The sequence below is a fragment of the Accipiter gentilis genome, chromosome 4 (genome assembly GCF_929443795.1).
Source record: "Accipiter gentilis chromosome 4, bAccGen1.1, whole genome shotgun sequence".
Taxonomy (NCBI): Eukaryota; Metazoa; Chordata; class Aves; order Accipitriformes; family Accipitridae; genus Astur; species Astur gentilis.
In genome coordinates, this window is record NC_064883.1 from 12,989,610 (window position 1) to 13,061,698 (window position 72,089).

General features: G+C 40.7%; 1 protein-coding gene across 2 annotated transcripts; it reads right to left on the reverse strand.

Moving 5' to 3' along the window:
• Positions 1–16,295: 16,295 nt before the first annotated feature.
• On the reverse strand, positions 16,296–50,606 carry ABCB5 (ATP binding cassette subfamily B member 5). Of its 2 annotated transcripts, none has more exons than XM_049798094.1 (28): positions 50,540–50,606; positions 49,383–49,470; positions 49,214–49,262; positions 48,018–48,171; positions 47,505–47,571; positions 47,083–47,274; positions 45,764–45,935; positions 44,605–44,729; positions 41,965–42,139; positions 40,873–40,986; positions 39,887–40,021; positions 37,397–37,522; positions 35,915–36,118; positions 34,503–34,673; positions 31,782–31,943; positions 31,049–31,288; positions 28,904–29,050; positions 28,377–28,481; positions 27,513–27,590; positions 26,420–26,503; positions 24,268–24,471; positions 23,316–23,416; positions 21,830–21,970; positions 21,187–21,343; positions 19,294–19,491; positions 18,173–18,379; positions 17,029–17,175; positions 16,296–16,493 (listed from the first exon to the last, which is right to left on the reverse strand). In XM_049798094.1, the coding sequence occupies exons 1-28, from the start codon at positions 50,604–50,606 to the stop codon at positions 16,296–16,298; spliced, it is 4,008 nt and encodes a 1,335-aa protein (XP_049654051.1). The 2 variants fall into 2 exon arrangements, with proteins under 2 accessions (XP_049654051.1, XP_049654052.1); XM_049798095.1 differs by having other exon boundaries at positions 39,887–39,997; positions 50,540–50,588.
• Positions 50,607–72,089: the final 21,483 nt, after the last annotated feature.

Consider the following 72,089-nt stretch of genomic DNA (forward strand, 5'->3'; position numbering starts at 1 on the left):
GGCTTACTGATCTGATTGCTCACTGGGGATTTTCTTGCATTGTTAGGTAGGAGAGCTACTCTCTTCTCCTAGAGGCAGTATTTGTCTCTGCTTGCACTCTATTTTCTTAGTCATTAGCAGTGAATGCATCACCTACCACTTCTCCCTGAGCAACAGCAATGACAGAAACCACAACGGAAAACCAGTGTCCTCACAGTCTCTTCCTTCTCTGCTTTTGTTACACAAGATTTCATAACGTTAATGTTGTGCGATCTTACTCAGCTTAGGTTTCTTTACAGACAGCTGATTTAGGCGTGAGAAGGTTCAAAACTCATTCATACAATAAAACTTGACTAGACACCACTTTATTACAAGAAACAGGTAAAATAGAAATTAAAATCCACTTTAAAATCAATTTTATAGGATCTCTGTTGTTTTTTTCCCAGGCATCTCTGATGGGACAAGGAAAGAAAACCAATGTCTCCTGGATAAAGTACCTCATCCTTTAAGCTTTTCCCTACATCTCTTCAGAGCCACATGGTGTGAGGTAAATTGCTTGCCACTGAAATAATCAGAAATAGTTTCATTGAAAGAAAGCTTAAAAAAATCTAATAAAGCTAAAAAACCTGGAGATTTAACTTGACTTAACAATGCTCCTGAAATACTTGAGCACACTGTATTCCAGGAATTCAGTTTATCCTCTTGCATTGAACTGCACAGTTTCAGGTACAATTACAGAAATAGGAAAAGATTACTGGGAGCTAATAATAGTTATTGAACCACATACTCAGCTAGAACCATTATTTTGGCCACGCAGTAAGCAGGCAGCTTTAGTTATAAGCAAACTTCAAAACACTTAAACCATGCCGCCCCAAATCAAAAAAGATGAGAGTGCAGTGCAACGGCAAAAAAAAAAACCAAAAAAAGAAAGGGAGTAAAGCCATCTGTTTATTGTTCACAGCCAGGCAAGGAGAAGGTGAAAAAGTCTCTAATGCCCACATGTTAACTATATCCTTGACTGCATCTCACTTACTGTCTTAATGCAGAGGCTTATTGACAAATAGATGCAGCAGAGGAACTGCCTGCAAAACTCTCTGGGGCTCTGAGGAGAATTAGTTACCTTCCTCAGGAAAGTTACTCCTGCGGTGTAAATTTTGGCACATTGGAAGACATGGGTCTGGCAAGTCAAGTGATCTAAAAACACTAACCCAGGACTTCCAAAACTCATAACTCTGCAATTGCTTCATGGGCTGGGAAATCTGGAGCTTGAAGATCACTGTAGTTCCCTGGGGTTGGACTTAACACACAGCCTCAAAGGACTTTACAGCCAAATAGAAGACATAGTTTTACTGGCAGTTTTGCTTCTGTCTGTGCCTTGGAGAACCACTGAGTTCCCAAGAGAGAAGAAATTTTTGCAGTGAAGCGTCTTCCCCCTCTCTCCCCAACCCAACATGTCATAAGACAGCATTTCTGCTACAAATGAAAGTTTACACAAGTGGAAACGTCTTAAAAAAACCCCCACACCAAAAAGAGGAGTCCGCTGCGAGAGTTGCAGAAGCATGAACTATCTGCAGTTTACACTGTGCAAAGAGAATAGGCCGTTCATAGCTGGAACTAAGTATCTTTGCATCCTAAAGGCAAGTTACCCGAGAAGCTCTTTCCCTAGCAGCCCTGCCAGCTTGCAGGGCTTGTGCCCGGGAGCGGCAGCATGCTATCGCAACAGCATGGCATGGGCACTCATGGCATTGCTAGTGCAGCTACAAATATTGCAGGAGAATGGAACAAGCGGGGATTTGTACAAAGTTTGTGTGCCAATAGATGTCACTGTTGCATATCTTACGTAGCTTTATAGTTCTGGCAAATGCTGTGCGACCTGGCTGTGCTGGGAAAGGTCTGTATATGCGTCCCATTTCGTTTCATAGACTCTTGTCTATGCTTTTTTATGTATAAGCCTGTCCGCATGACAAAGAGCAAGCGCACTGGGGCATCTGCGGGCTCGTGCTTCATCAGTTAGATAGCTAAAAATAAGTTTTGTCTGTCACATAACAGTAAAAGCAGACCTTTACCATTGATCTGTCCGAATTTGCAGGCCTGGCAATTAGCAATACCATCTGCAATACAGTTGATAATCAGACTCCACAGAGATAACAGAGGTGAAACTGAGGAGCCGCAGAGCTGCACACAGCAGCCCACAGCCCCTCCGATGTCTCAGCGCTGAGATAACATCTGTTCATGTGCGGTGTTGTTGTGGGCACATACAACTGAGAGCAGGGCTTTGGCATGGCTTTTTGGCAACCCCCGCGTCTGACTCATGCTCTGAGAGAAATACCAGAACAGTCCTCTTCTAAAGCACCAGGAAAATGCGCTTCTTCCACGCCGGACGCATCAGCTGGACACTCCTCTCTGTGGGGAGGGAGAATTTTTCAGGGGGTTTTGTTCTCTTCCCAGGGGTTTGCTTTCCCTTATTTGCCAGATCATTCATCCTGGCCATCTCCTTTCATGCTGTGGTCCCCGCACCTCTGGTTATATGGCAGGGGAATTACAGAAAATGTTACTATAATTAATGTGCCACTGCAGAATCCTGTCCTGCCTGTGCTTTCATTCTTGGCTAGTGACTCAGCCCCTCTTTAATTCCCCCTCATGGCAATCAACGCGCATCAGTGCCTTTACCCCAAATGGTAATGTTTTTCTTAAGGACAGCAAACATATCCCTTGTTTGGCGATGTCAGGTAGAACACAAGCGGTTCTGATCCTACCAGCGTAACCAGAAAATTCAAAGAGTTTTTTTGGCCTCCTGAATTTCCTGCATCTCATTAGACTGTCCGGCACACATCTGTAACAGCTCACAACCAGGCCTGTCAGCACATGGCTCATTAAAAAGCCATGGCTGCCAGCTTCTTTTGGCCTAAATCCTTCCCTTCAGGGCGTAGTACAAATACTGGTCTGTGCACCTTCGCGGGAGCTTGAGGAAACAAAAGCAATCTCTTATCAGACAGTTCAGTTCTCCGTGGGTGTCAAGTGTGTGCTGATGTGCAATAGCCTGTGTGCTCCTCAAGAGTGGGGGAAGTGGAAAATCCCCACAGATGAGACTCTGAGCTGAGGAATTTGCCTTGTAAATTACACAGAAAGGTCCAACGGGTGAGAAGGTTTTCTTTTGTCCTCCTCAGGTTTTTTCATTTCCTCTCCTCCCTCAATCATATCATATCATATCGTAGCATAGCATAGCATAGCATATGCAACTTGCAAGGTATATACTTAGAAAAAAGAAAGGGAAAAAATATATAGGGATTTAAGTCAGGGCTGTTATTTCCAATTCTCCTTTACTCTGTCCTAATTAAAAAATATTTCTGGTAAATTATTAGAATTTAATTCTTGGAGCATGTGAACTACTAAACTTATGTCAAAAGCCAGAATACCTCAAACTTAGGCTGCTGCCTTGAAACCTTTGTCATCCCAGTAACAAAAGCTGGAGGTACAGACTGAGTACCATCACCTTGGGCTGCTAATATTGCTCTTCCTCAGGAATCTCAGACATTTCCTGCACGGGAGATTCAGAGAATTTCTCATGAAAACATTGCTCAAGACCTATTTTGCCTAAAAACCTTTTGATTTATGTCAACTTAAAAATATTTGACTGTCTGTTGAAGCATTCAAAAGCACTGAGAGTTTTGTGGGCATGTATTAAGGAAGGAGGAAGAGTGGCTTTTTATTTAATACTAGCAAGTTGAGTGTTGGTTTTTTTTCAGTGGTAAAACATTAAAATGAGGTAATCAAACCAAATACGGATGAAAACATAGGTGACACCTCTCCTTTCTCCTCCAGACCCAATTTGTCCCATGAGCGAGAAAGTCAGAGGGGCAAGGCTTGCTCAGAAGGCACATACAGGGCACGAGCAGCAGCCCTGGACCCCAGCCGTCTCCCGTGGGACAAGCGGTGTGGAAGGGGTGTCCCACCTGGGACAGCGCTTTAGGGGGTCTGCTGGGGTGGCGCAGGTGGTGGCTGTGCCAGGCAGGTGCAGAGCGGCACGGCCATGCTTGTCACACCGAAACAGGCGTTTGTGTGGCCAGCGCTGAGAGAGGCACAGCGAGGATGGGCAGCGGCTGTCAGCCACCACGGCCAGAGGTCGGGGCAGCCCTGGACAAAGCACGGGGGACCAGAAGCTGTGGCTTCCTGTCATTGTCCTCCCTTTCCTCTTCCACACATCTGCCTCCGTCCATTTTCCATAAATCTTTCTCTCCCATCCTGCCTGAGCAACTTGGTGAGCGTAGGTGGGGTGACCGTCAGGGTGCCAGGTGCTCCGCGGCTCAGCTCGATGAGAAGGGCTCTGCAAGGTGCAGAAGATCTTCCTGCTGCCAACTTTAGATGCTGCGGCCCCAGCCCGACCTCCCCAGTGCAAGGGGGGGCTTTTCAAGTACTTTCCTGTGCAACCTACGTTGTTAAGCCAAACGTTTTTCCCTGGATGAGGCTGGCACAGCTGGCGACAGAGCAGCCTCACTCAGGGTGTGAGGTGGCGCTACGCGATGCGCTACAGAGCATAACCAGAACATGAACAAATTTTGTTTTCTTTTAATTAATCTGGTTTTCCTCTCCTCAGCCTCCCTTCCCCAACAGGTTCCCGTTGTCACAGGAGTCATCTGCCCGAGTTGCATCTCCAGTTTGTTAGAAACAGGACTAGGGGATCTGCTTGGGATGTGTACTTTATTCAGTAAAAAGGGCAGCTGAGGTTAGCTAGAACTATTCACAGCTAAGTGTGGACAACGGTTTTAGCCAGGAAAAATTGCTGAGAAGGTAAAGCTCTTCATCTCAACATTTCTAGAACAAAAATATTGATTTTTACCTGAAGAAATTGTTTCTAATAAAGGATTTTAAAAACAGAAATAATACTTTCAGTTTCTGCTTGAACAAATGTTCAAAATTGTTGGCTTAGCCGAAATAATTTTTTAATCAATGCGTTTTCGTTCTGGCTTCCCCCAAACAATTTGGGGGACAACATCTTTGCAACGGTTTTGCAATTGCAATTTGCTAGACAGGAACTTGCTGTGGCAGAATTTAACAACGTCAGGGAAGACCCTGAGCGGGTTTTGGAAACCGTCTGATACATACCCTAGCACTGATCCTGGCGTATCTAACAAAGTAACCGGTCCTGCAGACATAGCTCCCCTCCCTGTTGACTCCTCAAGGCTCTCTTGGTCCAGTCTCAGGGGGCTGTGACAGCCCCTTACGCTTCGAAACCTTGGCCTGGGTAGACAGATGGCTTATCTCAGCTGTCGCTGGATGGAAAAAATCCCCTGTCTTGTGATCTGAGCATAACAAGGTTTCTTAGAAAAATATGACCTTTTGAAATCTCTACTACTAATCACCCAGAGAGCAACCATACCCAACAGAAATCCTCTGTCTTTTGTTGGTTTCCTGTAGCATCATTACTCACCACATCTGGAGTTTGCTTACCCTTTTCATGTGTAGGACTTCTTTGATTGAGACACTTTATTATTGTGTTTCATGTGCTTGAAAGTATTCAGGCAGGACTGAAGCTGAACGGTGCTAGTCATTTCATAAAAAACTCGGGGAAATACCTCCCCTTCTCTTGACAGGTTTGCCATTTAATCTGGAGCAAGATAGGACAAGTGAATGAGATGAGCTGAAAGAGGGAAGGCCACATGAAAGATGTATGGCTAATGTCCTTGTAGAACATCATTTACCCCTCCAGCCTCATGAAATATTTCCAGAAAACACACACATCTGACTATCATTCGACTCAACCTTTAATGGTTGCCAAGTGTTTTGGAAGGTTAAAAGAGTGCTGAGTCCTGAGGAAAGATTTGGAGCTGTTTCTGCTTGTGTGTATTCATCTAACCATTTAGTCCAATTGTTTAAGGTTTGGGGTTTTTTCCTGCTTTATTTTTTGCTAGACTGATCTCATTTGGGGACAGGATTCTCCCTGCCTCATCAGAAAGAAGCCGGCACATTTTAGAGGCAATTGTCTAAATAATAAATATGGTAACAATTATAGTAAAACCCCTTCTGACTTTGACTTGCCACCAAACTGGGATTACATGTAGTAACTGCATGTCAGTACTGGAAGTTCCCAGATATTTCCAGTTCTAACAGTCAATCTGGCCATCTTTATCTCCCCCTCAGTAAATGAAACACAGCAAGCCACTTTTTGTGTACCTCTGTTTCCAGGGAAACATTACCTCAGGTAATGTGGTCTCACTAAGTGGGCCCTTGCTAGTCTTAGTGGAGGATGGAGCTACCAGGGCAGCTTTGTTTTTTCCTCTGTAGCAGTCTTTGCAGCTGAGACATTGACTAAAATGTGGGGCGATCTGAGAAGAAATGGGGGGCGTGAAGGAAATTCCATTAGATTTGTGGGAAAACAAATAGAACTATGGATGTAAAAAAAAAAAAATGCAGTAGATAGTTTTGAACAATATTCTGTTATTTACAAAGCACACAATCAAATAACACAACCTGTTATATGCAACATTAAGAACCATTTATCAATGCCTGTTTTCTTTCCCTTGTGCTTCTGGGTTTTTTTTATTAAAAGAAAATGAGACTCAGCTTAAATATGAGTTGTGTTAGCACAGTTTATTATAAACACATGTGAATGTGCCAGTCCTGGTGGCATTATGATTGAGTGTTCTTAACAGGAAAGAGGATAAAATAATTTTTTAGATGTACTATACTCCCCATAAAGATGAAAACAAGCTAAAGAAGTCATGGCAAAAGCTGAACGTTAGCAAAATGCATTCTAAATGTCACCCACATAATACAGTTCTTTACTGTTGCTTGGCAGTAGCTATGTAATGATGACTAGGGTGGGATAAGCTGTGCTCCTGTTGGCTTGAGATAGTTTTTAAGGACACTCAATGTGAGGGTATTGGCCCGTGGTGGGTGGCACATCTAGACTCCTTCTGCACTGAGCATTTTCTTAGCACTGTCTGGGGTCCAGAGCAGCACCAGCGCACTGCTGTCCCTGTGTTTTTCTGAGAACGAAGTGCAACTGTGGGATGGCTGGGGGAAGAACAAAAGTATGAAGCCTTCACAGGAAAGCTATATTTTCTGGAAGAAGGCAAGCCTCTGGCAAAGGAGTGAGTTGAGGAGAGGTTTAATTTTGCTGTAAGAAATGTTTGCAGAGAAGCTGGTTTGGTTTGTGTAGCTTTTCGTAATACCATCTCTCATGGAAGCCAGGGGGCAGCTTCTGGGGTCCAGACAGACCCGCTGCTGCTTTCATAGCATGAGCTGTCTGGGCTTTTCAAGTGCAAGGAGTTTAATTGCTTTCCCAGGAGGTATGGCTAAAAGGCCTAGACATAAAAGCTAACAAAGGTTTATCTACTGAAAAATGGAATAAATATGCGTGAGTAACTAACATCATGTGGGCAAGCGCAGTATGTGAGTCAAGAGTGGTGGCTTAAGTGTCTGACCATACTGAAAAGAGAAATTGCATCATCAAAGCTTGATGACTGTCAGAAGAAAAAGCTACTTTTGACTCTGCAAGATTGAACTAAAATGCTGAAAGCAGCTGGAATTTTCCCATGATTCATTTGAATTTTTGCTTGGATTCTTTCCAAACTTCTCATCATGAAGCAATCTCTAATGTATTTAAATATACATAAATATATATTTTATAAATATAAAACTATAAATGCATTTAAGTAATTTAAGTATACTGATATGTATTGCAAAGTGTACGCTTTCCTTTCTTCCATAAATGGGGCAGATTACACATTTTCTCTCAGAAAAAAGCACATCCATAACTCTGTTTATTTGTGAGAAACAATTAAGAAGATGCAAACATTTTTTAATGATGGTGGATGCAGACAAATTTATCAGAATCAATACACATTATCACACTGTGCAACTAAATGTATACATGTAAAATAATTATAGCAAGGTACTAAGATATTAAAAAAAAAAAAAAAGAGAGAGAGAAAGAAAACATTAAAACATAACACTGGAAGAGTCCCAAAAGGATTGGCAAAAATTCATGGAAAAAGTTGCTCCAGGTCTCAAAGTATGTGTGAAATAAGAAATTGAAGAAAATAGTCATGTGAGTCTTTATTGGGAACCCTATTTATTCCAACTTAAACTACATTACTGAATATTAAAAAGTAAATCACATTACAGATGTCTCTTCACATTGCTCTACCATCATAAAAGTGGCCCGTTAAAATTCCATTTTCATATTCAGTGTTGCTGACATACACTTCATTTACAGTAAATAAAACACATGTACTGGGTTTATAACCAAGACCATTAGTGCTGTACAAAGTGATAGTTGTGTGGTTGAGTTTCCCCTGAAGCAACATGCACACTACATTGCCAGGTGTATGTTCATATGAATAGCAGATGTGAAAACGTGAACTCCACTTACCATTTTTAGTGTGGTTTCATAAAAAAATAGGCAACGTATGGGACTGTCAGAGAGACACCATTTATTCTGATCCCTGAAAATGTTAACTCCTTGTTTAAAATTCCCCTCATGCCATCCAAGAGGGAAAAAAAGTCCAGATTCTGCTAATTCACTCATTATTACAAGCCTTTTTCAATGCTTCTGCAATCCGTAAAGCTCTTTTCCATCTTACATATTCAGGATAAATAATTCCTGTTTCCCGAACGTTTGTCCTTCACTCCAACCTTCTTGCACTGCTAATACCTAGACAAAGAAACTTCACCCTCCTGCACTGCGGAGGCCCGTCCTCTTCCTCGAAGCACTCCTTGTCTGCAAGAGTGCGCTCCCCAGAGCCTTTCTGGTCAGGACCTCCAAAAATGATTTGCAGGACTGATAAAGCTAACCTAGCAATCTCTTTAAGAAAGATCAAACATTCAGAGCAGAACTCCCTTCACCTAAGTAAAAGTATCATCTGAACAAAAACTGAGACTCCCTATTTAGATTTATGGTAAGAAATGGGTACTTCCCTGGTGTAGTTCACTGTATGCTCAGATGGACATTTGGAAACAGATGAGTCATATCCTAGAGTGCTGTAAAGGCAATTTGATTGATTGCTTCAGCCCTAAATGTCTGCAGCTGAGTGGTAAGTGTCCCATGGCAGTGCCTCTTTCCTCCTCGTTTCCCTCTTGGTAGAATACTACGTGCATTTTCTGGGAATGCTGCCCATAGTGGATCAAATACTGAGGATTATCCTTTTGCAACCAAGGGTGAACTTGAACAATTATTTCCACAAAAATAACCATATTCAGGTCATTCTTTCAAACCTCAAGGACCATAACAAAAGGAACTATTCTAGTGGTGATTAACTGCAAGGTGGTTTTGCTTTGGACAACATAGGAGAGGGCAGAAGTCACAGATGATGTTCAATAATGATTAGAAAGAAATGAAGATGTTACTCCTATGGAAAGAGCAGAGCAAGGGAATATATAACGGCCAATCCAAACAAGTCCGCAAAATCTATTTGTGAAACCAACACAACTTTAAAATGTTTTTCTGTGAAAGCATTTGGTAAAATAAAGATTGGCATCTTCAGGAGAATTACAGGAAGGCTTAGCGAGTTTGCTTTGGAGCATGTGATACTGATGTCGTTGGACAGGCTGGGGATAACTCAAGCGGATGTATGAGCTTCCCTAAGGGCACAGCAAGTTATTATTTCCAGACAGAAAGACATGCTTCAGAAAACAGTTTCTGGACATAACTGTTGATGAGCCAGGTAGGTGATAAATGCTAAAATGAGAAGATGACTGCTAGGGTCTCAGGTAGATAAGAGCTGCCTGCAGTCTAGATGACAAATCACAGCACAGAGGCAGATGGAAGCAATCCAGTCTAAATGATTCACTTACTGAGAGCAATGACCAGTCTTCTGCTGAGAAATTTTTGTTAATTTTAGAAAGTAATCCTTTTGCATCACTATTGCTTTTGGCACTTCCCCTCTCATCTCTGTCTGTCCTTTTGCATCAGATCACATGGTGCAGCATCTGCTGTGTGTGCTAGGGAAGGTGCTTGAGGAGGAAAAGCAGTCCAGGCAACTGGAAAAGAACAGTCAAGGCGAGCCATAACCCTGGAAAACGTCAGGGTGATGGGCAATTTGTGGTAAGGCTTATATGTAGGTGTCGTGGTTTCGGCTGGGATAGTCAATTGTCTTCCTAGTAGTAGCTGGTACGGTGCTATGTTTTGGGTTCAGTATGAGAAGAATGTTGATAACACACTGATGTTTTCAGTTGTTGCCAAGTAATGTTTATACCAAGTCAAGGATTTTTCAGCTTCTCATGCCCAGCCAGCCAGAAGGCTGGAGGGGCACAAGAAGTTGGGAGGGGACACAGCCACAGCTGACCCAAACTGGCCAACGGGGTATTCCATACCATGTGATGTCACGCCCAGTGTATAAACTGGGCGGAGATGGACTGGGGGGATTGCCACTCGGGAACTAACTGGGTGTTGGTCGGTGGGTGGTGAGCAACTGCATTGTGCATCACTTGTATATTCCAATCCTTTTATTATTATTATTATTGTCATTTTAATATTGTTATTATTATCATTATCAGTTTCTTCCTTTCTGTTCTATTAAACTGGTTTTATCTCAACCCACGAGTTTTACTTCTTTTCCCGATTCCCTCCCCCATCCCACTGGGTGGGGGGAAGTGAGTAAGTGGCTGCGTGGTGCTTAGCTGCTGGCTGGGGTTAAACCATGACAATAGGGCAGCTGGAGGTTGATAAAGAATAGTGAGGCACTGGGTTCTTCTACCTTTGTGTGGAAAACTATCAGTCCTTTCCAAGTACCTAAGGATCAGAACAAAATGGGCCCCTCTAATATATTTTACAAGAAGAAACTACATATATGTTGTTTGTGGCCTTGTTGCCTAGCTATTTCTCTTCTTGCCTAACTTTGCTGAAGATCTTAGAAACACCTTAATGTCTCAGACATGAAGATGTGTTTTACAGAAGTCAGGTTTGTCCTACATACAGCAGTATGGATACACAGAAAGAGGTCATGTACTGACTTTCATCCGCTGTCTTGACTGGCTCATGTACAGTTTGGATATAGCTGTAGTGACTGCCAAGCCGTGTTCCTCCAGTATAACCCAAGTTCGTTCGCAAACAGAAGAACTTGGAAATACCTTGGAAAAGCTGTCACTTTATTTCCTTCTTCAGCAAGACACAACCACGGCTTCAGATAAACTGTATGAACTCTTCTGCCTTTGGTTGTTTCTCCTTAGAAAAAATGAGTTCCCTGGGTAGAGCACCGGTGGTAGCAGGCAGCGGGTGAGCCATAAATGCAGGCAAAGCTGGAGCACTCTGCGACAAAACGCTTCTTCGGGGATGGGGAGGCACGAGCCTCATCCAGAGAAGATATAAACCCTTGAAATCCAACCTCCATCGGCCCTTGGTTACCAGCTGTCCTACTGATAGCTGTATTGTAGGATCTAGCAGATCAAGATCTGGCTTTTTTTTTACCGGTGTTACAAGGGCAGCTATTTTCCTAGAGCAGACACAGTCCAGGAGAGCAGTTTCACTTCAAACCCTCCAGCAATGTCAGGCGAGCAGACCTTAACGATCCCACATAGTTTCTTAACATTTCCCTTACTAATTAGGTGAAAACACCAACCATTAACATTTAAATAGGCCCGCTCCCAAGTGTGACAGGAATTTTCCTATAGCTCCCTAGGACGAACCCTCCAAGCTCTCCCTCAGCCAGGCACATTCCCGCTTGCAAACACGTAAGTGAAAAGTCACCGGTACAATGCGTGTTGATGGTAGCTAAGAAAGGACAGGTTAGGTATTGCCTGCCACAGATTGTTTAGCGGAATGTTGCAAACTCTTCAAATTTTAATTAAACTCATAAATCTAATCTAGGTACACATTGATGAACTAGTATTTCAGCTGACCCTAAAAGAAATCCAATTGTTCTTTCTCCCCGTTTTTTTTTTGTTGGTTTTTTTTTTTTTTTTTTTTTTTTTTTAAAGAGTATAGTTTCTAAAAGTACAGGGGTTGTGAATTGCAATTTTAATGAAAGCTTTCCTTCTTGCCGTACAAACGGCATTATTAAATAACTTCTTTATGCGGATGGGTACTTTACAGATTTTAGATGAATATAAATTGAAATTTTATGGGCTGCAGAGGAAAGTAGACATTTGGGAAAAAACATATGATGATAAACAATATATTAATTTACTGGTTTGCAAACAGCATTATTCCTGAATTGCCGACAGGTGTTTCAAACTGAAATAGCACATCCAGGAATGGGAAACATCCACACCTACTGGGACTGGTGCACGGCTATGCTCATACAAACAAGGAGACAATTAACTCTTTGAGGCTATAAAGATAATCAGGTCCTGTGCTCTCTAGTTCACATGTTTCTGTCAACTACTTATCCCATCTCTGGAGCTTCAGTCTGCATTAGTAATTAATATTGTAACTAGACTAATGATTGCAAAGTTTTAATCAAATTTGACAGCTATGTATGATACTACAATGGAGTTAAGTGGTTAAGAAACAATTCTTTCTCCAAAATCCCTTATAAATGCCTTCTCTGAAGTCTTCACTCTCTTTTTTGGACATTGTACCTCAATAATTCCATAGGAGGTTTAGACCAGTGCTGGCATAAAGCAAGTGTCTGGGCTAAGTGCTTCTTGTCTAGTCATGAATGAGGCCTTTGGTGTTCCTTGAAAAGCATGGGCTGATGTGTTTCCTTCATCACTATTGTCATGGTTTAACCCCAGCCACGGACTAAACACCATGCAGCTGCTCACTCACTTCCCCTCCACCCAGAGGGATGGGGGAAAGAATTGGAAGAGTAAAAAGTAAAACTCGTGGGTTGAGATAAGAACAGTTTAATAGAACAGAAAGGAAGAAACTGATAATGATAATAATAACAACACTAATAAAATGACAATAGTAATAATAAAAGGATTGGAATATACAAGTGATGCACAGTGCAATTGCTCACCACTTGCAGACTGATGCCCAGTTAGTTCCTGAGCAGTGATTCCGGGCCCCCCCCAGCCAACTCCCTCCAGTTTATATACTGGAAATGACATCACATGGTATGGAATACCCCGTTGGCCAGTTCGGGTCAGCTGTCCCAGCTGTGTCCTCTCCCAACTTCTTGTGCCCCTCCAGCCTTCTTGCTGGCTGGGCATGAGAAGCTGAAAAGTCCTTGACTTGGTATAAACATTACTTGGCAACAACTGAAAACATCAGTGTGTTATCAACATTCTTCTCATACTGAACCCAAAACATAGCACTGTACCGGCTACTGGAAAGAAAATTAACTGTATCCCAGCTGAAACCAGGACAACTATCCTCGTGGCAGTCATTTTAGGGATAAGGTCCCCAGTGACACCAGCAGTGACCCACCATATTGTGGGCATGTTTGGAGAACACTAGCCCCTGCTTGGGCACGGCTAGGGAAGTCTTTTTTTAAGTCTGGCACCTAGGGTAGATGGCAGCACAGGACAGAGAGTCACGGGACCAAGAAATCCTGTGCTCTTACGATGTCCTCATTGGCTTTTCTTTTCTGTCAGGGATAATTCTTTTGATCTGTATATCAGTGTAGGGTTTGTTTGGTGCTAAAAAGGTGCTTACATGTTAAATGTATTTTAACATACATTTGTCTCTGAATTTATGTCTGCTTTTATTTAGAGCACAGCCCGACTGCAAGCTCTATGGGCATATCCAGCTGGGAAGGTGACTTGGATGGTCTGAAATAAACCATCAGAGCATAGATTTTGTTATTAGTGCCTACAAGCTGAGCATATCAATCTATTTATCTCTCCTAGAGTCAGTAAAGTCATCCAGCTCAGTCTGTCTTTTAGCAGGCATGCAGTAGTGTGCTCTTTTGTCATTCTTACAGATGGAATTTGGAATTTTGCTCTGTTTCCTTGGTCACCATCTCTTTTGTGTGGGGTAGGACTTGCTTTTGTCTGGTGTTTTTCTCAGGTCTGCAGCTGATCTTTTAAACAGGGCTGTGAAATGGGTGGCTTTTAGTATGTTTGTATTGAGATAAATCAGTAAAATACATTCGTACATTACAAAACATCTCACTTGTGAACTTAAGTAAATCAACACTGTTTATTTCAACTGTGTTTTGCATTTCCCCTTTTTAATCACGTACGAGCAGAGAATGTTCCGGAGGCACAGCTGTCAGGTACCGCTCTGTCCCTGCTTGGCTGCCGCAGCCCAGAGCGGAGCACACACGCTCCCACTATCACGACATTGGCACCTGTACCTTCTGGCTGCAAGCAAAACCCACACCTACCTTTCCATAAGGAACAATCCTTAACGTATGTAGCTGGTACTGAGTCTGTCCAGCTATTGCATTATATGAGAATGCTCTGTGTAAACAAGGGTGAGGAACATGCCAAAAGGGATGCAAGTGTAATCACTTTTCTTTCCATGGTAGGTAATGTTAACCTCTGAAAGGTCAAATAAGGGGAAACACAAGTCACAGAACTTGTTTTTCTAGGCTGACCATGCTGCAGCTCTTTCAGCACCTTCCAGGTCAAATAGTGCCTATTTCCTCACTCCACTTGCCCCTCTGCTTGTAAATAATTCCAAGCTGGTGGGAAGGAAGCATGCTTTGGATTCTTTGTTATCTGCATGGATGTGGCTGCAGTATTTTCCACAAAGATGGTCCATTAATTAGCCCCAGATGTTACATGATTCATTATGTTACAGAGCCTTAGCTTAGTGACTGTTATCTCTTCTATTTATATATTTAAATTAATTGCTCATTTTTACTTCATCTTACTTAATTATTGCTGCAATAGATCGTAATGGATTGTAAGATTACAAAAATTTATTATTCATCACAATGGTAATGAAAAACACATGGGCATCTAACCCAAAAGTACAAAATAACTTTTTCTTTCCCCCAAAGATGTCTGGATTAAGAAGGAAGACATTTTATTTTCAAAACTGAGAATTAAACTCTACCGTTTGTAATTGTAACTCCAGTGCAGAAACATAAAAGGGAAAAGGGAATTCATTGGAGCCCACATTGGATAATTGGGAATGTAATAAGGGCAGCAGCTCCTGCAGTGTCTGCACATCACGAGAAAGCGAAGAGGTCACACGAGGTGTGCCTGAATGAATGATAACTACTCTTGTAACAGTCCCTGAGAAAAACTGTGTGAGGGAGAGTGACTGTATTTATTTTGGCAAAGCTGAGACTAGAATTTGTTTTCTTTTGTGTTTTTTATTCCCCTCATGGATCCTGATGCCGGAAAACAATTGAAACGAGCAAAGGAGATAGTCATTACTGTAAGTTTTGTCTGCTGCAATTGAGCAGAGTTATGTGGAAATTATAAAGTACTGCAGGTTGCTCCAGGCCATAAATCCTAACCAAAAGCCACGTGCAAAGCCTTGGAAAATTAAAATGCTGCAATTTAACCAGCCCCCAAAACCCAGCTGCTGAGTCACTCTGACTACACAGTGCATATTCTTCAGCTGTTGAAGGATGTATTGCAGCACCCTGAGGAATATATCAGAGGAATAAACAATTATTAAAGCACATGTGTAAATGAGTTTTGCCAACACTTCAAACAATGTTTAAAATTATCCATAGAATCATAGAATCCTCTAGTTTGGAAAAGACCCTTAAGATCATCAAGTCCAACCATCAACCTGACACTTCCAAGTCCACCACCAAACCATGTCCCTAAGCATCAAGCCTATTCAAAATAATGGATCCCATATTGAAAACCACTTTTTAATTTATTTTTTTTTTAAGAGAAGTTATTTACATGGCTGACATGGGTCCACTCCAAAAGAAGCAAGCCTAGTTCCTCTTCAAGACTTCTGAAATTACCCTGATGGATGCAAAGAGTATTTAAACTCTGTTAGGTCAGTAACTGAAAAATACTAAATGAAACAATTGTATCTTTTATGTCAGTTTATCTCTATATCGAAAGCTTGTAACTATTACAACTATTGTCTGAAATAGAATATTGAATCTCCAAGAAATATGTGAAGCACAGTAATAGTAGAAATGTGGCATAAAGTGGGGAAAAAGACCCAACAAACCCACACATCCAACCCTTTCTCTCTAAATGTAATACAAATGCCTTCATTTGGAATCTCAGCAGTCAGTAAGAATTGATGGTCATCTTTAATTAAGAAGACTTACTAGCTGCATCTGGCTGGTGAAGAAACCCAAGGGGCAAGCAAGCACAGGCACCAGCTTACTGCTTATCCATGATGCTTAACCACCGTGATACTCTGGTACTGCTACTGGGTACAGCAACCAGGCTGCAACACATGGTCCCTGCTCCACCAGCACAGACGCAGCCAACATTAATTCTCTGTAAGGTTTTCATTACTTCCCGGAAAAAAAATGAAAAAAAAATATCTGCAAACAGTACTAATTAGAGACTTGTGCATTTACAAGGGCATAGTAGTGTCCTTCCTTTGCCAGTAATTGGCTGTGGGTGCCCTGCTCAACCACCCTGCCATTCTGGATCACTGCAATGATGTCTGCAGTCTGTACAGTCGTCAGGCGGTGAGCAATGACGATACAGGTTCGACCTTGTCGGGCGTTATCCAGAGCTTTCTGGACGATCTGCACACAGATGTTGTGAAAATGCTGTTAGCACCTGGAAAGCCTTCACTTGTCACAGGAACCACATTTGATTTCTTACTCTTTGTTATCACCTGAGTATATCTCACACAGATATACAAGTAACTGCATACGTGAGACCCTTACTCAACTCAGGGTTTCTCACCGAGGTCAACGAGACTGATCGAACGAGGATGAGACATTGAGAAGGGGGTTCTTGGGCATCCAGTTTGGTTCAGGACACAGATTCAGTATTTACCATCAAATACAGCTCATAGAAAGGCAGCTGAAGAGTATCAGCTCCCCGTGGTGTTTTCCACTTAAAGTTTTCGGCTTTTCTACTTGTTTATTTAGTAGATATGCACAGCTTCCTAGTGTTGTTCAATTCACAGCTTGCAGCTGGAAAACCTACTGGGATACATCTGCCCTGTTATTTCACAGCTGAGCATTTGCAACATGTTTGCATTGATTTTATTCTACAGAAGTCAGCTAGCCAGGTACAGAGACATATATATTTCACATAATAACCATTACCCACCTTTTCACTTTCTGTGTCAAGAGCAGAGGTAGCTTCATCCAGAAGCAGAATGGCAGGATTACGAACCAGAGCACGGGCAATTGCTATTCTTTGTTTTTGACCTCCGGAAAGTTGTGTTCCTTTCTCACCCACCAGGGTATTATATTTCTGGATGTTAAAAATTAAAAAAGAAGGCCTGTGAATACTTTTAGAGGAGGAAGATTAGAAAAGAAAAGTTTTATGCATGGCTATAAAAATGATTAGGTATTTCCATCTTGAAAGAAAAGAATGGTGCAAGTGGTTTTAATAAGGCTAAGGTTTTATAAAGACCTCTAGTATAAACAGTTATATATACAGCCACACATATTTAGACCTGGTCTGAAAATTTACTTCCCAAAGGCTGGGATAGGTTTTGAATGGTACCACCAGTGATACAGTGGTAAGGTGTCCACAGATATCTGCTCATGAGCATATAATCGTAAGAGTAACTAGAGATTTAATGCTTACTGACATATGCACGAAGAACTTGATCCTGCATTACTTGTGACTGAAGAATCCCAAATGTCATTAGCAGTAATGAAGATGAAATATTTTTCAGCATCATTACATCATTTTCAAGTTACACAGAACTACAGTGAAAAACCATTAAAGCATTTTTCCTTGTTAGAACTAAATTCTTGGCAGGCATGAAGGTCAAATGCCATGTCATTCACTTTTGATTTGTTGCCCCTTCGTATTTGTTAAGAAACACTCCCTGTGCATGCCCATCCAATTAGAAATAGAGCATTTAGTTTTATTGAATTATTTTAGGAAAAAAATCCCTCTCTCTGAGAGTAACTTGAGAATTTTCTGCTGTCAAACAAAGAAACTGTCAAAAAATTTATGAGGACTTATTTGTACAGAGTGTCCTCTTATTTCCCCCCCTCATATTCTGCTTTGTCTACCACTATATTAATTGGAACATTGGGGTTTTTTGAACAAACTAAGAAGGACTTTAAGATTGAAACACACTGACATTTTAGACATAAATTCTATACCTTTTCTTATTAAGGAAAACAAAAATGTTTGTTTTGAAGTTGATCTGTGTAAGTGAGCATTACCTAGATTTCTCCATATCATTCCAAACATCTAATCTCACTGTGAAGAGAAGATCACTACCTCTTACCTCTGGCAGTTTTTCAATGAAGGTATGAATATTTGCTGCTTTAGCTGCTTCTTCAATTTCCTCCTGACTAACCACCCTACTGTTGTCTCCATATCGAATATTTTCGGCGATGCTGCAGTCAAACAAAATGGGCTCCTGTGACACCAGGCCCAGTCTGGACCTCAGCCATTGTAAATGCAAAGATCTGGTATCAAATCCATCTGCTAACTAGAAAAGGCCGCAGAAAAATGATGTCAGGTTGACTACAGAGCTCATCCACAGATACACACTGCAAACAGGAAATGTGAATTGTAAGAGGAAGCCTGTTACGTGTTAGATTCCCAGCTGAAATCAAGTACGTTTTGCATGCAAAATGGAAAAGAACCAGTAGTACAGATGAAATATTTCCTTTCATTAGTTTTTAATGTTGTGTGTGTTTTTGCTTCCATTTCTCAGCAGACAGAGTGCAGATCACAGGCTGTTCCTGCAATCCTTCCAGCCCTACTGACCACAAGAAGCAGCACCAGGACCGTCACGGGAAAGCCTATCCCTAAGAAACTGAATACAACAATAAATATTCTCAGCCGTAGGCCTCTAACTCAACCTTAAAACCTCCAAGGAGGCTTCTCTGGACTTTCTATACCCATTAACGGGGATGACATCGAAAAGCCCATTGCCACCTTCTGATGGTGACGCAGTAGCATCCCTGTGGGATTACACTGTATTATCTGAAGCATGTATCTACGTCCCTCGCGTGAATTCGTATCAGCAAGATGACTAACCCACTGACAAGCGACACGAACGTTATGCCCCTGTGTGACCGGGCTGTGAGCGGCTTTGGGGAGGCAACACAGTCTGACATGGTCATTCTTTTCCCTGGTGACGTCTGTGCCCTGAGCCAGCACACCGTGCCAACACGGGTGCCAGCGCTGGTCCGTGTGGGAAGTGGACAGAGCAGGCAATGAGAGGGGTCTTGGGGCTGTCTACAGCTCCACTGGAACCACAGCCCCAGTAACTCACACTTCTGAAAAAAGCATCTCACCAGAGGTATTGCCAAGATTGTTTAAAGCCTCTGAAACCTTGGAACATAAAGAGTTCTGTAGATTTAATTGTTATTAATAGCCACACAAGTCTATTTTTACCACTTGTCCTTCCACAGGGTCATAAAATCTCTCCAAGAGCTGAATGAATGTGCTTTTGCCACAGCCGCTGCTTCCTACTAACGCCAGAGTCTGTCCTTTGTTAACCTTCACGTTGAGTCCTTGCAAAACTTGAACTTCTGGCCTTGTTGGATATACAAAATGGACGTTTCTGAATTCAATGCTGCCTTCAAAATTGCTCTGAAAAGTAACAGAGAGTTCACGTGCTCGTATTAGCATTTATTAGCTTTAACTATAATAACACTTGTAAGACTTGGTTATTAAAGTGAGAGAACTGACAAGAAAGTTTGGGAGGGCATTTTCAAAACTGCTTTTGAAATTCTTCTTTTAAATAACATATCGGATTGAGTGCAGTATCATTATTTATGGGACGACTTGCAGATGTAAGTTGCTAGATCCTTCCGGAGAAGGAGTTGTCTGCATCTCTTGTATCTGTTTCTCGCTTCACCTTTAAAAAGAATATCTTTAGACAAATAAACAGACTTAATATTTTTCATTTCTGACACATGTAATTGAGGCACTTCTACTCTTGATATAAACTACAGCATTTGCTTTCCTGATCTCACACTGCAGGTAGCACTATTTAAATGAATGTAACACAAGGTCAAGATCAGCTATTAAGATACCAGAGCTAAACTCTTTGGTAGGTAATTTACAGGCATGGAGGACAAGCTGTGTTTTAAAAAGCAATGATATTTGTTAATCAGCCATTCTAGCCAGGTCAATTTTTAAGCACAAGCAGAAGAAAGGGGGCACACACTAATGCTATTGTCTCTCCTGTTTGGGGTAGGAGCCAGCCCTGTGTACGTACTAGCAGCACAACCAGTACAGTGCTCTTGCAGCAGCTGGTGATCTAATTTAATGGGCACAAAGCTTTGCTTTGCTGAAGTCACAGGCATCACCGGTATTCAAGTCTAGTCTATACTAGAAATATTTTCATTTAAGTTTTATTTTACTAGGGACCTTCTGACAAATCTTTCAATGTCTGCGCCAGAGGACCTGGTTCAAGAAGATATGTAAGTGTGCTCATAACTCTAAAGGCTGAAAATCCTGTATATAAGCTTAAAGTTATAGAAACTGGATTATGGCTTCCTGAGTAGGGGCTACCATCTAAAACCTACGCGGGAAGTTCATTTTAAGCTTAGATGCATGTACAGATGTAATCCTTCCAGATCACGTAATCTGAAAGCATTTCATGCGGAAATTTGACAAGTGCTGAGGTCAGTTTCCTTAATGACAATTTTGGTTTAGAGGCAAGTTTTTGGGGATTTTTCGAGTGTAAGGTTTTTTTTTTTTTTCTTTTTCTTATTGTTGGTTTTTTCCTTGTTGTTCCCTGCCCGCCCCTTAGAGCAAAACAGATTATTAATTAAGTTAGTTTTGACCTCACAAGAGCACATTTTTTCTTGTAAGAGTTTCCACAGTTGTAAGAGTATGGCTTTTGGAAAAACTGTTTTCTCTCTGAAAGAACTAGTCTTATCTACAAAAAAAGTAGAAAAATGCAATTGTATTTTAGTTCTCCTGTAAACCCTTACAAAGACAATGCAACTGTTAGTGGAACTGACATCATCAGTGTTTTCCTGAAATCATTTAAGATGTAGGTCAGTAGAATGGAAAGTATTTTTTTTAGGTCATTCAGAGCAAAACTACATTTAAGGCTATACACTTCTGACTGAAAACAAGAAATAATACAGTCCATTAAAAAAAAATAATAATGAGTTAGTGCCACTGTTTAATATGTCTGTCTTTTGTAAGCCCTAAAAAAAAAAAAAGAAGCTATGAATACAGTTGCAGACAATAAAACATTACTAATTTAGTTTGTTTCAGTATTTTTCTGCCCCCCCCAAACCAAACTAAAAAACCCCCAAGCCCCCTTACCAATTTTTCACCTTCTTCACTGTAACTGTCAATTTGAGGTTTTCTGTCCAAAAGCTGAAAGATTCTTTGCGCTGACATTCTAGCTTTGCCAAAATCTGGTGCCATTGAAGCAGACTGACCAACATTCATAGCTGCAAACATGATGGAAGAGAAGACTCTAAAAATAAAAGACAAAGCATCATTCATTTCAGGTAGAACAATGCCTTGTTCTTCTCATGTGTAAAACAAACCTTCAGAATAAAGTTTTTTAGCATCTTTAGATTATGACATTTCTGAAGCTCCTCACCCCCCAAGATGTCAGTCGGTATTAGGAAATTCTATTTGTTCCTATAACTACTTTATAGATGAGCAGTGGTGTTACATCACTTCTCTAGGTAATACCCTCTGCCTGGAAAGAACGTCAAACAGCAAAGACTTGTCCAGAGTAGGTGTGCTGAGCTTGGCCACACACTTGCTACTTCACTGCCTGAATATGCACCTTTCCCCAAAACAGCCCTTCTGCCCAAACTGCGCTCCCAACCAGACTGAATTCCTGAATAGTTCTATGCCCCATTACCTCTGTAATTTGATGAAATAATGTGCATGCATTGAAAACACTCTCTCATGTATCTTTTTTTTTTTTCATTTTATAAAGTATACTCACATAAATACGTTTTCAAAGTTGCTCAGACAATGGGCAATGAGCCATGCCCCAAATCTGAAGACTGCCGCATCAATAAAGTAGTTTGCGCACTGAGCTACTCCGTAGGTAAATCCATAGAAAGGGGCTTTTGTCAGAGAATCTCTGATAAAGGAAGAGACTTCCCATAAATAACTTGTAAAAGAGAAACAGCAGATACTGGCTGGGGGATGGCCAGATTTCTGGGTTAAAGTTTTCAAGCAGTACAGCTCACCCCCAGAAAACAAAACAAATCAGCCCAGAACACATGCACACCCACAAACAACCCCTGCCAGACCCTAAAAGCACCCTGCATCGTGACATGGAACTGTCCTTAGGACAGAGAGCAATGAGATCTCTCATCCTCAGTTATGCTATCCTGAATCTCTCCCTTTGCTTTTCTATAGCAGGGCAGGCCACTAGAGCAGTTAAAAAACAAACAAACAAACAAAAAACTACCACATATGACCCGTTTTATTAAGAAAACAAGTAGGCTCCAGCCCAGCCTAAGAGCCGCCTGTTGGCTTCCACCAGGTTTTCCCATCCAAGCAGAGACCTCTCATCCCGATTCGGAGCAGGGACGTATTGCTGGGTATCCCCACAGGGATTCAGACTAAGCCTCTATTTCTCAACCCGTCCCTCTGGAGAAGGTTCATTTTGTGTAGCTAATTGAATGCACACTGAATCAGAGTCTGGAGGACTCTCTGCCTTCATGGTTTAGGATGCTCTCTGAGGAAATGGAGATCTCCTTTCTAGTCTGAGCTGTAAATCAGAGACCTTTGACAGTCCAGGTGAGCATCCTGCCCATAACTGGGGTATTACTAGTTCACCAGACAGTGAATTTTAACACAGTTTTGGCTGAGGACAGGTTATACAATACATCATTTTAAATTCCTTCTTTTATATTAGTTACCTTGAAGGAAGAAAGAAACGAATTAGATTTGGGACTATTTTGTTTAAACAAAATGGAGCTAGAAAAATCTGGCATCCTTGATGATGCGAATGCATTTCAGTGGAGGTGAAACAAGAGAAACATGAAGTTCATTTCAAGGTTTCAAAGTCACATGAGGGGAATAAAACCGGTTTATGTTATAAAGGGTGTGGTATGGGAGCTAACTGACAGTTCCTGAGCTAACTAGTATCAATGCAATACACTGAAATGGAGTGAACGTATGTCCTACGTTTTAGGCACACACAGGCAAACACAATATTCTGTAACACATATGCAGAGCATGCAGTTTATAAAGTGTTTGCATAATGAAAAGGCAAATCCTGCAAATGTTTTTTTCACTCTGCATTTAAGAATGTATATTAAAATATAGCAAGAGAACAAATTTCAAAACTACGTAAACGGCTATTGATATCCTTCCCAATCTTTTGGGTGTTGGACATGACAGCAAGAAATGTATTTACAATAAATCTGAAAGACTAAAATGTACAAAGAAAGAATTATTAAAGAAACAAATCCCACCTATATGGACCATTCAAACTAGCAATGTATCTTGCATAAAATGCTTCTTCCCTGGTCAGTGAAGCTACAGTTCTTATGTTTTCAACTGATTCTGTTGAAATCTAAATTGGGAGATAAAACAAATAAGAGGTAATCTCTTACAATTGCAATCTACAACATATCTCCTAAACACTCGATCTCTTCTCTGGCATTTATTATTTTAGATCAGAAAGTGCTTGCTTAAGAGAGGAGATCAAGGTCTATTACCAGGTGATAGAAAGCCCAGAGCAACGAGATTATTTATCCCACGGTCACAAGACAAGGTGGGGTTGAAGCCAACAACATATTTGAGTTCAGAACATTGGGCCAGCACGCAGGAAGCGTCAGCAGCCCCTGCCCTAACCTGTGGGCTGTGGTCCTGATGAATTACACCCTGTTTAATAAAACAGGAACAAACCCCAGTCACCCGGACACAGATCGCGCTTTTGCACAGACTGCTTCTGTCTCCTGGAAGAGCGCTATCAGGTGAATGAAGGCAGTACCCTCAAGCTCTTGAGCTCATGAGTGGTTTGCATTTGGGGATGGAAAAAAATGTAGCGATATCAGGGCTCGGTGGCTCAGCCCCGCAACGCTTCTGGCCACAGCACAGAGCAGTGCAGAGCTACGCAGCTCGCCCTAGGCACAAGGCACACCAGTGCTGGGACTGCTGCTGTTACAGCTGTCCCTGCCCAGAAATCCGCTATGCAGGCTTTCAAATGCATTTTTATAGTCTAATTTACAGATGTTTTGTGTTATCTATGTTTTGCTTTTCTTGGGGATATATAAACATTCCCTTCATCCCCCACCCTGTCCTGTCCTGTCCTCTCCCCCCTTCATTTATCTTGGATAATTGAGTCAGCTGTAATATAGTTACAGTGTTGTCCTTAAAAGTGATCACACGCCATAACCCTGTAGTTAAAATTGGAGAACTTACTCTTCCAGCCTCTTCCAAAGCTTTTTGATCTTTTGCAGCATGACCAGATACAGAGCTAACGCTCGCAGCGTTTGTAGCAATAACAAAAGGAATGCAGGCCAGGATAAGCAAAGTCAACTGCCAGCCGTACGCAAAAGCAATAACGATGGCAGTCAGAAGGGTAAAGACAGTCATAGTCATCAGTCCAAGTCGGCTTCCAGTTGCCTAAGAAAACCCCCAAATATCCATCATTAGATTTTCTTTTTGTTACTTATATCACCACTTCAAATTGCTATATAGTCAAAGCCAGCGGTTCAGCTGGAAAACGAAACCATGCACGGTCACGCACGTGGACGTTGTGCACCTACTTAGGTAACCGTTCCTAGACTTTCCTTGTACCTGCCAGCCTTCAGGCCTTCAAGCGGGGCTAAAGTAGTCTAAACAGTTGGTCACGATAGTTGTTAAATGAAATACGTATCTGGGATGTCCCACACTACCTGAGGCACAGAAGACTGTGGCCTCTGTCACCGTAGGGCAGACTGGCGGTTGGGTGCCCAGCGTTAGGCAAGAGGGCCTTCCTTCTAACAACAGCCATCCATTGACCCGTCCCACCAACAGTGGTGGAAACTACTCATCCTCAAGTTCTCACACGGCTGCACCTGGGGCTGGGTTCTCAGAAAAAAATCCGGATTTGGCCACCCTGCAGAAATGCTTTATCTCAGTGGGATAATGAGCAGGAAAGATGAACTCATACTGAAGAACTCCTGTCTCCTCCCAGCCTGTATAACCTTTTCATCGAGAACTTTTAAAATGAGAGATGATTAGCATCCAGCCTCCGGGTGGGCTCTGATCTGCAGAAAAAAGGTCTGAAAACAGCCCTGTGGAAATAGTTCATCTTCCAAAATTTGGCTTGATGGAAAAAACAAAAATCCTTGGGCGGGAAGCAAAAATTCTTCTCTCTTTTGCCAAAGACTTTCCTGCCCTGAAAAGACTTTTCTTGTTCAATAAAATTTAAAATAGTAATAATTAAACCAATGCCAAGGTGAATTGTTGCCATATGTTCTAGGGGCTGCACATAAAGATGGATTTGGAAACTTCAGCCAGCGCAGCATGAGGCACGGTACTTACTTACTGACACTCTGTAGCGCTCCAGAGAACACAATAGCTTTGGAGACCAAGTCATGCCCTCAACTGGCTTTTGTAGTTAGGGGACCCTGTGCATCTCTCCTTTCTACTGCCCTGACAGGGTGATATAGTTCAGTGCCACTGAAGGAAACTGGAACTTTAAAAGATGAAAATGACTAAGTTTTGTCAAGGACTATTTTCTCACTACAAGCCTATACAGCAGGAGGACAGGAGAGAGAAACAAAAGTCTACAGTGACTGAAAAATGTAGATATTAAAGGGTTTTTGATGTACAAATTTGAAGGAAACAAAGACATCTTAAAACAAACCAGTAAACTTTTCCTCCACAACAGCTGCAGTGATTTTTTTTTTCAAGAAGGGAAGAAACAGAGAGACATCTGGCAGATGGTCAGGGACTGCTGATGAGGTGAGCAGTAGGAGGAATTGTGCAGAATTTGCCATATTCTCCTGCCAGTGTCCAGTGGCCACCTCTCCCATACCAGCGCCTTGAGTCATTCCCTCCCTTGGCCATCGCCCTCCCTGGTGTTCTTTACTAATACTGGGCCTTTTCTTACTGTTTGGTCTGCTTGTGTGTGAAGCACGTTTGGTGGCGATGGGAAGAAGAATTCTCTTCATTTAGGTCAGTAAGGGTTTCTACCATCTGCAGATGCAACCTTTTCACAGCACTCAGGTGACACCCCATCACAGGGTGTAAAAACTTGGGGTCCACTGATTCTGGTCCCCAGCACATATGAAGATTTCACTTTGCACGATGAAGTGGTCTACAGTTATATGTTTAGCTTAAAGACTTCTAGGGAGGGAAATGAAAGGTACATGAACATCTGCTGGATTTTTGATAGTTCTCATAAATTATCAGCTGGGAAGACATTTCCAAGGTGTCAACAGCATGCTATGTAAATGCATCTGCCAGTCTGTGGGGTAGATTTACTACCTGTGTTCTGAAATAATCTCAGTGTCCCTTGCCAATTGCAATTAATATTTGCAAGGAAAAAAAATATTAAAAAACACACAAAAAAGAATCAGCATACCCCTTTGACTTGGGAAGCATCTGTAGCAAGCCGAGTTAGCAGAACACCAACAGCGTTTTTCTGATCATCGTACCATCCAACCTCCTGCAAGAAAATACACTATTTTTTGTTTCAAAAAATTACATGTTCTAACCATATTTCAGATCTATCAGGATTACTAGTAAAATGAACAAACATTTCCAGCTCAGCTAGCATATGGGGAAATGGAAGTACAAGTCATGATGGCTAACTGCAAAATTCTTCCTCTGTAGTCAGCATCTTCCAAGTAAACTAAAAGAAAAAGCTTAAAAAGTCTTATTCTGTTGTGAACATCTAATTGTTCACAATCAAAGTGTTATTAGCTGTGATGTTCTTCTGAATGTGCCTATTTAGAAACTTTTATTATAAACCCATTTCACTCAGTCCTTCCTTGGGCCCGAAGAGGTTAACTATTCTGTTCTTACAAGTTACCTATTCCATTAACTATAGAAGAGCAATTGCTCATCTATATTTGTACATATTGAAAGGAAATTATGCCCTTTTACCTCCAAAGGCTAAGGCAGTTTTTTGTTTTTTTTTTTTTAAATCACTAATTTTTCCTCTCCTAATTCTTTCAGATGTTTCTATGAACACACAGGTTCTTGTCCCCAATGAGTGTGTATGGTACCAAATTATGCATTCTCAAAACTTCATGCAAGTGACATGAACTCACAAAAATTAACAGGAAGGGTTTAATATAAGTAACTTTATTCTTCTCATGGGTAATTCTTGATGCAATAGGGCAATTTGAATTTTTTGCAGCAAAAAATTATCAGATTGCTTATTTGCTACAAATAAACAGTGGCAAACTGTGTGCATACTAACATGCCAGAAATACGCACATTTGCAATGACAGTCCTTCAAAATTAAACTATTTGCAGTAGCATCACCAAGCCAAATTGCACATGGATTAGGAGGTTTTCAGAAAAGTTGTACTTTTTCCTAAGCTAGTGGTAGAAGAGACATATTTTTGTTTTCTTTTCTCCAGACCACACAATTAAAACCCAATGTGTGCCTTGTAATGGTCTGCAAAAGCCATCTGGCTCTTGTGATACCCTAGCTGCATAACTCATACCTGCTGAAGTAATGCTCTGAAGGACAAAGAGCGCAGTCTCATTGTTAGTATTTCCCCAGACTTCCCAAACATGAATCCCTGGGGGAGGAAAGAGAGTCATATTTTCTCATCTGATGTTTTAACTCTGTTTACAAAGCTGCACAACAAAAGCAATGACACCAAAAAGTCTCCTACAACCCCCTGTGCATATATAAGTCTCAGGAAAAGTGCTGTTCACATTCGTGGAACCTGAAACTCTGTTTTCCCACAGAAAAGAAGCAACATGGCAAAGAGGGCAGGAGGTTCATTGTAATGCCTTATTCGTATGCCCCAGAAGCACTAGGAGATAAATCAGCTTATCTAGTCCTTGGCCCCCCTACTGTGACTGCTACCAGAGACATTCACTCACCGCAGTCATACCAATGGATTTTGATATGGACATCAATCTGCAGAAACTGTTTTCTGCAAGCTGTGGAGCAGTCATAAGAGGACAGCAAACGATGGAGTTTGCTTGATGGTATGAAAAAGACCATCTGCTATGGAAAGAGACTATTTTATACTTACTTTGGCAAAAGCCTATAGACTGTCAATGAGAAATGTCAGTCTTAACTTTGCCTTTTAAGGCCAGACCCTCAACTTTGATTTCAATCATGCTGAATCCACATTGCCTTCAGTGGCTTATTTAAACCAACAGCAAATACGGACGTATGTCTTTAAGTAAACACGTCCATTAAACCCAAATATCTCGGGAAGAACCCTGGCACTTCTGCGTGTTTTTGTAAGTTCTGATTGGTGTTTTGCTGCTCAGACTGCATTGATATGAATTATACCTGCCGCCTGCTGGGGAGTTAAGAACTTCTAACGTTTCAGTGTAGTGACACTTACTTGGATTATGTATGCTGCTAAGGTAATCACTCCAAGTAAAAGAAACATTAAAGAAAGCACCAAAGTGTTTTTATTCCTCTTTTCTGGATCTGTTTCTTGAAAAGCCTATGCAAGAAAAAACACACAAAAATAAGTACATAGACAATGAGTGCCAGTTATATAAACCAGCCTTCATCTCAAGAAGCTTGTCTACTTCAATTTCTCTTAGCGAGTATCCTGGATCCTGAAATCAGTCTGCAGTCAACTTTCTGTTGAGGGCCAGAAGACAGTCCAGCTTTCCATTTAACCTACATCTCACTATTTTGTTCCCTCAGCTTCAACTATTGCTCCTCCTTTCCTCTGCTAGTCAGATGCAATTCCACTGGGCTCTGCCTGTAGAGGGTCACTTCACCAACATTTATCCATTTTTCACTGGATCCATTTATAGCACTGAATCCCACCCTGAGTCTTACATAGAGAGAACTGGCTGAGCACGAGGGAGGCTCAGGCCTGCAATGTCCATTTGCAAAAAAAACCCCCTAACTTACCCCAATGATTTTTCCAAATATAACGGCAAATGCAGGATGGACCCCACCTGAGACAGCAGCAGCAATCACTCCCAGCAGTACATACAGCCACTCAGGTTTGTTCAGAGCCAGGATTCTTGAGTAAGGCACAGCAGGGAGATTTTCTTCCTACAGGAAAAGGAAAGCTGCAGGTTTTCCTTGGAAAGTTGCAGAATATGAAATTCCCCAGACAGTGGGTGTTCATTAGGCTTTGAGAAGTGAATGGTCTTGGTAAACCACTGAAAGCCCTCCCTACACACTCGGAGTGAGCCAAGACACAGGATATCTGCAGCTTTGCTGTTTCATGTCCTAGAACTTCAACTGCACTGTAAAAGTTTGGAGGCAAAAAAAAAATAACAAAAGGCCAAGTCATGAGTGGAGAAGGGCCAGGACAGTTCATTGAAAGTCAGCTAGGACTGGTCACCATGAATGGCAACTAACATTTGAGTCTTTATAAAGAAGTAAAAGTCTCACTGTTCAGAGCACAGAAAAGATCCCTCTGGTCCAGCTAAATGCTAGCAGGCTGGCAGTAATACAATTGGGTAGAGAGGTCATCTTTCTCTTTTGCAAATTATAGCCTATGCGTCATTACCAAAAGCATGAAAGAGGCATATGTAACAGTCAGCCTGCATCTCCTTTGAAAGTACAAAAAGTGGCCTGTTCTGCTTTACTAATTTATTCAAGTGCCTATGCCTCCACAGGGGGAGTTCTGGAAAAGCAAAAAATGAAAACATTGGAAATGAGACAAAATATTAGGCAGGATTATGAGTAATTTGCTCTTGATTCCTGGTTATTTTATCCCATGTTTTGGATGCTGAATGAGGGTGGTTAAGCCTCAACCATAAAAGCGGGCTGAGCTTTCTGAAATAATTACAACTGCTGGATGCTTGATTTCTTAATTTTTTGTGAATGTGACAAATACTGAAGTCTTGAGTATGAACACCCACTACTTCCTCTGAGGTCTTAAGCAGTATCAATACACAGACAAAAAGTATCTTTTGAAGTTGCATGGCTTTTTTGTGATAATAGGAATGGATCCAGCTCCTCCATACTATTTGAAATATGTATGAGTTGGAAGCTATATTTTAGTGAGAAGGAATACTGATAAATACAAATTACACTAAGGCTTCCATAAGTATTTTAAATAATTGGATGCTGTATTACAGATGAGGTCCTAACTTCTATAGATTTAAAAGGATCCATGGTTTTACTTCAGAATTTACATTTTATTTCTTCACTTCAAGGGTCCTGAAGCCAGGTGAAAAAACCCAAACATCCAACCCCCAAAACCACCAAGCAACTTTTCCAATACATTTCATGCAAAAAACCCAATTTGCTGTGGTTCAAGCCGTACAAAATAGGAAAAACCAAAATCAAGTTTCTATTGAGCTGCCTATCTAAACTCTGATCCAGAGTCCACTAGAAGTCTGGTCCTATTGATTGCCATGAGCAAGTTTTACTCAACTTTGACAAAACAAAGTTCTCATTCTAAAACCTGATCTTCTTATATGACTTTCATTTCTATATGACATTTGTCAACTGAAGTGTTTTATCTGATTAAAAACCTCCAGAACTGGGTGTTTTAAAGGATATACTAAGACTGAGAGAGAGAGAATAATGGTTCATTTATTTACAATACACTTCAAAATGTTAGGGTTTTGATATATTTTTGTTCTTTTGACATAAATGTAATATGATAATCCAGAGTGCTTTAAAACTTGGTATGCAAACCCCAGGGATTACATTACCCACCAGTATTTCCAACAGTGAGTACCAGGAAGTAAGGAATCCTGCAAATGAAATCTCTCAACTCATTTTAATTAGATAGAATTAAAACATCAGTAACACTGAAATAATACACGTAGTTTTATGAAGCATGACAAATGAACAGCACAAGTTTTTTCCAGCTCCACACTAAGTCAACAGTTTTAAAATGAAGTTTTTTAGTAAGGTGTACGTGATCGCATATTCCTAAGACAAATACTCAGCCTGGTGAGTATTGATGGTAATAGCACTAGACTAAAGGTTGCATGGCAGCCAGATATCTAAAAGTAATTAAAATTATGGGCTTTGTGTTTATGCTTACATGTTATTACTAAAATTCTAAACTAAAGTTTTAATACCAACCTCCAGCTCTTTTTTTTTCTTTTTTCCAGAGGGCTGTTTCTTAGAAGAGCATCTCTTGCTCTTGTATCTGCTGGATCTTCTTCGAATGGTGCCTCTCCCAGAGATCACCGATTCTTCAAAATTATCTTGAAGAGTCAGCTCCTCCACAAGATCATTTCCATATTTTTTCTCATATTCCTCATCCCCTGTGTCTTCATTTTCTTCTGATGTCCCATCATCTTGAACATTATTACTACAACCCTAGTGAGAATTCAGGATATATAAGTACAAGGTATTTTGAGCAGGGAGAAAGCAGAGTGAAGTTTTTTTCTCATGAGTACTGCCGTTTCAATCATGTGATCTCTGTTGCCTATAGGCCACATATATTTCAGTCTGTAATGGCAGAGCAGTAGACTATTTGGTCCTGATGTGTTGTTTGTTTCCACCCTTCCCCCCTTTTCCCCTTTTCTTTAAGCAGTCTGTGGAATCCACCTGGAATCTAATAATTCTGTGGTTATGCCATAATTATGTAGTCTGTGCCTTCAACACACTTATGTTTTTGACATATTGGATTGTGTAAATGTAAAACATTTTTATGGGTAAAATCCCCAAGAATTCCAAGCCTATGTCTGTGCCCAGACTAGAGTGACTGAGCAGCTGCCAGCTGGACGTCATGCAGGAACTACAGAGAGAAAATGGCTCCACATACCAACTTTGTGAAATGGAGAAAGAAAATAAATAAATTTGCCCTTACTTGCTGCATTACAAGAGAATAGTAGACTCCTTTCTGCAACATGAGTTCACTGTGTGTTCCTTGTTCAACCACGATGCCTTTCTCAAATCCAGCAATAGTGTCAGCAGTCCTGATGGTAGACAGTCTGTGAGCAATCACAATGGTGGTACGTCCAGTCCGAGCCTTACAGAAAAACAACAAAAGCAATTTACATTAAAATGTGCAAGAAAACAGTAGAGAAATATAACAAAGTTATTTTCAGCATTTATAATGTAGAATAAATCCAAACTTCAGAAAGGATTCTTTCTTCTAAAATCAAAGATTTTTTTTTTCCTGGTTTCATGTCCCTTGTTTAACAGTCTAAGGAAACTTCCACTTGCCTAATTTAGGCAGAGGAAACAACATTAACCTTATTAGACAGGCAATGCTGGTATTAAAGGCTATAATTAAGGTTATTTGACTTTTTACCAAACTGGAACTATTTGAGCTGAAGTTGCCCATAAAGTGTTTTGATGTGTATGCACAGATGGGAGGGAAATGCAGTGAGAATAGTTAGATCTTTCTCAAAGTAAAGCTAGGACAGCCAGTATATAAAGAAAGGGTATTTTCTTTATATACTGTCCATGCGTATTTTTGGAAGTATAATATTAGCAGGACATCTGACAAGACTTAGCAGGAAACCATAGAGAAGTGGAGCACGTCTGGGGTCAGAAATGGGGTTTAGCCACTCCCTAAAGCTCTCTCCAAGTCTTTTGAAATAAGCTACACCTCAAATCAGGGACCTGCTGGGATCTGGCGGGGACAGCTGCTGAAGCCTCAATCTGCAGGTTACACGTTCCATCCCTCTCCAGCTCCCACATGCAGACCAGTGGCGTGCACAGTCCTCGTGCAGCAAATGAGCCCAGGCCAGCTTGCAGCTGCTGGAGAGAGCGGCTTCCCTCCTCGCTGATGCCTGCAGCAGACGGTGGCTTGGGGTCAGGAGGAGAAACCCAAGGGGGCCTCACGCAACAAGTATGTTCTGCAGTCAAGGAGCCTGCTGGAAGTTACTTGCTACAGAAGTTGTACGTCATGTGGGCACAGGAACAGGAGTGTGGAGAAGATGAGGACAGTTTCAGTAGATGAACGCTTCCATGGAGATTTGGAGTCTTCCCTACACCTCCCACCAAGTTGTCATGGCTCTGACCAAGTCACTCAAAGCCTGTCACAGGAGGCCTACCTCCGTGCAGTTATCATGCCTGTGCCCTAAAGCTCAGAGGTGCGGAGCCTTCACCACTGCAGCTGGGAGCTGCGATCAGAACAAGCAATATGCTCTAAAGGATGCAAAGTTATCTGAAAGACAGAAGACTACAAGCATCTGCATATGACCGCTCAGAAACAGTGTGTGTTTGTGAGGTTAATATCTCCGCTCCTGAGCTGTAAAAATAACGAACAATATTAGCACCACTTTTTCCACTCAGGGATGTTCGGAAGAAATTTGTAAATCCCATTTGGGGACTATACTGATGGACTTCAAAAAGCTGTGAAAAGATGAGTAAGTTATGATTCAGGGCTCATTTTGGTGTGTTCTGGGAACGTGCTGAAGGATGAGGAAGAGTACATAGAACAGTCCCCTTAACTGAGTGATCTCCCTCTATGTTATGCACTAAATGAAGCAATAAGCTCCTGGAAAACATTAGTATTTGATCATTGAATTAAAGAACACGCAGAAGAAAGCTAAATTATGGCTGAAGCTGCAAATTTCAGTGCTTAACTTTGCAACAATAATATAATTTATATACAAATTAGATTAATATTATTTTTGCATCCACATGTTACCTCAATACTGATAGTAACAGTATAGTCATGTGAATATAACCAACAGCTAAATTTTACCTCAGATTTAAACTGACTGGCAATGAAGGTGGTAAATTCTGTATTTCCCTTGAGCCATACTTGTAAGCCATATCTCTCTGTGCATAATTACTGAAATGAAAGTCAGGACTTGTCACTCAGCTTTTAAAAATACATTAAAATAAATATTAGAGAAAAGAAAAAACATTTCAGCCCAACCATGAATTTCCTTTTTAACCAAAGCCTTTAGGCTCCACTACATCTTGGTGGAAACTGCTGATGAAGGAGGACTGCGAGGAAGGGACCCTGAGCTGATGGGACAGAGGCACAGGGCACAAGCTCTGAAAGCTCTGCTCCACAGTAGCACCCACCCTAGAGCTGTGGGGTTGATAAAAAACATGAGCGGGGCAGAGACTCGGTATTTGTAGCTGGCTCTGTTTTTGCTCTGTGATTTGTATTCAGTCTCTGTGAAGAAAGAAAATGGCTAAATCCCAAGAGCTTTCTGAAAATTATGAAGCAACTGTTCAATGAAGAATGACTATACTATACATTTCTATAATATACCTGAAAAAGGCCATTCAGTCCTCACACCTTGCCTTGATAAGATGTCATCCATATTTTACCAGCAAATGAACAACCGTGATTTGAGGAAGGGAGTGCAGGAAACCTAAGTTACAGTTACACGTGACTGTAAGTGTGCTAAAAAAACCCAAACAGACATGATTATGAAGTAAAATTTTGACTTTATAAACTCCCTGTTAAAAAACTTGAAATTGAAACATCTATCCAAATTCCATTTTCCAGTGTTCTTGATTCCAATGGAAACCTGCACTGAAAATTGTACGTTAATTTTTCTTAAATGCTGTTGCACGTTTTCATGGCGACTGGTAGCTTCAATAACATTACACTTACCTTGTCGAGAGCTGCTTGCACTACGGATTCACTCTGAGTATCGAGTGCGGATGTAGCTTCATCCAGAAGAAGAATCTTGGGATTTCTTGCTAGTGCACGGGCAATAGCTATTTGCTGCTTCTGTCCTCCACTCAGCTGAGCCCCTCTTTCCCCTACCATGGTGTTAAATTTCTGAGAAAGGAGAAAAGAAAACAAAAGCTGTGGGACATCTCAACTGAAATCCTCACTTCTCTGTGCCATCATAGGTACTCAGTTTCTAGACAAGACATAGCTTTAGCTGGCTGACTTGAGCATGGGCAGAGTAAACATGCTACTACATCCATCCATCTAGCCCTTAGCCAAGCCCTCCTACCCCATCACATACTTTACATGCCTAACTTTGACCTTACGGTTCTTTAAAGTCTTGATATTCACTGCTTGCTCAGAGAGTGCTCCAAACCCTGGGTTTTCTCAAGACAAGTCTGTAAAAGGCATCTCTGTGTTTACTGAGGACTGCCTACCTTCCCAACAGGGCTGGGGTCATAAGGACCCACCAGGACCTGGGATGTTGCCTGCTCTGAACCCGAGACACCCCCTTGGAGCCATGGCTTGGTTCCTGCTCACTGTCACTCACTCCAAAGTGGCAAGTCTCAAAGTCCACTGCAGTGTTTTATTATATAGATGTTTAAGAGTAAATATGATCAAATAACTCTTCCCGAGAAGAAGAAACCTTGCAACAGACTGACATGCCAAAAATGGTACATGCTTGAGAGATGGGGGCCAAGATCTCTAAGGTGGTAGAAGAATTTTACACCAAATCCCAGGTGGGAACTTTTTCCGCATCTTTTTAACTGCAGGACCAAAAGGAAGAACATGTCACCATCAGTTCCTGAGGATGTGTTTTGAATGACTGATCTCACTTCCCACCCCCACCCCGAAAGGAGTAAGGCACCTACTGCTAGGAGAGGGCTCAAAGCTGTGAATCTCAGGCAGAGGGAGAGCTCAAGATCCCAGCTGCTAAAAATGGCTTTGGTTCAAGGCATACTTATTTACTTCCACTCCCCATTTCCTACTGAAGGTGCAGACAGCTCCTGACAAAGGGTTTTGTATTTCTGGATCTTCTCTTTAGAAGCCCAACTCTTCCCATGCCTTGTAAGATGGGTAGGGATGGTAATACAGCTGCAAAGCTTCCCTTCTCCTGAGTTAAGCCATTGACCTTTTTTCCAGATTTAGGCACAAATCCTTTGATGGCAGCCAAACAAAGGCATGATTCCTAGTCTAGAAAGTCCCTGAACTGAAAGCTGCTGGAGGCTCTAAGTATATTTTGGGAAGTTATACTACAACTTGAATTCCCATGCTCTCCCTCTCAGAAACAGGACACCGGCCTAAATAGACCTTTCATTCTTTCACTCAAAAGAAGTTCATGAACTCACATCAGGCAGTCTAGATATAAAGTCAAAAGCATTGGCTTCCTTGGCTGCTTGCTCAATTTCAGCATCAGAAATATCTTCTCGGCCGTAGCGAATGTTCTCAGCTATAGTTGTTGCAAACAAAACAGGCTCCTGGCTCACAATACCAATATTTTCTCGTAGCCACTTTACGTTAAGCGTCCGAATATCCTGACCATCTAAAGTAATCTGAGAGGAAAAGCGTATGCCAAAGAAGTTGAGGAAATGCATTCTGTTCATAATAAATCAATTAATTACTATTACTTGACTTAAGTATCATCTACAAGGACAAAAAAAGAAGAAAAATATTGTCTTTAGTAGAAAACTATGTTGGGGGAGAAGTTACAACTTCAATTTGTCCATCCATTGCACAAGCTAGAAAATGGTGAGGAGCAGCATAAACAGAGAAGACATCAGGGTTTTTTTGTTGTTCCTCTGCCCCTGCCTCATAACCAAGATGTCCAAGCTGGCTTAAGAGTTTTCCAGCTTCCCTGCATATTTTTTACCCTTTTCTCATGCCCCTGTGCCAGTTTGCTGCCCTCGCAGTTGCGGCTACACAATTGCCTCTGTGCCTGTGCTTTACACCAGATCAAAGAAATAATCCAAGTTGACTAAAAAGGAAGGGAAAGTTATTTTTAACCTAGATCATTTGCAATGTGGTCCTATGAACATTGACATTAGCACAGGAAGGAACAGCAAACAGGCATGGGGGCAGGAATGAACAACCACAAAACCATTAAATTTAAGAAACAACTGTGTTGAGAATAGATAACTGCTTTGATACATTATGTAATGATAGTTTGGCATTTAGTATTTGAAATGGTTACCTAGTTCCAACTAGCAATAACAACTACTAAGTAGCATTCTTCAAATATTAAGTATAAAAAGAACATTTTCTTTAAAAATATATTGTTTATTTTTATCCTTTTTTCCTTTGGAAGTTTCTTATGAGAAACATTTATCATTTACTGACCAGATCTAGTGTTTAGTGGTAGAACAGACATACAATGTGTAATGATGGAAACTTTTGCTGTGGGTTAGCAGATAGAGAAGAATGAGCCAAGAAAACAACCATTTAAGATAGCAGAACTCTCTTCAGGTTTTAGTTTACATTCAGTGAAAAGGAAGCAAAATACAGTGAGCACTGTTTGCTTAGAAAAGTTTACAGAACCTTAAAAGCCAATTGTTTATGAAAATAATTTAAAGTTCAGATCTTGCATCTCTTCAAACATTTGTGGTATTTACTACTTCTGGCATAGTACTGCAAGAAGGAGGAGAATAATGAAGTCCAGCCAACAGTAGAAGATAGTTAATTTGAAATTTAAATTGTGGAAATGCTGAACTATGCAGAGATATGCTCAAATTTGATAAAAAAAATAAAAATAGAAATCAAGGTTCAATCAATATGGGAGACTCATGCTTATCCCAATAGCTCTCAGTTTTTACAGTTCACTTTCAGGCACTCACTTCTCCCTGGACAGGATCGTAGAACCTCTGCAGCAAGTGAACAGTAGTGCTTTTTCCACAGCCACTGGCACCAACTAAAGCAATGGTCTTCCCGGTTTGAACTTTCAAGTTCAGACCTTTGAGGATCTGGGAGGGAAAAAAAAAAAATAATTATATCTTAGTTTTGCAAGTTTGATTAAAGAACAGCCTATCAAGGTAACTGTAGCAATAATCAAGGCAGTAGTAAGAGGTGCAGTCTGTAGGTATGGCAATATTAGTAAGTTAATTGTACCTGGGAATATTCTGGGGCACTGATATGAAAGAGCACTGCATCTATGCTTGTGAAGTGTGTTAGCCTTTGAAACAGGATGGCTACATGCAACCTGCCTTTTGGGGATGGTCCCCGGATCCTTCTGGCTACCAAACTAAGCCTGGGAATTATTTGAGAAGATTGATAACTGGAACAGGCCAAGTTTATGCCAAGAAACATTTTAAGAGTTCCCTTGCATAGACTGTTGCATTCCAGTGCCTGGGAAAATTCCCCAGAACACTCAACTAGCATAGACATAGCCACAGTACTGTAAACTTGGTAGTTCATTTTCTCCAATTTGTGTGATCTGGTAGCAGGCTCAGGGTCTTAGGTTCTCATGCTTGTCCTCCATTTTCCAATGCTTAGACAATGGCATAACACTTAGGTATGAATCTCACAGAAAAACATTTCTAAGGTGCTAAATGTTGATGCTGAGAAACAAGCCTGCTTTATTCTATTTTTAGAATATAAATGGCTACTTTGACAAGGTAACTGCTGGAAAGTCTTTAATAAATCCCCATCTTCACTGTTATCAGCCTCAGCAACCTGGGGAGTAGTTACAGATTAATATCTTTGTTGCCATTCTCACATTTAGGAACATTTTACCTCAAAAGATGTCCATGTCATATATGAGTAATGCTGTGTAGTTGCCAAAATATTTGACTGCTATGGGAACTCTTCTTGTTTATACCAGGCTGATTTATAATTTTGCCTACACATGTTTTTGCAATGAGAGATTAAAATAGTTGCAATATTGCTCTTCTCTCTCTGTGTTGCATCCAGCACAGTTTGTATCTCCAAGAAGCTGATACCCTGGTGCCTGCATTATCAAGCAGGAACTATATTCTGGATACTATACTTTCTCCAGATGCAAGTAGTCACAACCACCTGATAGGCTATTTCTAACTCACTTTCATCGGGTAAGGTGTTGCCAAGATTAAAACTGACAATAACTAGACTCCTTAGATCTTTTTGCTTTGGTTTAGCCTGGACAGGGGAGATTACACAGTGTTGCATCAATTGCTTGAGAGATTGTGGATAACTTCTACACATCTTTGCTGATTCCTTTTGGGTCTATTAAATAACATTGATATTCTTAGTAGGGAGAGCTGCTGACTCAGTAGATTTGGGAAGGATGACAAAACAGTTCTTATTTCCCTCCCATTTGTCTTGCAGACCCATAAAGTGGCTCAGCTAAAAAGGGTTTTTAGGAAGGATGAAGAATCTGCCCTGTCACTGTTTCTGAGCCGAGAGTGACAGAAGATGCATTGCACTGACTACAGTTAGGCAGAAAGCCTAGCTCTGGGTCTGTCCTTCAGCAGCCCCAGTGTCCTGGAAACAGATTTGGTACGTGATGGGACAGACCTCAGATGACTGAGGTGAGAAGAACGAGCTGAAGAAATAGCCACAGTGATATGAACTTCCCCATTCTCACCCCTTAAGCGGCATGTCCAGCTTTTAATTGTTGGCATTTGAAAACTCTATTTCTACATTTTCTTTATCAAGTAACAACAGCAGCACATCCCTTTTCCTTTCACCTTTGTCAATATCTTCAAAAGACTATAAACTGTTGAATATGTTAGAGAGGTCAAACCAACTTTATCACCACAAAAGCAGATCACCATGACATGAAGTACATAGCACTGCACAATACAGAATTACTAAGGGAAGTTCAACTGGCAAAGAATAAGGACATCTGTTTATTGAAGAGCAATTTTAACATCTGCCCAAAATAACATTTGACTTGCAAATGTATATTTAGGATGATATGTTTCAATCCATTTGATGGCATATTATTGTACAGCCTATCTCACAGGTCATTTTTCACATGGGATATCACAGCAAATCAGAACAAGCAAAGGACTGAAAAGAGCAACTTCCTGGTTTAACTGTGTAAGGTCTGGAAGTTTTAATGACAGATCTTGAAAAATCTTATTTGGTTTAAGAGCTCTTGTTCACACAGACTACAAGCAACACATATTCTTCTTAGCTTTGTCCAGCAGAGGAGAATGGTGAGCAGGTAGCCAGTGGCAGTAGATCTAGAGCTTTGTCTTTGGACATTATTTTTTTCCCCATTAGTGCACGATCTCCCAAGATAGGAATGCATTTTGCATTCAACAACAATAACAAGATTATAGAAATAATACTGACATAGGCTTCAGAATTTCAGTACAGTAGATTAATCTAAAATGAACACTTACTTTAACATCAGGTCTGGATGGGTAACTGAAATGGATGTTTCTAAATTCAATTTCTCCTATGAGCTTGTCTGGTTTGTAGCCTTCCTCAGAACTGCTGTCTATGAGCCGTTTCTGGAGAGAGGTTTTAAAAATATACTGCTGGTTATTACATTTTTGGAACTGCTATTTCAGCTGGATACCTTGCTCTCTCCTTTACTTTCTTAGCTGCTGGTTTATACTGCAGTACACCGTTTTACTCACAAGAAGCTGAATGCAGGGGAACATCTAACTGTGAATTCTGCTTTGACGAATATAGCATGTTTTGAAATGCAACAAAATCCACAGCAGAAAATCTGTAATCGCAGAACTTAACTGTACTATCTTACGGCCAAAACATGGCCCTCAGTTATCCATACAGGAGGGTTTTATACTCACATCAAGAACGATGTAGCCATTTCTGCATGAACTTTCTAGTCTTACTTGTTTAAAATATTTTGTATACACAGATATCCAATTGCTGCATAACACAGCAAGACCAAGATAGTAACAATGTGGAAACCCCTTTCCACAGTAACCTCAGCACTGCAGCTTTATGTTATTATAGCTTTCAAGAGCACTATTAATCCTTCCCTCACTAACTCCACCCCTCTCCCCCACCCCCCCCAAACCCACACCAGCTCAGCTGAAATTGCGCATTTGTACATTTTTAAAAAAACAGTATAGTGCCTTACTACTTTCCCTCTGGAGTTGCAAGTCTAATTTCAGAGAAAGACCCCATCCATAAATCTTGGACACTCAGGCCAGGTTTCCTAACTTTTATCATAACAAATAAAGAGGCAGTCTTCTTGATATGAATGGAAATATTATGGGTTTCAGTGGTAGGCATCTACTGACTTTATGGTTTAGGAGCTCTTGAGTGTTTTTGTTACATTTCTCAAGGAAAAAAAAAAAGAAAATGGAAAAAATTAAGTCTGGTTGAAAGGCTTATTTTCCACTTAGATACTTGCCTTATTGATAATCCGATATACTTCATAGGCAGCCCCACGTGCATTAGCCACACTCTCCAGGTTGGGAGCTGCCTGGCCCAGGGAGAAGGCTCCGATGAGCACAGAGAAGAACACCTGCAGGAGATGGAGGGGAGCATTGCACCTGACAGCTATTACAGTCTCACCAGAGCTCGGCTGTTAAATGTCCAAGTCTTTCTAGTGCAACCTTCCCAGGAAAATGAAATACAAAAGTGAAAGGTGCATTTCACAGTTGCTCCTGTCGACTCTCCATTTTCCCAGGGTGAATGGTAACTACTGATGCATGCTTTTCTGGCCTGAATGGCTTTTCTTTTTGACACTCTTGCATTTCCTATCATCTACAAATAGAACAAATATCTTTCTCTGTTGCTTTCCAGATGTTCCCAAAGTTAAGAGGCTTGCAAAATTTAGTCCAGATTTTCTTAACTGAAATCCCACCTGTGGGACCAACACACAATTAACTTGACATGCTGTGAAGAACCATACTGAGGAATCAGGACATCAGAAGTCGCTTGAGTGTGAAAGTTAAACATGTAGCCAAACTTTTGATGGCAAGAAGATAGCTAAATATCCTCAAATGAATACCAACTTGGACATATTGGTAATGTACAGTAAATGTTTGCAAGTAAACAACAACAAAATGCGAAGAAGACATTGTGGCTAAATATGTCGAGGACTTCCCAGTACACATTCAGAACACCGGTGGGATTCATTTAATCCTAGTGTCTAGCTAGCATTTTGTTGGTAGTCCAGGCTACTTGTCTTTGCTCCCTAACCACCAGCTCTAGGTTGGACCCTATTGTAGGGCAGGATGAATAAGATAAGTGAGAAAAGCGCAGATACTTTTGCCTCTACATTGATTAGAGTGGGAATTCAAGGTGCGCTGTTCAGACTTGTTATATCAAAAGCTAGGTAAGATGAATACCTTCCTTTCAGTTCTTTTATACCAAGTGACTGTCTAACAGCTAATTTAGCAAGCACTTGGCAGAAAATAGAGATAATTATATACACCACTTACATAACTATTCTCTTGAAGTTACAGAGCATTTTTTAAAGCCGCATTGCTGTACTTACAATTAACACACGGCCAATGTCATAATTTTCTTCCTCAGCAGTGAGGTTGGTTCCGTACCAAAATGCAAGTGCATAGGATCCGAAGATAAGAAATTGTGAAACACCTAGAGATGTGTTGGTGGTAATGGATTTTTTCACTCCAACACTTCTAGCCATCTCTAAATTAGCATCGTATCTGAAAGTGGATAAGGAAACCATTAATTTGATAGGCACCACATGCCATTCTGATCGATATTTCCTAGTGTCCTTTTTTTAATTAAAAGGATTTCTGCCATAAGAGCAATTAAAGTCTCACAAAAAGAACACAGAGGGGTTTTTTTTTTGTTGTTGTTAGTTTTTTGTTGTTTCTTTTTTTTTTTTTTTTTTTTTTTTTTTTTTCAGGGGACTAGTAGGGATATAATTCCTTTGAATAAAACTGCTCTGACATATGCTGACAACATTGCCATACTGCTATGGAAGACATATTTAGCAAAGAATTGAGTAGCTTGACATCTTTATCACGATGGAAGACACGATGCCACTGTTGAGCTGTTTGTTTGCATTAGTCCTGAAAGGAAACCTTGAAAAAGTTTGATCAACTTTACCTATCAAAGGTAAGGTTTAGTGTTCCACATTTAAAAAAGGCAAAATAAAAAAACCCCAAGCCCAGTCACTATGGATGAAGGCAGGTAAAGGAATAGAAGCCAGAGCTCCCTCTGATGCCAGAGTTGTTCTCTTACTGGCCATTCTGGGAAGTCAGGAATCTTTGCCTTATGTTAGTTTACTGATTAATATGGCAATATAGCAAACAAGTGGACACAGATGACCAGTATAAAGACTGACAAGTTTGATGTGAGAATTACTTCTTGTAAGTACAGTTCGTACTTATTCATCTATAGTTTCCAGCTAATAGCTTTCACTTACTCAAGCTCATTATGGAAAGCATAGCCTAGGAATAGGGTATCTTTTTACTTGTCAGTGACGTGCATAGCAGCTTGCACTTTTTTCCTAATACTTGTTTTCTATACAAAACATCCCCATAGTAGGAAGACATGAAATTCAGACAGCTGGAAAGGAATCTTAAAACAATGTGCATTAATTTTGTTCATGTAAATAGCTCACATGGTACTAATGCTGTATTTGTTACTCAAATATATTTAAAAGTTTTTGCTTGGTTGTGTTCTTAAAACCGAGGCCTACCTTGGCGTCAGCAGCATCATAGGTCCTCCAGGGAAATGAGAATTGGATTTAAGGAATGTGATAAGTATACATGATCACTCAACTACAGAGGAAGAGCCAAGCCACTGCCAGAAAGAGAAGATGACTGAAGGTCCCTTGCAAGTGCAAACATTTGCGGTTAGTGGAGGCAGTGTGCAGTAAAAGGTTGCTTTTCCTAACTCAGAGGCCATCGGTTCAAGAGCTGCGTAGGAGTCACAATCCACAGTTTGCAAATGACCTAGACAGTCCCTGGTAGGAGTTTGTCTGTCCCTAGTAGATGTTCCTCAGAGAGCCACCAGTTCCATAGTTTTTTTACACTAAATGGAGGTGGAGCTGTGGAACAGACTGACTGGTCAACCACAGAGGAAAGGAAAGGCCTTACTGGCATGGAGTTATCTGGGTATCAGTTATTTTGTCTCTAGACCTCAAAAAAAAAAAAAAAAAAGAAGAAAAAGTAGTTTGAAGCAGCTCCTACTATTGGGTTTTCAGACACTGGTATTTGCAGGGACCAAGAAGAAGATGGAGAGGAGGGGGACAACTGATCTAGGCCATCTTAGGGCTTTTTTACCTTTACTGTGTAAGCAGAAAGGGTCTTACTATTGTTGCAACTTAAGGACAAATCCCAGTAAGCAAAATACAGTGCTATAAGGTAGTCAGAGCTCAACCCTTGGAAGCAGACAAATGCAGGAACAGGCTGTAGGACCCCGAGCTAGGGCTAATATCACCTTAGAAATTTTGCACAAGACCAGGGCAAACATGAGAGTTGTAAAAGATAGAAGAGATTCATGGATCGTACGGATCAGGCCGTCTGGTTTGCCTTTCCCAACTGCATGGGATGATGCCCTGTATTTGTATACTGAATGTTATTGTTTATGCTTGTTGAGTTATCCGATACATATGTGAATAAATTTGTGCTCAGCCCTATCCACCTCACCTTTTACATGTGACTAGGGCCAACACTGGATTAGGTCAACTACAAGTGTTATCTGCAAATCATTAAAGTAATAAAAGCCAGTGATGCAATTTTACTTCAGGCTGTTATCCAGTGAAGCTTAAATATAAGCTCATTAATCAAAATCAGAACAGCAGTGCACATGCTCTAGAAGTTAAGTAATTAATCACATGTTTTGCTGCATTTGACTACTAGGTAAAGATAACCTTCCCACCACTTTCACTTTAAATTCAACTCCGGATCTCAATCAGAGGGGAAATTTCAGTCTATGTTGCAGTGCTAACACCAAGTAGTCTGTATTCACTGACTAGGTCTACTTACACATCTTTATGTTCAGGTGAGCTGCACACTTACAGAAGGATAAAATGACACTAAGGAGAACCTCATTCCCCTGCCCCTCCAAAAAAAACCCCAACCCACAAACCACATACCCAACCCAGAGCCAAACTCTTTTTCTGTATTTTAAATATAATTATTATTCAAAAACTTACTTTGCTGATGCCTTCTGCTGTCCATTGAAAGCCACAACTGTCCTGATTGCTGTCAAAACTTCTTCTGCCACAGCTCCTGCTTTGGCATAAGCAGACAGCTCTTTAGCTGTTAGGGATGCCAGGAGCTGGAAAGTTGAAAACCAGATGTTACTGCAGCCTGCTGAAAGGGTATGCACGCTGTGTTGGTGAATAAGAACAACCAATGTTCAAGGCACAAGATGAGGTTTTAGGAAAGAGGGGTCAGCTCCTCTCTGTGCCCCGAACTTCTCCCAAATCCAGTTCATTCTCTCATTGTGTCCTTATTACAGTGAAAGGCTACACGAGCATCAGATGGGCTTCATGACTGATCCACCTTCCTCCCAAGCCAAGGACAGCCTATGAGCTACACTACAATGCTTGTGGGGTCAGGGAGGTGTGTCGTAGCTGCTCTGGGGAGTACCCGAGGTGTTTAGAAACTAGAGGACCAGTAGACATTGAAGTAAGCAAGGTAGTCGCATTACAGCTTCTAACGTTCTTCTTCCTGGCTTATTTAAAATGCTTCAAGTAGAAAAAAACCCCTAGTATTATATACAAGTAACTACTCAGGAATACAAGCCGTACCCATTAATGTGGCTACAATGGATCACAAGGGGAAAATGTTTTCCTATCTTAAAGGGAGACCTCTCCAGATATTTCACCAATTCATACCACTCCAGTCTGCAGCAGCTGCATATATGTCTGTCCTAGGGTCTACTCTTTACACAGCGTGAAACTTGGTAAATTATTTGCAAGAGATGTGGTACCATATATGTGCAGATGGAAAGAGCTTGAAAGGCATTTGTGTTCAGAGGGAAGTGTGAGGGTCACAAGTGTGTGCCTGGGCTTCCCCAGTGCTCTGCACGAGGAAATCTCTGTGCGAGGAAGGTGCTCTGATGCAGATTACCCTCCTGCCACGTGGCACGGGGACACAGGATGTGGACAGAAGGAATATGACTTACAAGGACATGCTTGAGAACCCAGAGAAAAGCTACAGGAGGAGTAGAAATCATAAAGTAAGCATGGGGCCAGCCTCCCAACTTAGAAACCACACTAGGTTTCTCCCACTTTCTCCCCCTGTCCTGTGCCTAAGAGTTGTAATGTTTTTCTGGTTTGCTGTGTTTGTTAATCACCACACACTTACAGTTGACCAAACTGCTGCTGATGCAGCAAGCAGAGGGCTGACTGACAAAATCACCAGTGTCAGCTTCCACCCGTGGATGAATCCTATAATAATCCCTGCCAGAAATGTGGCAAAAAACTGTACAAATATACAGATCTTGTCTCCGATGCCTTCGTGGATGGTGTTGATGTCACTTTAAATAATAATAATAATAAAAAAAAGATTTGTTAGCTTTGAATGCCTTTCATTCTAACTCCCTCCCCCTCCTTTTCACATGCTGTGTGGCCTGATGTCAGAAGCGTTGCCATTTCCTAACTGGCACAGTGAAATTTCTAACCACAGCTACTGAACAGTACCATTAGTCTCCTGTGTGGCCAAAACACAGCAGAAACCTCTTATTTTTTAGGACTCATTTTCTGTATTTTCCCTCATTCTCTGTTGTTTCTATGTCCTGTCACTAGGTCATAAATGACCTAGTTTCCTTATCCAGCATCCAAATGGAGCAATACAAGCAAACAGCCAAACAGCCTCCTCACCTCCTGTGACCATCTCCAAATTATTCCTTCCACTCAGCGCTCTCATGCATTTTATGTTCTTAATTTTGGCTACAGACTCAGATCAAGCGTTATCTCCATTCTATCAGGACAACCATTATTTGGAAGAACCTCTCTTTTTCATAAAGATTTCCTTCCCCATTTTATATTCCCAGCACATATAGATATTAGAGCCGAGAACGGTTTCATTTAAGCTTCTCTTACACCTTTCAGGACACAGCTCTGTCCAAAGTTACCTTAAAATCCAAAAGAAAAAAATATAATAAAATAACTGTGTTCATGCATATAATCCCATTGCATCTTGGGGCATACAATCCTCCTCCCTAGGTCTATTTAAGTCTATGGAAAAGCTCCAAAGACTTTAACTGACTGGATGGAGTCCAGCCTGAGATCTGGCTGGATGTAAATGCAAGCTCATTTCCATTCAATAAAGTGTCAGAGCTTTCAGTGTTTGTAAACTAGCTGGAGACAGCAGAGCTGTTTATCTAGTACTGTCTGCCACATACTTCATGGACATTAGAAAGCCAGTGCCAGGCATTTCACAGCAAAAACCTCTCCAATGCATATATTGCAGAAACTGCACAAACGATGCTGAAAAGGGTAATGATTTTCTTCCTCAGAGCTGTAATATTTCATACTTTAGGTTTGGGTTTGTTTGGGGTGTAGGGTTGGTTTTTTTTTGTTTTTTTTTTTTTTTTTTTAACTCTCTATAGGTTATTCCATAGAAGATAAATAGCAGTTTTAAATGTCATACTTATCGGGGTAAAAAATGAACAGAGCCCTCACTCTGTCAGTCTGGTGTTCAGCATTCCTATCTGGGTAGTATCAAACCAAGCCATCTCCTGATGGAGCACTGCAAAAAAGAACTTCTGCCGGATCCTTGCTGTCTGCCTTGTAGCAGCAATCAAAAATGTCCATACTTGGATGGTGCTCAGGATCAACACAGCACAGCCAATTCCCACATAGTAGTAAGCAAACCTGTGATAAGGAACAAAAGGCCATATGATGCCCACTGTAACTTGTGAGAGAAGTTGGACCATGCAACAATTAGTCTTCATTTATCCCATCAAAGTAAATACTGAAGCCCGTGATATAATACTGGGATGTCTTTTTGAGAAGGCAAACATTTGGCTTCTGCTCAAAGGGATAACACAGTAAAAGAAAATCCCCCAGTACTCTGTTAACAGAATAACTATAAAGACTCTTACTTTGTCATTTCACCTTCTATATCTATGCCTGGAATTGATGGACAGCTGGAACTATTTACTGAAGTATCTGTGGGGGGGGAAAAAAAGTAGTAATATTTGTGAAAGTATTATATGCAGAAGATAATCATGGCAATCTAGGGTCATTGGGGAATGTTTTGTATTTTGCAAGTGGGGTTTTGCAAAATACAAAATCATTTGGCAAATACACATTTATTTTTAAGGAACTTGTAGTAATTAGTGCCTGACAACTGATGATACAGAAGGTGGTCCTGGTCCTTTCTGTCTCACCAAAGTTGAAGTTAATTCATAAAGGCCACATCCAATGCACTGCTTTTGTCCTGGTCTAGCTATTAAAGATTGTTTAAAACGATTGGGTCATTTGCAGCAGGATGAATCTTGCTCATTATATACTTGTTTAGGTGTGCACCAGTCCCTAGTCTGAGGGGAAAAAAATCTTAGCTCCTGTAGCAAAACATAACTGGTATGTAGAGAAGTCTGATTTTAACTTTTTACCTTCTGACACATTTGATTTCACACCGCTTAGCACAAAGCTGTTTGTCATCTCTCCAAAGACAATGATCATAAGTGGCAATCCAGTACCATTTGCAACAGCTGCGATCAAACCAACTACCATCAAAAGGACATCCACCCAATCCGCATAGCGAAACTATGTGAGCATTAAATAAAAGAAAAAAAGAAAAAGTGAAGTTATGCCTGACAGTTCACATATTTGTTACAGTACAGCACACTTACAGAACATGCTTTGTTTCTACCTACGTATTCTAAGTAGCAGCAACACTCCAACTGAAGGTAAACTCAGAACATAAGAATTTTGTAGTAGGTCCCATACATCTTTAAATCAGTACTCAGTAAGGCTGCTAAGGGAATATTGGCAAGACACATGGTTCTTCCCCAACTCGGCAGGAAAAAAACCCAAAGTGTATGTCCTACATGTTTCTAAGCGATGATCTTGTCTGTACAATATATTGCATTTTGTGTTCCAGTAAGTTACATGTTTACTAAGATAATGCCTTTGAAATGTAAACAAGAGTGAGTTATTGACCAGCACCTGGGTTATATCTACCAGTAGAAAAAATTTGCAGCAGAGATTGCATCTTAAGGCTTGTCTACCCTTGAACATTTGTTTCATTTAAAGAAGGGTATGAATTTAAACTGCCATAGCTATTCCTGGATGTGGTTAATCTGAAATCAGAACATTTTATTCCTGACTGTCCTAACCCTCTTCCAAAGTGTAAATGGACATGGAATAAACCAGAGAAAATAAAACTTCTCTTGTTTCAGCATAAGCAAGTCCACGTGTAAGAGTTATTTGGGAATAGCTGTTGTACGGAAACTGACAAAAACCCGTACTGCTGGTGCTCTCAGAGAGCAGATCCCTCAGGAAACACAGGACAAATCCTTTCTAAATAGAGCCAAGGCAAGGGCCTGTGCAGTATGTATGTCCTAGATCAGTCTCAGCAGGGGTGAGCTTCATCCTCCAATGGAACTAAGGTTGAACTGCTGTCAGTGCTACCAATATACTGAGGGGGAAATCTGACCTAACAGGCCAAAGTTTAAAGAGTTCTACCATCACTTGGTCTCAGGCTTCTTCTCTGGTTTTTGATTGCCTATTAATTGCAATTCATAAACAACTCAGTGACAAATATAGAAAAGAAAATATAAAGCAGACCATCAAACTGGACACCAACCAATTCGAAAATGTCAACCACTCGTTTCTCTGGCTTCTCGTTTTCCTTCCTAGAGGAAAATAGAAAAAAATAATTAAGATGAGTGTTTTCTAGAAATGCCATATTAACACACACACCCCCCAACCCCCCCAGCACACCAGCCAATATGTTAAGTTCAAAGAACACCTACTTTTTTTTCTTGGGCTTTAACTGGTCACTTTGTTCAAGATTTTCATCATGTTGGAAAGAAGGGCTGTCACATCCCTTGCTTGCAGATTCTGTGAAATAAAAAGCAGACTACTTTTTTTTCAGCATAACTACCCATCTTTCGTACCAGTTTCTAGCAACTTTCCCTGCTGATTCTTTTGCATTTAAAGCTTAAAGATTAGTTTTTTGCATGTTCTTGGAACAGCTTGGTGAATTTTTCTTGACACTTCCTTTCTTTTCAGTTCACCTCCTCTACTCCAGCAGAAAAGCCTCCAGCTCCATTTCCAAGATGGAAACAAACTTCATTTTTACAATTAAAATATATTTATACAGAAAGGCTATCAAAGACAAAAAGCAAGAATTATTAATTCTGCAAACGCTACACAACTGAATGCAAACAAGCAGAAGCCCTACCGAAGTAAGTGGAACTGCTTACAGGGAAGGTTATAATTGCTGTAGGTAACACGGAATAGATGCGAGTTAACTAAAGAATCATGTCTTTGCCTGTAATAACCATCTTCATTATTTCTTTGTATTGCAGTAGTTGCCACATGTCCCACTTCCTTTGTGCTAGGGGCTTTAGAAATCTACACAAAAGAGGGATCCTACCCCAGAAAGCTTACGATTCTAAATGCATAAAATGAGATGTAACAAATGGATGAGGAAACTGATGAGCAACCAGACTAGGGAGCCAGCTGTGAATCGCATGGGGAGAAAAGGGCTCCACACACCAGCCACCCCCAATTTACATTTGCATTAACTTTAACTGCTGAATCACTATGAATAGAATTTTCCACATACTGTTTTTAATGTCAGTCAGTCTATAAAGACTGGTTTAGACAACCATTTGAAGGCAATAATGTGCTTCATCCTTAATGAGCTTATTTTGGGAGCATTTTCATGCCCAGGCTAGGACCCACCTAACTAGTTTTACCCAAGTAAATGAATTTTGTTGAACTTGGTGAAATGATTCATGCATAAACGTTTTCTAGGTGGTGGCTTTAGTTCACTGGAAACTCATTGTGTTATCTCCTATAAAGCCACTATGGTAATCAGGAAGGACTTATAATGCACCTTTAGATTTGGAGCTGTGGAATATATTCCTCAAACGCACACGTGGATTTCATGCCTGTGGCTTACCAGCATCGGAGAGGTCCTTTTCTGTGGGATTTACAAAAGAGTCCTTCATTGTTGTTCTTTGTTGCATGCTTATGAGATAAAGTCACATTAATCAAAACCTGTATTAAATAAGCAACAAAACATTTCAGAATACTAGATATTTAAAGACCTCACATTAAAATCTTTGTGGGCTTTTTTTTTCCCCATGACTCATTACATTTTGGTCTCAACATTGTCCTACTTAAAGATAATGGCTAACCCCCCCCCACGTAACAGCATGATAAAGAACTACTTTTAAACGAGATATTAAGAACAGCACAAACTATTGCAATGGAACCTTACTCAGTAGCCCGTTTCAGTAGTCTTTTACGCCAAATCCCTAGATCATTCATCCACAAATTATTGTGGATGATCTATTATAGAACAGAGGTTTTTCTCTCGTTATCTTATGTTTGATTAAAACTTATTGAACAGTCGTAACACGATCACGATTATAACGATAAAGACTAAATATACGTGGATGCATTATGCCGTACCCCAACTACGCAGGATTTAGAGGCGGTAGATGACTGATGCTCCAAGTTTCCCTAGGCTTTTCTTCTTGATGCGTCGCACATACAGATTTAAAAACCAAACCAAACCAAACCCCACCATACATGAATGTGATGAGAGCTAAAACAATAACGACAGCAAACCGCATAATCAACCTGACGTTAAGAAAAAAAAAGTAATTTTTTTTTTTTTTTTTTTTTTTTTTTTAAACATCCTGCTCGATACTTTCTGGCTGTGGGTTTTTTTTTTCCCTCGCGTTACTTCAGCTCACCTTTACAGCCCACGCTGTGCCCGCACGTTTGGGTGACCGCCGTCCCTTCTGGCCGCCGCCGTGCGGTGCGGTGCGGTGCGGTGCGGTGCGGTGCGGTGGGGCGCGGAGCCCAGAACCCCCCACCGCCCCGGTCGGCCCGGTCCGGTCCCTGCAGACTTTATAGCGGCCGGCGCCGCCCCGCCGCCCTCGGCTCGGGTTTCAGGTGAAGGTCGGTGCCGCCGGCGGGCGGCAGACTCAGGGGAAGGGGGGGGGGCCCGCCGAGAGAGCTCTCTCTGGGGATCCCTGCCCGCGGCAGCCCCCCCGGCCGCCTTGTCAGGGTGTCTCTTCCCACCTGGAGCCTCGGCGTCACTAAAACGAGAAGGATTTTGCGCTGGGAAACTCTGCCGGGGAGCAGAGGTGAGGGGGCAGCGGGAGAGGAGTCGCTCGGCCAGCGAAATAAGGTCATACCCCATTTGGGGAATCGCAACTAAGACTAGAGGTGTGCTGGTGAATTTGAACTAAGAAATGGTATTAAAAGAAGTGTTTTCATTTCCCACTTCTAAATGACAGGAAGATCAAAGCTAGCTAAATTCCTTATTGGCTTTAGAGAAGCTAAGCGTTACTCTTTGCTCATTTAGTTCCCACCTCTTCTCCACAATTTGTCTGGGGTTTCGCTTTGGCAAAAGTAAGGTTCTTTCTCGGTTTGGGTTAGCCCAGAGTGTTTTCGTGGTTGTTTTTTGTTGTTGTTGTTGTTGTTCTGTTTTGGGGTTTTTTCCCTCTCTGAAGAGATCGGACAAACCAATTAGATTTTCTGCACGACCCCAAAAGTAACAGGTCTTCAGCTTCCCCTCCTGCACACATTGGAATCTGTACCTTTTGCTTCCAGTAACACCTTTAGTATTTATGAAAAATAAACTCCTCCTTATTTTCCTATCCTCTCAAATGCCCCTATCCCAAAGCTGGGTCCCAGATAATTAAACTAGCTACTCTGCTGAAGTTGTTCGCAAGTGACAAGTTCAGGATTCAACCCCATTTAAGCTTCCCTTTTCTGCCTTCCCCACAGGATTCAGATTGCATTCTACATGGTGGCTACTACGATGCCCTCAAAGAACTTCAGAAGAAAAGGCATTAGTAGGCACTGCCCACTGGGACCCTATGTGTTCAGTTAGATTCAAACTCCTACATGTCAGACCTATTACTTTTTTAGTACTTTCTTATCTTTTTAGCATTACCCAGGGTTTATATTACCAACTCAGCGTTAAGCCTGCCTAACACACATTCACAGCTGTGTTCTCTGTTCCAGAAAAATCAGTGAAAAGCTTTGGCTTCTTCTGCCATGAAGAATCTGAATGTACAGATTTTTAGGAGAAGAGACAGAACAGCAAGCTGAAGTACTTCACTGTCCCCACGCCAAGGTTCACAGCTCTATGCAGTACTTCCTTCACCAAAGGCAACAGGTTTTTTCTTATTCATCTCAATGGGAGCAAGAACAGCTCCTCACCATGTCTCAGTTGTTGTTAGAACAGGCGATTAACTGTTATTTTCAGAAGAAACTATCACTGCATTTAAAATTTTAAACATAGGGACACCCCACCTAGAAAGCAAATGCCTGGATTTGATGCTAGGTGTGGGGCTGACAGAACACATAGACAGCAAAGTAGAAGAATGGAGGTGGTAGGAACCCCCAAAACTCCCTTGGACCAGTTTTCAGAGCTGCTAAGTACCCACACATCTTACTCGGGATTTCTGGCAGTTGGGGAGTGTTTGGTACCTCTGAAACACAGACACTTTCACTTTTCAAAGCTTCATTATCAGTTATTCATGCAGAGTACCAACAAAGAGTCAATTACAACGCAGGTCCATTGCTCTACACGCTGCATGCCTGGTAAGAAAAAGCCTCAGAGTTCCCCTGCATAGAAAAGTTAGTCCAAAAAGGGTATGCGAGACGAGCAGGGCAAGCAACTGTTAGTGCAGGAAAGAGAAACATGGGCTGTTGAGAAGAAAGTTGTTTCCTTTTCTCCCCACCCTTCCCCATTTCTTTCTTCGGGAGTGATGTTATACTCTATGCAGGTTAATGAGCATCTCCAAAGGGGGCGGGAATAAAACTCAAACCATAAACAAACAAATTAAAAAAGAAAATGAATGAAAGGAGGAGTAAGAAATAGTATCCTGCAAAAAAGATTCCTGATCTAACCTACAGAGAAACATGGACTCATAGTCTAATTATAGCTAACTACTCTGTGCTTACATAAAAAATAAATTAGCACAATCTGACTTTTTTGCAGAAGCAAGACTTCTGGACTAAACCACACACGTTTCAAGCAGAGAAGACTCCCATCAATAAAGGAAGGCAGAGAAGCAACACAGGAAATGGTAGTTTACGTAGTGTAATTTCTTTTTTTCAGGGGGGTGCAGGACTTTATGATAACATATCACAATGTGATTTAGAGGGGAAATACTGTTTCTTCTTTTATCCAGAAATATTTGTGTAACTTTGGAAAATACTCACTGCATCTGAAAAGTATTCCATTCCAAACAGACAATATACACCCATGCCTCCATGGGTTTGGTTCATCTGTCCAAAAGCGGACAGTGACAGGAAAAGCAAAATTAAACACAGTCAAGTATCATTTATTAACACCAGCCATAACTGACTGAACTAGAAAAGATATGTACTTTAAAGAACCATTAACCATAAACACAACATTATTAAAAACAAACAAACAAAAAACCCCAGCAACCCCCCCCCCCCCCAAAACCCAAGCTGGAAATAAGAACTCATTTCCTCAGCAAAGCATTAACACTGAAAAGAATACAACGTATGGTATGCAAAAGTAGCAGACACCCAACTTTACTGGAATATTTCCTTAAAATAACAATCAAATACAAAGAAAGTGTATTGTCTTTTACAAGCGTCATAGCTGCTTATTGCTTTTTGACTTCAGCAACAGACTAGAAGAGCACCAGCGAGACACCTAGCCAGCACCCACAAGGCACATGTGGGGAGTCAGGGCTAGTATTTGACCCCTTACTTTAATCACAGCTGATCCCCTACTTTTTCCATGCAGCTGGGTTGTAATTAACAGGATGGAGCTATAAAAGACCTTTATCTTTCCTTACTGCTCTTTGGTGTCAGTTGCGCTGTGACTTTTGCATCTGTGTTGCACCTGTGATTCAGTCAGAAAAGCCTTGCCAGAATAACTTACAAAAATAAAAAGAACAAGTCCTGTTTTCTTATTTATTTGTCAGAAATAAGACCAAAATGGAACAAGGATACTCTAGGTCTTGCAGGCTTTGTGGGCTAGTCACTGTTAATTGTAATCAACTCCCACATATCTACAGCAGTACAGGCAAGTATGTATTGTAGTCAAGCTCAACACTGATATTATTAATAACCACTGGTAGTAGGTGTAGTCATGGCACAGTACTTGAAGGCTTATTCTGAGATAGGATCATATTTTGGTGGGCATAAAAGGAGAGGTCCATTAGCACCCAAAGTTCTTCACTGAATTTACTAATAGGTTATGGATGTTGGCCATTTGGGTTATCAATATGGGACTTATGAATATATCCAACATAGATAACTTTTGTTACACTTTTGTAAATATAAAAATGAATAGAAAGATTGTGCCTAAGCTTAATTAATTTCTGGGGGGTGGGGGAGAGGTAGGGTTTTCTCCATCACTGCCTACCTGATCCGAGTGGGGCTATATAAACTGGCAGTACTGAGTACCCACAGGGAATGAAGAAGTCTCTCTCGTGGAGCAGCTGTGGGCTTCTGTGTCTTTCAGAGGAGATAGTTTTTTTTCTCCATTCTCTATCACAGCGATCCATGCTAAAACTAGCTGGGGTAGTACCAAATAGAAAGCCCACAGTTTCAGGATACCAGCTAGGGCAACGGGAGTAGGGTAAATTCCGATGACTAAGGTAAGCTTAATTAGACCATCGGTTAAACTAGTCAAAAAATTTGGGGATATTAATCACATTTGCAGAATAGAAGTTAAGAAGTTTTCTGGTTTCTTTACAGGGAGCAGCTAACTAAAATGTTGTAATTCTCCAAACCAAAACCAAGTTATGTGTATACTACTATAGCATTGGCAACTGCAGAGCTATCAGGGATTTGGTGCAATGGGTGGAGAAAGTCTGGTGAGTGCTGGAAGAATTAAAAATCAGGTAGAAACATGTCACAACACTTCTTGAACTTTCTGAGAAAGGGTGAGCTATGTTGTCCTAATGCTGTAACCAAGCAAAACAATTATTTGTGTTTTTCCGGAAACTTGGGGGCGGGAACATGTCTGATTCTTTTAACTAAACAGAGTTACATCAAAGATAGCTATTTAATCATAATTGTTTCTAACTGGAACAACTTGCAAGAATTTGTTGAGCCTGAAATGGTTTTACAAGTTCTCCATAGTACACATTTTCTCAAAGACCAAAACCAAAGAAATGCCTTTTATTGTCTCCTATGAAGCTTGCGCATCTGTTTTAGGAGAGACTTAACTGGTAGGTGTGAAGAATTTGCAGATTTCTCTAGTAATTACTATAATTAAAGGCAAGTAGGCCTTTAAAAAAAAGGTCAAGTCAATGTGGTGCATTGCTTTCTATAAAAGAAAGGAAAATACCGTTTTTTTTCCTTCTAAGTACTAGAGTGATATAAGTAGATCATAGGAAACACAGAAGGCAGTCATTCTGCTGAACACTTTGTATACCGTAAATGGGAAAGCTTCATATATGATCAAAATGGTGACTTAAGATTATAAAGACCTATAGAGATAATTCACAGGGCTGAATCTCAAGTTATACACCTACTTCAGAAAGACGGAGAGAAAAGAAAGGGAAGGGGAGGAGGACATGCCTTATGTAAGCAAGTTACTTATTCTAAGGCCTTCCCTGTATCAGGAGAAAGACAAACCAAGGGGTTTTGATCCATCAGACCAGGAGTATTAACAAGATGATATTTCATTAGTCTAGCTAAAGGAAAAGACTAAAGAGACCATTACATGCCTGGATATCTGTTGGGCAGAAATAAAAAATGCCTCTTAAATTCTTGGAAAGTGCCGGGAACAAAATTATCTTTCAAGAAGTGAGAGAAGTAACTGGAGGTGGACTTTTCTACATTGCACCCTGAGAAGCAGAATGTGATCAAGGAAGAAAATTTGCATGAAAGGGATGGTGAAGGGATTATGAAGTTCATGATTCTTTAGAAAAAAGAGAGGGATGACAACTGAATAAAGACAGTTTATTCATGGAAAGGTAGTCTAAAGGCAAAGGGGTAAAAAGAGTTGGCAATTAATACAAACTAGTTATGGACTTGAAACACAAATAAGAGGCCATTCTTTCATGCAGAAGCACAAGATCCTTGGGTAGGAATAATCTATCAATAAGTAGAGGCTGAGAATGACTCTGTAGGCAGCTTTTCTGTAGAATAGCATCTAGGAGATATACTGGATGGAAAACTGAACACAAGCCAACAATGTCAAACTGCTGTGAAAAAAGCAAAATTCACAAAAGCACAAAAGAGTCATATGTGGAACACATGGAGTAGTGTTTTCTCTGCATAGCACTGTTAAGTCCTCAGCTGGAGTGCTGTGTCTAATTTTGGTTATTTCAAGAAAGATGTGGGTGATAGGAATTATGGAAGAAAGCGAAATTGAAGGGGTATAAAAGACATGACCTCTGAGGAAAGACAGATGGAATTGGGCTTGGTGTAGCGGAAAACATGCAATTCATTTTAGAAAAATATGACAGACTGTTGAAAAAAGAATGTAATCCAGTGTCTTCCGTATCTACTGTGGCACTGAATTACGGTAAGACAAAAAATAGATATTAGGAAAATGGCATTAACTCTATGAATAGTTAAGCACTGGGCCAGATTACTGGAGCTGTTGGCATCTAGACTGTTGATTTCCTTTCCTTTCCTTTCCTTTCCTTTCCTTTCCTTTCCTTTCCTTTCCTTTCCTTTCCTTTCCTTTCCTTTCCTTTCCTTTCCTTTCCTTTCCTTTCCTTTCCTTTCCTTTCCTTTCCTTTCCTTTCCTTTCCTTTCCTTTCCCTTCCCTTCTTCCTTTTTTTTGCTCAGGTCAAGTCAAGCAATTGTCTACAAGGTAAGATTTGGTATAGATGATTTGGCCTTGAGGATTGTGCAAAGATGAAATTGTCTTCCGAGATCCTCATTGGCTCTAGTTTCTCTGTTGTGCTGATAAACTTAATGAAGGGCAAAAGGGAACAAAGGTGGTACATCTTGTATTTTGATTAAAGGCATGAGGTTAGGTATAAACTGAGTCTGTGGAACAGCTGGTGACAGTTTTGGTGAAGGTTTCTGCCGGTGAGAGATGGGAAATTGGACAAATGGCAGAGGGATTTCACTACTTAGTCCGTATCCTGGGGTGGGTCATTTTGGTGGTGTACATATTAACTTCCAGGCTTCTTTTTTGAATGAACCAATTAGTTCACTTACAGGTGAAAGTGGGGTTTGGTTTTGAGAATAGTTGATTCCTGAGTTTACTCCCAAAACCTAATTTCTATAAGAGAGTTTGGGTTCTTTCCATCTTCTGCAATCCTGGAACATGGTCCTTGTGCTCTCATTTCTGCACACTGTCATGATATATCTTGGAGCATGCAATACATATCCTTCACTTTGGACTATTAAAAATATCTCTCCCTGTTTTTGCTTTCTGTGTAACATCACTGTGGCACAGCTCAGCACTCATACACAGCACTGTGGACTGTTAAAAGACAAGAAGTAATCAGTATGTCTTAGGGTTTTGGGTGCACCACATGAGATGCAAAGGAAACTCAGATTAAGTGGTAGGCTGCAGAAATGTGGCCAGTCCACTCCAGAGGGGCTATTTCTGAGCAGAGTGGATAGAAGCTGTTGAAGGCCATGGACCTCTCCAGCAGTTAGATATTTTTAGCAGGGTAAACATAACTACTGATACGGTTTGTTCACTGGCAGGATTTCATAGTGTTTTACTAACATAAACCTGGGATGAATGAAGTTGTGTGGGTAGAAACTGCATATCCTGTTTCTGAAGGTCTTACTCAAGGACTCAGTCCCATCTTACATCAAAAAGTTAGGTGATGTTGAATTATCAACTGTTCACGTATGAAAATGTGAAGAAAATATGAGATGTCTTTACTACAAGGGTAGCACCAGCCAAGCCCCTTTCTTTGACCTGAACAATATTTTGACTGTGTTGTGCAGTGCCAGACAGGGTTTGGGCAGCACAGAGAATTTCAGTTCATTTATTCTTTAGTCTCAGACTCTTGGGGGGAATTACCAAGTGACAACGACTTTCCTTTAAATAGTTGTATTTCTCAACACAATGCCAAATCTTGAGGGCAAGGACCTCTCTCTCTTTTGCTGTAGCCTCTCCCCTTCCAATAATCTAGCATTTTGTACATATATGTAATTTAAATAGCATGACTGAATCAAACAAGTGTTATTCATACAGGTAGCATGTGTTTACTACCAAATGATGTTCTGATTAAATGTTTATATGGTCCCAAGGGTCAGCGAATGTGGTTCTTTTCATCTAAAGGAATCACTGTAAACATCCACGCTCACCGAGCACGCACTTCATGACTCTTATGAGCACATCACTGAGTGTTTCTCTTGCCAGGACAGACCATGGTTAAAATGGAGGTTGTTGTTTGTTTTTTTTTTTTGCAAAGATGTGCATAGACAGTGACCTTCCACTGATACTATTTAATCTAGAAAAAGGAAAGTTTAAAAATCAGAGGCAGAAGTGTTTGAAGATACATGTAAGGCATTTAATCCTAACTAAAATAACACTCTTAAGAAGATGAATAAAAATGGGCTTCCTATTTAAATAACATATATGGACACCTCCTGACTGATGGAGAGGGTGGCTGTATCAGGACTAGGCTGGAGCTGATGCCATGCAGTTCAGGAGCACAGTTTGTCCTAAGTCACCTGCTCCCCCCACCAGCTCCACACTGTTCCACTCTTCTGAGAGCTGCAGCACCTGCTTGTGCAGCTGGTCTCACCACTTCCCTCATTCCAAAACCATATTTTTCCTTTGTTTAGAAGTTTCCAATCCTTTTTCCATGCCTTGGTTGTCGACAATCCTAGTTATCATGTAACATTACACCTCATAGTCACCTCCAAGTTACGTGGTCCCTGAGACCACAAATGGGAAAAGGCATCCTAGGATTAATGAGGAATTATCTTGGAACACAGGAGATGGGGCAAATTTCCGAAGCCAGCTGCCTTGTACTACTTGTGCACAAACTCCAACTGATTGCCAGAATAAATTACCCTGATTATAAACCTGGCTTAAATCTCTTGGGTTAGAGAAGATGTTACTTATCTCATAAAGTTGTATTATGAGGTCACAAATATTGTTTTCCCTTGGGGTAGTTGGTTTTTTTCCATGACAGCCTATTCGTGTGTACTTGGCCATATTCTCTTCTGAGGAAAAATATTTTGGCACTTCAAACAAAAGCAGTAGGATTTCTGCTGGCCAGTGGTTCCTGCATTTCAGGCTTCTGTGTCCTTGGTGGCTAGTCCTGATGGTGGCTACCACGGCACTCAGTTCTGGTTCAGAGGGAACAAGACTGAATGACAGGGCTGAGGGGAGGAGCAAAGCATTACTCCTGTCTGTCGCATCGATAGCTTGTGATGAGAGGCAGAGCAAGGACTCCAAAGCTGTCTTAGTGAAACCCCAGTGCTTAAAAGGAAGATGCTGGCATCTTCTAAATATCCTCCCCTTTTAAGTACCATGTGGTAAACTCTCAGTTATCACTACAATTTCCTTTTTTTTTTTTTACTTCTTCCTCCTTCCACTTGAGAAGTAACAATATTCACTGACCTTAGTTATGTGCATACTCTGCAGATTGGAATCTAAAACTGCCTCCTTTTCCCATAAATTCCCAATCCAGTCCTTCAGCTGATAGGTGAGCAGAGCTTAGGAGCATGTTTTGCCCAGTATAATCTTTAACAATTTACACTCACAAGAGTGAAGGAAATCCTTCACATGGACCGGGGAGTTGCTCAGGCAACTAAGGGGAGTAGTGAGGTACAGATCCTGGATTTAGTCCTGTTGATGTAAGCTCTAGATCAGGACTGTCTGTACTGTTTTCATGCAGTGCTGAACTTTTAGCTCTAAACATGTTTGCAATATTAAACTAGTTATGTAAGTTTACATTTCTCTATGCGTCACTGCACAGTCATGCTTAGGCTTTCACCGAACTGTCCTTCTGTTGTACTACTTTCTAAACAGATTAGAAGAACTCTAATGAACTTCTGGTTGGACCTAAATTAACATCACAAAGGTCCGATGAAGGATATTTCCTTTCAAGGAGGAGCTGATGCTTCCAAGGAATGTACAAGAACATACCTGAATAGCTCTTAAAGATTCAGGAAATGATTAGGCTTTTCTAGTTAGCAACAGACTGCCAGAAAAGATTAGACTATCAGAGACTAGCTTTTGAAATATATTGATCTTACTTTATGTGCCTGTGATTATGAGAGAAAAATAACTGTAACTGCTGCCATGTATTTTCTAATTCTCTATTCTTCTCAAACAGGTGTCAAATTACCAAAATCTATTTGAAGCTTCTGAATGGTCTCATAATTGTCTAAGGAGTGACTTAGTATAGGAATAAATTCAGGTAGCACATCAGTTAATTAACTGGCCCGTAAAATAACTTATGTTCAAAGAAGCAATACTTCATTTTAAAGGATCTTTAGCTACATTGCAGAATGATAGTAAAGTAGACATTCTAAAAAGTAACTATTTGGGATCAGTTTCACCAAAAGTAAACTCAAAGAAAAAGAAGAAATTCAGTTTTAAAATGTTTGTTCCTCAAATGTTACTTCGATTTATTAATGGATACAAATTTATTTAGGTCAATGAAAAAGGAAAAAAAAGGTTTTTTTCCTCTTGTTCCTCCTTATAACAGTCTATGTCATTCACTAGGACCCACTATTCTGATGAACTGATACTTATGGAAATAATTAGAAGATCCCAGCTGCACTACTCATTACTAAATATCCTTGAAGTCAATATGCACTGTGTGTTTCCCTTTTTCATGTCATTCAAAAAAGCTTTTAATGAATTACAAGCAAATTTATACCATATGTCCAATATAGCAATCAGGAGAAGCTTTCAGACAGTATCACTGTGAATGCATTGGAGATTTTTTTTTACTCTCTTTATATCGGATGCTATCCTATAACCAACAAGAAGGCACAATCTGAACATTTATCATTCACTTTTACACCTCCAAGCCATTTGCATTGTAATGCTGTGGAATATCAACATTCTGCAACATACCGCTACCTCTAAACCTGGTAAAAATTAATCTATAGCTCAGAACCCGATTATTTCTCCTGAGAGCTTGGAGGTATATTTATTTTTTAATCAAGAAGGTTACTATTGTCTCTTTTCCAACCCCAGATGCCAGCGTGAGCTTATGATAGCTTTAACCAGAGTCCAACAGGGAATAATCCCTCCTGTGCCAAAAGCACATAAAAGTCCTGCCGTGTAACAGGACAAAGCCAAGATTTACTGAAGTGCTCATAACAATGAAGAGGGAGGGCAAGAAGCCCTTCTCCACCAGCAGCTCAGAACACTGTGGGACACACAACATTTAAATTCCTGCTCTGTTGGACGTGGGTCACAGGTCTGGTTCTGAGTCTCCCAAAGGAAAAGGGTGCCCCAGTGCCAGGACTCAAGCCCCACTGCAGCGGGAGGGAGGGCATGCAGTCATGCTGGCGGGACATCCAATAGCTGGCAGGGTACTTCGAGTCCTGCTTTTGGTCCAATTAATGCCGAGTTATGGACACAGCATGAAGCGGTTTTACAGGCGACATTAGACACCTGGTGATTAGCAAATTCTCCTCGCTAGTGAGGGAGGATTAAAATTCTCTTTGGAAAGTTATGGGTCTGCACTTGGCGTTTCTACAACCTACACTGGGAACGGGATTCAGCTGACAGACTCAGATGTCTACATTTATGTGACTACATGTCAATGCCTGCATATGAACTGTGTGTCTAAATTCCCATTATAGTCAACAGGAGTCTAGGTAATAATGTAGGTATCTACTTTAAGGTGAGCTGACCAGTTTTCTGCGCTCTGGATATCTTAGTCTATAGACTAGATCTCCATTGACAATAATGGGAGCTGGACACCTTCTTTACAAGCAGACATCTAAAATGATGTGTCTGAATGTGGGAACTGTATCCCACCTTGAATGTAAGGGGTACATCATGGCATTTTTGCAAATGCCAACTCATTTTTTCCCAGGTGAAAGCCTGTTAAGATGGTTCAGGACAGTCAAAACTTTCAGTAAACATGCCATTTGTTTAAATAAACCAAATCCAGAATCCACTCAGCTCTAGCACCCCTTTGAAACATTGCACTGGAGGAATCACCATAGTCTTAGTTGACATTCTCAGGGAGACCCAAAAATTAGGTTGAGTTTAGGATAACTGTGCTCCTTGCTGCCTGAGGCTGATTCCACAAGGCTCACTCTTTCAAAAAAGAACATCTGACTTGGTTAAACCTTGCATTATAAAAATCTGTGCTTGTGGTTGTTTCCTTCTGATGATTTTCATTTCACATGCCAACATGTGTTTTGAAAATATTATGAGTTTAAAGTAACCAACAACACTGAAGAAGATTGGTGACTCTGGTAAATATTATGGACTTGCATTTAGTCATTTGAGTATTTACAGGCAGAAAAGTCATGTGGCTTGTTGTGTCAATGGTCACAGACACAAAAAAAAGTCTAGCTAAAATCCACATTTTTTAAACCATATATATTAATTTCTCTTGCTTTGATGGTCTATTTTATATAAAGCCAGGAATGTTACTGTGTTGCATAAAATTTGCTGTTACTGATGTCTTCATTAAAATGTCTTCATTGAAGAAGAAAGACTGCAGTATCACAGGCAAGACTTATCCTACCCATTAAGGTAGTTTTAATACAAGAGAAAGAAATAATGAAATTTATCTACACCAATGTAGCGTAATATTGCCACTGTAACAGGCAAGAAAGAGTTACAAGATGAGTAAAGAGTCAAGAAGAGAGGTATATCTTGTTTTCCTTTGCTTTGTTTCTAAGTATCACGGTGACAGTGTAAAGCATATGTTATAACTTTATAATTCCACATAGATGAATAGTAGGAGCGAGAAACCATGAAGTATTTCTCAAACACTGCTGTCATGACAGTCCAAATATTTCTATGGCATTGAATAGGGTTCAGGTTATTTTCTGATGGTTGTCACATTGTGAAGAAGGAATCTCTTCCCATGGATTTCAGCAGGAAGAGCACCTTGCACTAAATGCAGCATTCAGGGAAGTTTTCAAAATGTTTTTAAAATTATTTTGTGGGCAAATTAATTTTTATACAGCTACAAAAAGGCATTGCCTTTTCATATATAGTTTTATTAAATAATATTCTCCAAATGGCTAGATTATTTCTATACTCTTCAAAATACTACACTCTAAAAGCTTTCCTAAAAATATTGCAAGACGAAGCTTTGAAGTAGCTTTCTTAAGACAGTATTTGGAACTTCAGAGTACAGAGGAGACATGAACATGGAAATTAAGGACTATTACTGTATTGCCAGCAGCTGCTTTTATGTGCATATCCAGAATGAAACTAAATAGACGGTCTTTCACCAGAAGCTGGAGGGTTCACAACAGAGGCAAATCAGACACTGAAGTGGTTGGTTCAACCCTGATTCAAGGGAGTGAATGTGGGGAATTAAACTGATACTCCACACAGAACTTCCCCTATGTTATATCCTTATTCCTGTAAATTATATCACTCCCCTGGGCTTATAACAATAGGAACTTTGCTGTAAATCTTTTAGAAAGCAATTATTAGAGATGAGATGGTCTAGAAAGTTATGATTTGTTTGCTTTTTCAGCTCTTCTACCACTAGCTTGTGTGATCTTGGGCAGACAATTTTCTCCTCCCATTTATTGAAAAAAAAAAAGAGGATTTTATGGACGTTATTAAATATTTATCTATTTATGAAATGGAATTTATGAAATACAGCTTTCCTGATCCACACAAGTGCTGTGAGAATGCAAACAAAGGGTGAAATGCCCAGGTTCTACGGACAGGAGTGTCAGATATGTACCTGATACCAAACATCAGGTGGTAAATGCAAAAAAAAAAAAAAAAAAAAAAAAAAAAAAAAAAAAAAAGAAGCCAATAAAATTTTCTTTTTTCTGAGAGGGCAAAATGTGTGGGTTAAAGCTATGACATACAAATTTTTAACTGGGAATGGCAGTTGCCCACCAGAGATAATCTAGCATTTCTGCTGAGTGTTACAGTGTATGAAAGAAGCTGCTCACCTTTCTCAAGAAAGCACATAACTGTACCAGACACAGGACATACCTTCTGCTTAAAGCTCTGACATTTTGTAAAGCCCTGTGTATACTGTAGACTGTGGAAGAGCTACTATTGCGTTTTATGAAAAAGTCACCTTCCATCCTTCATTTGCGCTCCCGTATGTTGAATAATTTATTTAAAAGAGAGGAAAAAGTTCTCAGTAGTTGAAGCCGGCACTGTTTCTTAGCTGAGTAACAACCCTGCCACGACAATAAAAGAGTAAGGGTACACCAGCGGGAACACTGTAAGAAAAAGCTGAACAAGTTGGTGAATTATCAGTATGCAGGGACACGCGCCCGTACCAACACACTCAGCCTGACTGCAGTGGCCAGCATTTGCAGCCTGGGCTCTAGCTGAAACATGTGATAAAAATGCAAAGGGCAATCTAATTAAAAAGCTTAAAACACTGCGCTGAGGTCATTCCTGTTTACCTCCCACTGAAAAAGACATGCCCTCTGCTGCATGCTATATAGTAATAAACAACCCCATAGAAAGGCACTGTGGCAACCAGGATACCTCCTGCTCTAACTCCCGGGGCTGTTCTTTCTCCCCTCTGTCCTCAACCTCAAATAACTCCTCCTTTCTGCCACCACCGGCCTCGCCAGCCTTCTTGGGGAGCTAGGGGCAAGGCTCAGCCGGGCTCGTCCCTGCCTCGTGCCTCTCCCCGCTCACCCAGGACAGGTGCCCTTGGCACCGACCGCTCTGTGTGCCACCGGCGAGAAAAGGCAGTCAGAGCCCCAGCGTGGGCTCTGTAAGAACTTGCAGAACAACCCCCAAAACCCAGATGTTTCCCTCCCCTCTCTGATCACACTTGGTATTCACCCATTACCCCCTCACAGCGGGAACAATTTTATTCTTGGAGCTGTCATTACTTAACACCCCTAAATTAGTAATATCTTGAGTTTTGAAAATGACTGTCATCTGAGACTAAAGATGTTTCGCGAGCATTACATTATTGACTGGGTTTCAACTTCCTAGTGAAGCCGCAAGACCTTTTATCTCCCTTAATTTTTATCAAGAAACTGGGGAACAGTATCTGAGTAGACAATTAGTACAAATCAATCACAGTAAAGTAAGGCTAGCCAAGACATGCTGAGCCCTAGCATTAAGCTCCAGCTACCAAATCAGGCATTAAAATCTGGAAAGTTGTGGTAAAAATATAATTTGAGATAGACAAGTGAAATTTTGGGATATGGTGTCCCTCTCACTGCAAGGCCCTTGCGGGTTATGGGCTGGTGCGGGATGTGCCGATGACATATATGTGGTGACTGGTTTGACCAATGTTTACTCTGAACTTTGCTACTAAATCTCATCTCTATTTAATGTGAGGGTTATCAGAATCAAATTACACTTAAAACTTTTGATAACAAATTACTAGCAAATAGACTGGAAGTTTATACAGTGGCAGGCAGATAACTAACCACTAAGGAAGGGAGAGATAAAATGCCTTCCTCCACCAAAGGGGCCATAAATAGACAGGGGAGCACTACTGATTTGTTGGAGGAGTCAGAAAATACTAAAATAAAAACACAGTTCCTGTTTCTTCTTCTCACTTGGAATTTGCAACTATTTTGCAGGAGGCATAGTACCTTCACACCTTCATTTGGTTACTGTTTTTTTCTCCCCTGTAGACTGATTTTGTATGCAGGGAGCAGGAACTTCCCTTGAGCTAGAGAGAAAACTTCAAGTCAGGTTTCTTAACTGCCTTATCTGTTTTACAACCCCTTAAAAAATGCACTATCTCTGCTTATCAGAGGCTGCCTTATGTTTAATATTTTCAAGAGATAAAAGGTTATGAACCAGGAACCTGCCCCTGACGTTCATACAAGGTGACAGAAACAGGGAGTGGGGTTAATTTCAGCTTACCTTTCAGTATAGAAAAGCCACCTTTTGCCACGCATGTCATACCATAATGAACAGTCATAGGAAGACATTGTGATGAGTAGGACCCTGCCCTTTCTAATGTTAACTAATTAATCCGAACAAACATCATTGGTGGAGGGGCTGGGCAAGCTGCACAGCTGCTTAGCTGTGCAGAAGATAGAAGAGTTGCCCTGGTGCACAAGACCAATATTTAGAAGCTAGTCATTACTGGGCACAGCTCAGCAGATCTTGTATTTTACCAGGTTGATGTATACCAGCAGGCAGAGAACTCAAAGAACAATTTTCATATTGCATTGGCTTTTGCTGTATTGTAAGTCAGCCCAGGGGAAGTACACTTACAGCACTGTAAGCAGAATAGAGTCTGAAACATCACAACAAGGCGATGTAAGGATATAAAAGGTGACAAAAGGATGTAAAAAATTTAGAGTTATAAGTTTGTTTAGTGTCTCGGTTATTTTCTTCTAAAAAGACATTTTACACACTTTTCTAAATTTGTGACTGTCATAGGCCACAGTTTTAGTTGACACAGGCATGTGCTTTGGGAGGTGGGGAGATCGACATTTCAGTTTTAGATTTTGGAAATTGGTATAATTTCTCAAAAATAAAACAAAAACTCCACCGCTACCTGTGAAAAATGAAGTTTCTCTTCTTACGAAAATCATATTGTTTTCAGGGAGGTCATACATAATATCGGTAAGTTGCCATCCATTTTATACCAAAAAATTAATTTTCCATACAATATGGAGCATTTCCAGCCTTAGTGATAGTGTGTGAATGTTTTTTGTGTAGAAATGTTATGAAGATTATAAACTACTTTCTGACAAAATGATCTGCCACAAAAGTTAAGTCTTTTTCATATAATTTAATATCTGTAAGGATAAGGATTATTATTTACTTCTTCACAATCAATCTTCTACATATTCTGACATGTCTGTGCTCAAGAAATGGGAGTCTGAAATACACAGTAAAGATGAATTTTCTACCATTTCCTCCAGCACCTGGGAAAACCATGCCCAGGAAAGTTGGAATTGTTTCATGTTTCCCTAGAAGGGATCCTCAAAGCTGTGTCTTCCCCTCCTCAAAAAAAGTGTCAATTCCCAGTTGCCTTTCTGACCTACCTTCAGTGAACCAGATTCCAGCCAAATCTGACATCTGCTGTGTAACACTTTGTGCTGGTTTTGGCTGGGGTAGAGCTAATTTTCTTGATAGTAGCTAGTACAGGGCTATGTTTTGGATTTGTGCTGGAAACAGTGTTGATAACACAGGGATGTCTTCGTTACTGCTGAGCAGTGCTCACACAGAGCCGAGGCCTTTTCTGCTCCTCACCCCACCCCACTGGAGAGGAGACTGGGGGGGGCACAAGAAGTTGGGACGGGCCACAGCTGTTCCCCAAAACTATTATCCTGCCCTAAACCTGGCTGCATTGCAAGTTGACTTTATGTAAAGTTGACTTTACGTCATTTAAAGTTTGGGTGAATGTTTCCCTGCTGGTCAGAAACTTTCTCATGCTGCAAGATCCTTTTCCAGGTGGATCCTTAGGCTCCAAAGCAAAGTCCTTATGGATGACTGTGGCCTTAGCTATAGCTTGTAGCTGTAGTTATTGGAGGCACTGTGACAGATCTAAACACAAGTGCTACTTATTTCTAAGTGCTACTTAGAAATTCAGTCACCTCCTGATCCAGTTTACTGGATTAATGGAGGTGGCCTTGATATGTAAATGAAACAGAATGGTCTGGCTTTTTAGCTAAGCTTGAAACTCATGCATTTGACCTCAAGCAGAGCAGGACTGTATGCCTTTTTCTCTCCCACACATGCAGTTTGCTTAATTTTTGTCCATAGGCTGTTATCAGTAATTGGCATTAGTGTATTTATCGGTTTCAGTATATCAACCAAAAATAATAAAATATTCATTTACCCTTGGGAAAACAAAGCAGAACCATTCATATAAAGCATTAAAACATGGTTTGCTCCATTTGCTGTGTGCAGTTCCTGTCTCGTGGAACATTTGTTTCTTAGCATTTCATGCCCTACTCGGCAGGTTAATCACATGAGACCTCAAAAAATCATAGGGCTTTCTAACTTTGTATTTATTATATGTTCAATACCTGAAAGAAGATAAAAAACATTGAAAACAGACTCCACTAGGTAAGTCATGTGAAGGGGAGATGGCCAATTCAGAGAACTTGCAGACATACTGCACGCTTTCAGGAAACTAATAAAACCCCTTCATAGCCAAGGGAGGAAAAAAAAACCAAACCGACCCCAAACAAATCAAAACCAATGGCCCAGAAATGTTAAAGCAGATAGTGCTTTTCCTGAAAGTTAACTATTTACTGCTGATACTTTCATTGAAATGCTGGTTTTGTTCTGATGCCCCATTCAAATATTAGGTAATGGAACTGGATGACATAAAAGAATGTATTTGAGTTTATCCCAAACTCAGTATCCAGCATTTTTTTAGGTTTGCTCAAGTTGGCTCTCTTCTAAGCAAAGTTTATTTTTCATATCTGCTTATCTAAAAATTGAAGGACCCAGTTGGGACTGCAAGTAGAAAAGCCAAAATGCTGTCAGAAAAAATTATGCTTATAGTATTTCTAAACCACAGAGCGCAGTTAAATCTCTAAAGGAAGATTGCTTTGAAGAAGCATAGCCTCCACTTGCAACCTGAAGATGTCCAGTTAGAGTGCTTTCCAGCTTGCACCACAGTTCAAAGTTCAGTTCCATAATTACGTTATTTAGGAAGGATTTTTCTTTAAGCTGACATTAATTGAAGGGAAACAGAAAAATATAGAATATTCTTAAAAAAAAAAAATAAAAAGGTCTTCCTTCATAATTTAAATGATCCAGTCCTAGATAGTCACAGCTGACCTTCTACTTACGTATTTCTGAGAGGAAGAGAAAGCCAACCCTGCAAAGGCTGGTCTGGGAATCACCTCACTAAAAGCACCTGGGTAGCTCAGCTTAGCAATCCTGCCACTGAAGTTGAATCTGAAGAGACATGGCATAGTACATTTCAAGGAAATACCAATGCCTCCTACATTATTGGAGAAAAAATTGTTGAACCTACTTGCACCTGCAGAGTGGTCCAGCAGACAGCAGTAGGGTATTAAAGGATACCGTGGTCTACCTGATTAATGAAAGAGGCTGAGCTTATTAATACTGTGGAAAATATTCTGTTAGGTAATGAACATATATAAAAATTTCTGAAGTACTTTGTCATGTCTGGACTGATGCTTCTGTAAATGATTTTGGGGGCTTTTTTTTTTAATAGGGAGACCACATAATCCAACAAGCGTGTAGGGAGCTAATACCAGGAAGAGGTGGGCATTACAGCTGAAGGGGAGAGGAGAGGAGAGGAGCATTGCTGCTCTGCAGAGAGGAGAGCTGTGTAGCTTCAAGGGCAGTGGCAGCTCCTCCATGTGACAACTGTGTTGGGGCTGCCTTTTGATACAAGTTGTCTTGTCAGGTTATGCATTTCCCATTGCAGGCAGAGGATGCTTGGGATGCTTTACCTGGGTTTGTGTAGCTTAAGCCATTCCAAATATGCACTTCATAGATTTTTCATTACAGTTTTGAAAGCTCATTAAATTGACCAAAAAATATTAGAAAATACTATGATCTGATGGCTTTCATATCTTGCTCGGCTTGACATAATGTTTACTCCACGCTATCTGATCTGATACAGCACTTAATGAGGAAACAAAAGTACAGGCTGCTTTGAATTAGTCATTAAAGTATGGAGATATTTAAAGAAAGAAGCTATCATTTGGTCAAATCAGTTTGTCTAGTACCAGTTGGAAGGTGTCTGAGGGATCCCCAGAAGTAAAGGGGGGAAGAAAAATGTTTGCCATAATAGAAGGCCTATCTTTTCATGTTAAGTTAAGGACTCCAGATGTGCAGGTAAAGTATTTTGTAAGAAACAGAATTAAGTATTTTTTCACATTGACCGGATTTTGGGCTGTAAAAATTGATCAAGTAATTCACTGAAAAAATGTACAGAGTATATGCAGAAATAGCTAGGCTGCCTAGCTTTTGTTTGACGAGTAAAATGGAAAAAAAAGTGGAAGCTCTGAGTGGGGAAAATTTTCCCGCCCACGTATTGGGGAAAGTTTAGAAAACAAACACATCTTCAGTCAGAATTTCTAGTCCTGTATGAATAAGCCCACTGCAATAACTAGAAACTGTGACCTGAAAATATGAATGGGACTACATTTGAAAAGGAACAAGACAAAATCAAATTAAACTTTTCACCCATTCTGGTCATTTGTACTTTTGTAGTGAACAAGCATCCATGGCATTTGAAGCCTGGAGTTTTCCCAAAGCCTTCCAGTGCCTCCAAACCATGACAGGGCTTGTTCTGGTTGATGAAGCTGGTCGGAAAGCAAATTGTGCAGCTGAGCAGTGAGAGGACCAAGCCTTGTGCTGTGTCTCTGAGGTTTGGACCCTTGCTGGGTGGCACTGAGGTCCTGGAGCCCCGTCACTGCTCTGAACTCTTCATCTGTTGATTGAACTTAAAATACAAATGCAGAAGCTGGAGGCAAAGGATAACCTCTAGGACTCTGCCTTCCTGTACTGATAGCCTGGGGGTACAGCTGGAGATACCAGTACTGGAGAGGAGCAGCCAGCCATAGTTCACATGTTCCCCCTACCAGCAGGGCTGGCTGGGGCAGCTCCTGCAACTGAGAGTGGATCCAAATTGAAAACAACCCTTCTCTTCCATGGAAAAATGCAGCTTCCTGCTGGCTAAAACAGTTTGTAAGCTTTTACCAAATCCTACACATACTTCTGGCCAAAAAAAAGAGAAGGAAAAAAATCAAACCTGGGGTTTCAAAAGTAGTATATTTTGATTTTCTTCAATTCTGAATTATGACTTCATATGTTTTTTCCTCTGACTTTTCAGAAATAGATTTCTCCTTTCCTTTTTCTCTTCAAATACAGCACTCTAACCCTTTGTTTGTGGAAAAAAGTCCAAACTTTTCTTCTCCCCTGAAAATATATTTTTCATCTTCTGGGTTGTTTTGATGAGAGAATATAAATTTGTTTTGGCCCTAAACTCCAATTATTTCCCGAAACCTGTTATTGTACTTTATCCAAATGTAAAGAAGGAAAAAAATTCCATCATTGGGGTTCTTTCCAAAATAACTTATCAACAACTTATTCACTACTTGTGGAGACCAAGGTGGGGAGTTGATTAGCTGTTGAATAAGGCACTCGGTGAGGAAGAAGAACTCTTAATGAAAACAGATTTTTTTTTCAAGTGCCCGTTGACTAACAGCTTCTAGGTGGTGAACATTTGAAAACGTCACCTTATACTTGGGAGCAGACACATTTGTCAACATCGTCACTGGTACCTGCAAGTAAGTTTTGTACAGGCACAGCAGACTGTACTATCCAGTATGAATGGCTGTATTTTTCTTTAGAGCTCATAAATTCAGTGTCAGTGGAGGAGGAGGGGACGGCTTCTTGCACGGCACTTCTTCCAGTCCTACGAAACAAACTACCTTCAACTCTG

Excerpts from the sequence above, each read along its gene's own strand:
- ABCB5 (XM_049798094.1), bottom strand. The coding sequence starts at position 50,606 with ATGCAACAAAGAACAACAATGAAGGACTCTTTTGTAAATCCCACAGAA. Across the intron at positions 36,119-37,396 it reads ACGATCCTGTCCAGGGAGAA|ATTACTTTAGATGGTCAGGA; the intron begins GTGAGTGCCTGA and ends TTTTCCTCTCAG. Across the intron at positions 29,051-31,048 it reads AGAAAAAAAAAGAGCTGGAG|GAAGAAAATCTCCCTGCTGT; the intron begins GTTGGTATTAAA and ends CTTTTCCTGTAG.